The sequence below is a fragment of the Thamnophis sirtalis genome, unplaced genomic scaffold (genome assembly GCF_051295495.1).
Source record: "Thamnophis sirtalis isolate CommonGarterSnake01/CBP01778 unplaced genomic scaffold, rThaSir2_p1.2 scaffold_5, whole genome shotgun sequence".
NCBI lineage: Eukaryota > Metazoa > Chordata > Lepidosauria > Squamata > Natricidae > Thamnophis > Thamnophis sirtalis.
Genome location: NW_028261385.1, coordinates 31,443,163 through 31,507,974, shown reverse-complemented (window position 1 = coordinate 31,507,974; position 64,812 = coordinate 31,443,163). Strand labels below are relative to the sequence as shown.

At 39.9% G+C, this 64,812-nt stretch overlaps 1 protein-coding gene and 1 long non-coding RNA gene across 3 annotated transcripts; both read left to right on the top strand.

Annotated features, from left to right (window-relative positions):
- Positions 1-4,134: 4,134 nt before the first annotated feature.
- Positions 4,135-5,517, top strand: HTR1A (5-hydroxytryptamine receptor 1A). Its single transcript, XM_014058521.2, has one exon. The coding sequence runs from the start codon at positions 4,153-4,155 to the stop codon at positions 5,482-5,484; it is 1,332 nt and encodes a 443-aa protein (XP_013913996.1). The 5' UTR covers positions 4,135-4,152; the 3' UTR covers positions 5,485-5,517.
- Positions 5,518-5,733: 216 nt separating this feature from the next.
- On the top strand, positions 5,734-41,406 carry LOC148045321 (uncharacterized). 2 transcript variants are annotated; one of them, XR_015696560.1, is made up of 2 exons: positions 5,734-5,987; positions 41,200-41,406. It is a non-coding gene; the product is annotated as an uncharacterized LOC148045321 (long non-coding RNA). The 2 variants fall into 2 exon arrangements; XR_015696559.1 differs by lacking the exon at positions 5,734-5,987 and adding an exon at positions 6,207-6,282.
- The last annotated feature ends 23,406 nt before the right edge of the window (positions 41,407-64,812 follow it).

Sequence of the window (64,812 nt, the reverse complement as noted above, 5' to 3'; positions counted from 1 at the left end):
GGACTCAGGGTGGCATACAACATTAAAAGAAACATATAATACAAAAGTTAAAAAGAAATTAAATAGGATATCCCAAACCCAATTAAAATTGACAATGACACATTTTTAAAAAAAGAATTAAAATTAAAATTAACAGTAATCAATAATTTGATTTGTTTTGTTCAGGCCAGGCTGGCTTGCTGGAAAAGCCAAAAAGCCAACTTTTTAGGGCGCATCGGAAGGACCGGAGGTCAGGGATTATGTGAAGCTCCGGACGCAGCTCATTCCAGAGGAAAGGCGCTCCCACAAAGTAGAATAAATTTATCACCCAGACACAGAATCTCCCTTACCCCCACCCCCTTGGAGGTGTTTAATGGCAAGCAACACATATTTATGCTGTGCCATTCCAGTGCCCATTTCAGGTAGCTTGAAGAGATACTGTTGTCATTTTGAGATTCCTTTAGGATTTTTTTTTTTGCTTTCTTAGATCAAGTGAAGCTACAGCATCTTTATCTTCTGAAGATCAGTAATCTTAACAGTTTGTTGTATTTTAATTTCCTGAAATTCAAAGTTCCCTAGAGCTCTGAGAACAAGAGATATATATCTTTGCTTTTAGCTTTGTGTGCATGTTTGCCCTTGCATGCACATTGCACAGCCTGTCCTATCACTAGGCATAGTGAGGCAGCTGCCTCAGGGTAGGAGAGAGTCATGTTCAAAAATTTCCCTTGGTCTCTTTCTAATTGTATTTGTTTGTTTATTTATGCATTTGAATTGTTTGCTGTCCATCTTGCTTCAAGGCAAGTGTGGGTTACAGCAATGAAAATCAGTAAAACCATAAAGAATAAACATTTCTATTAACAGCCTTTACAGATAAAAGATGGGGAGAAAAGGAGCAAGATGTGTATATGGGGAAGAGTGAAGCAGATGAGAATCAGTATGTATGGGTTTTTAGATAGCTAAATGGCTGCAATGGGTTGAAATAATTTGCATGAATAACAATGCATCTTAAAAGCAAATCCATCTTAAAAGCAAGTTCCCTTGCTATTTCATCTCTGCTTATTTTTTATTCATTCAGTCCTATTTCATCCTAATTCATTGCATTGTTTCTTGATCAGCTCTTTCCAAAAGGTTATGTGACAGAAACAACTTCCTTTTCCATTTGTTCCAAAGTACAGTATTCTTAATCACAACTTTTCATGTTCTGTAATAATGCTTCCTGGTTGTTAGCACTTAACAATCCCCCCCCCCAAAATGTGAACGTTTGCACAGCAAAATTTTGTTTTATAAAAAATACCCTAAGATTAAGAGAGTTGGAAAGGACCTTCTAGGTCATCTAGTACAACCCCCCTCAAGCAGGAGACCCTACACCATTTCTGACAAATGGCAGTCCAATCTCTTCTTAAAAGCCTCCAGGGATGAACTCCCACAACTTCTGAAGGAAACTTCTGTTCCATTGGTTGATTGTCCTCACTGTCAGAAAGTTCCTCCTTGTTACTAGGTTGAATCTCTCCTTGTTCAGTTTACATCCATTATTCCCTGTTTGGCCTTCAGATGCCTTGGAAAATAGCTTGATCCCTTCCTTCCCCTCAAATATTGGAACATGTCTCCCCTGGTCCTTCTTTTCACTAGACTAGCCATGCACAGTTCCTGTAACCCTTCTTCATATGTTTTAGATGCCAGTCCCCTGGAGACAGTACCTTCATGGGTTATTCCATCAACTACTTGTGACATAGCTTAGAAAAGGAAGAAATATATAATTTATCTCTACAGCAACTTTGTATCTGATAATCTTTTATTTTGGGATGTTAATGCAGTCTTTTATGGAAACCCTGCTCCCAATCAAACCAAACCATGTTTACTTTGCATTTCGGTACTTATTGATAACCTTCTTAGGAGGAAACAAAACCACTTATTGCAGTCTTCTGGCAAACATTTACCCACTGGTTCAGGGTGGTCAATTTATCTAGTCCCCAAACCGCAGTCCTGAAAATGAGTGAAAAATAGAGATTCAAGAAGGAAGGGGAATGTGATCCTTCCCAAACACCATCTTTGTTTAACAAGGCCATCAATCACTGGCCTGGCCTGGAAACTGGAACGGGACATTCAATTGCATTTTCCAGGCCGTGCATCTTCAACAGCTGCAAGGACTTGAAAAACACAACAAAAATATGAAATAGGCTGTCTTTGTGCAAAAACATGATCGCATTTTCACACTCCAGATGTCTGTGGGGCAAGCTGGGACAGATGTAGGCTGAGCCTGCATCGGCAGGTTTCATTCCGAGTTGAAACTCCCAGTCCTGCAGGTGGCGTGCCTGCAGGTGGCGACAAATGCCCTTAAAGCTATGCGCTGTCCGTGGTCCTGAAACTCCCATGACTTGGAAGCAGACGAGGAGAACGTATCTTGCTGCCGCCGCTGCCAAACGCAAAGAATGTGGAGGGGGGGGAGGCAAAGTGCCCATTCGTGGCCTTCTTTTCAAAGCGCCAAATTGTAGCTGGAGGGGGGGGGAGGACACACCCGGGTTTTCTCTCTTCGTTGCAGCTTCACAAATCATTCATAAACCATTGCTCTCGCGGTTAATGTGTTACTTCTTTCGGCTGATCAAAATAGGGAATGCCGTCCCTACTTCTCTTGTCGAGCATACTTTCCCCCGATTTTTTTTTTCAGCTTGGCCTCTGGCCAAAGCTTAGCTCATTCTCCTTCCCAGCGACTGCACTACCGTCTGGGTAAGAAGGGAAGATGCAGCAACAGTGTAGCCAGTACCAAAGTGAAATGTGTTGGATAAGTGGAGGGAGAAAATCTAGTTTCATCTACTCTCTTACACACCCGGAGGTGTGGATTCCCACCTCTAGAATGAAGGTTGGGAGTATTGGGAGTCATGGTGCAATACCTGTGAAAGGTATCAGTTGAGGACGGTTGCCTTATTTTCTGGCGACTTAACTTTTGCTCTGAGGAATGACTTGCCTTCCTTTACACTGGTTGGAAGTTTGGGATAAGTGAAGGTAAAAGCGAGGGACTGAGTGCTAGAGACTCCAAACTCTGTTTCAGGTTTAGTTTCCCCTTCTGAATGGAGAGAGGGTCTCTTCCTTATTCGTTTCACCAGGCGTGCTCTTCCACATTCTACTGGTAAAAAAGGAACCATCGCCAGAAAGAAATACCTACTCACACGCAGAGGTGTGTGTGCTGGAGGAGCAGCCGGTGGGAGGATGTGGGGTGGAAACTGAAAAACAGACGAAGGGGGCAAAGTGGAGAAACATAAGAACCCGGGAGGATTTGGACCCGGGAGGATTTGGTAGTGAAGACCTGGGATTGAAAGGAAAGAAAGGAGAGAAAGAAACAAAACCACAACCCAATAGCAAGAGACGTGAGAATCCCAAAGACTGAAAGAGAAGGGAAGTCACCAACGGAGTGGCGGGTGGAGTGGGTGCTAGAGAGGAAAGGAGAATAGAAGGGAGAGGGGAGGGCAGAGCGAGAGGAGCCCGGAACAACCCGGGAGCGCTACAAAAGCGGGGGGCGCAGCTGCAGAGAGAGAGAGAGAGAGAGAGAGACGTCGGCGACAGCAGCAGCAGCAGCAGCAGCAGCCGGGCTAAAGAACGGGAGCCGGAGCGAGAACGCCGGAGGGGAGGGAGGGGGCAGAAAGGGCAGAGAAAGAGAGAGGAGGCAAAAGAAGCGAAGGGGCATCTGAGAGAGGAGAAGATGCACCCGGACCAAGCCTCAGCCTCAGCCTGGACTGAAAGACCGACGGGAACTCGGGGTAAAAGAAAGCTGAGCAAGTGAGAGTTATTCGAGGAGAGCGAAGCTGCCGGCTGGAGGCAAAGAGAGTGCAAGTTGAGGAAGGGCGAAGCGGAATCCCGAGCAGCAAGTGGCTGCTGGCCGAAGAGAGAGAGAGAGGGGGGGGGGGCACTCGGCGCCGTCGTCGGTCCCAGAGTACTCAGAGTGGGACGCGCCATGCAACCGGCTCGGCGCTGTCACTGTGACCGGCACTGGCCCGAGAAGCCGGACGTCGCCAGCCCGGCCGCTACCTCGCTCTAGCTCATTGAAGGGACACACGTGATCCAGGCAGGCGGCCGCCCTTCGCCTGTCCCGTCGGGCGACCATGGTGACCCTCGGGAGGAGCTGCCCGCCGCTGCCGGAGCCGGAGTGAAGGCGCTGCCTTCTCGCCCGCCCCTCTCTCCATGGAGCTGTCCAACGGCACGCCGGCGCCCGGCTTCAGCGAGCCGACCGGGTCCCCAACCCCGCCGCCCTCGGGGTCCCCGGTGGCCAACCTGGGCTACCAGCTGGCCACGTCTGTAGTGCTGGGCGCGCTGATTCTCTTTGCCGTCTTGGGCAATGCGTGCGTGATCGCGGCCATCGCCCTGGAGCGGTCCCTGCAGACGGTGGCCAACTACCTGATCGGCTCGCTGGCCGTCACCGACCTGATGGTGTCGGTGCTGGTGCTGCCCATGGCCGCCCTCTACCAAGTGCTGGGCAAGTGGACGCTGGGCCAGGCGTTGTGCGACCTCTTCATCGCGCTCGACGTGCTGTGCTGCACCTCGTCCATCCTGCACCTGTGCGCCATCGCCCTGGACCGCTACTGGGCTATCACCGACCCTATCGACTACGTCAACAAGCGGACGCCCCGCCGGGCCGCCGCCCTCATCAGCCTCACCTGGCTGATCGGTTTCCTCATCTCCATCCCGCCCATGCTGGGCTGGCGGACGCCCGAGGACCGCTCCGACCCCAACGCCTGCACCATCAGCAAGGACCCGGGCTACACCATCTACTCCACCTTCGGCGCCTTCTACATCCCCTTGTTGCTCATGCTGGTCCTCTACGGGCGCATCTTCAAAGCGGCCCGCTTCCGCATCCGCAAGACGGTCCGCAAAGCCGACAAGAAGCAGCCGCCGTTGTCGCCCGCAGCGCCGGTGGGAAAGGTGGCCGACACTTGCCTTGCCCACTCGCCGGCCAGACGCACCAACGGCGGTCCCCAGCAGGAGCAGCGGCGGCCGCAGCAGCAGCAGGCATCGGCCAAGGCCAGGAGGAGCGTGGCGGAAGCCAAGGGGGCGCCCTGCGTCAACGGGGCTCTCCGGCCGGGCGAAGGCGGCTGGGTCGCCGGCTCGGCCCTGGAGTTACGAGAAGTGACGCCGTCCAACTCGGCCAAGAGCCTCATGCTGCCCCTGCCCAACCACCCTCTCCCCGACGCCGCCTCGCCGGCCCCCGAGCGCAAGAACGAAGCCAATAGCGCCGAGGCCAAGCGCAAGATGGCCCTGGCCCGCGAACGGAAGACGGTCAAGACTCTGGGCATCATCATGGGCACCTTCATCCTCTGCTGGCTGCCCTTCTTCATCGTGGCGCTGGTGCTGCCCTTCTGCGAGGTCCGCTGTCCCATGCCGGCCTGGCTGGGCGCCGTCATCAACTGGCTGGGCTACTCCAACTCGCTGCTCAACCCGGTCATCTACGCCTACTTCAACAAGGATTTCCAAAGTGCTTTCAAGAAGATCGTCAGGTGCAAGTTCTGCCTGCCCTGAGACGGGACGGACGGCGGCTGAGTTTGCCGGGAAGGCGGCGCCGGGCTAGGGTCGCTACCGCGCCACTTCGCCTCCTTCGGCTCCGCGGACATGGGCGAGCCCGAGCTTATTTCGTTGGCGGAAACTTCTTGCCCTCCTTCTGCGGGACCGGAATTTCTCGTTTTCCCGGGACCCCCTTGGCTTGGGGGTGGGTGGGAAGAGGGGGGGGGAGAGCGTCATTGGGGATCGCCGCATGGCTGGAGGCTCCTGGCGGCCTTGGGGATCAGAACACAAGCAAGGCTTGTGACCCTGCGCTCTTTTTGTTTTTGCTCTCCGTCCTCTTCCTTTCCGAACTTCTCCAGCAAAGACCGTTCTGGAAGGTAGGACCGTGCGGTGGAAAGGCTGACTGTCCCTTTGATTTGTCTGTGTCTGTTCGTCCGTCCGTCCCGATCTCGACTCCTTCTCGGAGTTTACTTCTTCTTACTCCAGGATTGTGAATCTGACTCTGGAGACCGGGAAAAAAGGTGTGTGTGTGTGTGTGTGTGTGTATGTGTGCGCGCGCGCGCGTATGTGTGTGTGTGTGATAAAGACGGAGGGGATGGTTTCGGAGATAGGACGGGCTGCAGGATTGAAACTGAGACGGGGAAAGAAAGCAAAGCACTCCCCTCCCCCTCTGGGAACCTTGCCCGAATTTAAACTACAATAAAAGCCACCTTAGGCATTAAAAGAAGCATCTGCTCATCTCGCCTAATTCTTCCTCTCTCTCGGATTACCCGCAAGAAAGTAACAAGCCAAGATTTTGCTACGAGGAATGGCCGAGTAAGTCGGAACTTTGAAAAAGAAGCGAAGGCAACCCCCCCCCCCGGATGCCGGGGACCTGGAGGCGACCTGGCTGTTCGCGGGGGGAAGGGTAGGCATCTGGGCTGGGCCGGGAGGAGGGATGGTCTGCCTTGTCCAGCCACCAATCCGGGAAGGTCTTGACTTGATTCCTGAGGCTGTTTGTATCCGGTGCTTGAGAAGTGCCAGCATCACTTTGGGGGGGGGGGGGTGTTCTTCCCAAAAAGGGGTTGCATGGTTGAGTGGATGTTGAAATGCAGGCGGGGTGGAGAAATAATTCATTCCTAGGCAGCTTTGCTGGAAAGTCAATCTTTGTTCTGTTTGGAGGGGGGGCAGTGGTGGCTTCCAGGCCAGAGCCTTTTGGGGCAACTTTGGGGCAGAATCTCAGGGCTTTGTGGAGAATCAGCAAGGATGAGGTTAGGTTGTGGCTGGGATCTCCGCCTTAACCCTAGAAGAGGCATGAAGATCCGGGAGGGAAGGGTGCAAATAAAGGCCCACAGAGCCAGCATGGAGAAAGTTTAGTCAGGTGGCCTCACCTATTTCTTTGGGCTCAGGTTGGAGAAGGGAAAAAAACAGCAGAGCTATATGGGATTGCATTGACAGAATCTCATTGGGAAGTGGAGAGGGCAGACCAACGACTGGGTGCTTCAGACACATGGCATAGGGTTCATTCAACCCCTCCCACCTTCAATTTAAAAAAAATAAGAAAAAGAAAAAGAAGCTTCGGCAGAATTACAGCAACTTCTTCAGAGCATCCTACCCTGAGGTTTCCTTTGGAAAAGACCAAAGGTGTTTCTGCATCACTGAATTCTTCTACAACTTGTAAAAGTTTGGAGGAGAGAGACTCTTGAGCCAAGATAGCAGTTGCAAATTGGGTCCAGATCAAAGTAAGGCCTTCTCTTGCCTTATTTTTTATTTTATTTTCTAAACTGGGTAGAACCGGTTGCTGGTTCTCTGCAATGTTGTCCATGTGCACATAAAGGCCCAGGGGCTGCCCGCTGCACCTCCATTGCTGGCTGCCAATCTCTAGTCCTTTATTTTTTAATAGACCATGAGTTTGACAATGTGCCATATGTGGCCAGCATGGAGATATTAAAACATTAGAAATAACACTGTAAAAGTTCCATCAGATATTCCATCCAAATCCAGATCACTATGCTATACTTAAAAGTGATCCGAAACAATTGTTCTGTCACAAAAATGTGGCTGTAAAGTAGGTTTACTTGTATATGAATGGGTTTCTTTTTTTTAAAGGTGCTTTATATATGCTAAATAAATGTCACAAAATTGCAGTGCAGGGCCTGAAAGCAACCCACAAATCTTTAATCTGTAATAGACATATAGCACCCCATTTAAAAATCTATGGGTTAATACAGGAGTATAGGTTGTGATCTATAGGTTCTAGCAACAATCTCACACATGAGTTTATTTTATTAAGCACATTTCAATTTTTTAAGCACACTTTAATGAAACCCCAAAGGAAAAATAGTAAATATCTGAAGCTCACTTACCAAGGAGTCTATCCTGTAGAAAAACCACAATGAGACAAGTCTAGAAATAATCTCTGAATACTTCCTTCAAATGCCGTCAGTTCAAATCTGATTCTTCCATCCAATCCAGAAGTGCTTTCTAGGGGAATCACCAATGCTTTCGGATACCATTGGGAACGGGGCTTGTGCTAGAACTTAGAAGTGTTCTTAAGGAGTTCCAAGGAACATCCATTAGTTTGTGTTCCAAGCAGATGTTTAACAAAGTTCTGTAGTACATACAAATGTCAGCATAAACCTATGAGCAATGCGATCATAGAACATGTAGCACTGTGGGCATAGAAAGAGAGACCTTTGATCTATGTGGTCTAACTTGTCAATCTTGACAAAAAGCAGTCATCTAGAAATTTCAAGCAGATTTATGCCAATCCCCATTGCTTCCCCAAAAATGTAGGGCTTCTGCGGAAAGATAAAAATGCTTACTTTCAAGTGGGAAAGCTTATGGATTTTAAACAACAGTGAATTCATATTTGGAATTAGAGGAATTTCAGTATATTTGCTTCCATAGAAAAGCTTTTAGAATGCTTCTTATAGAGGCACAATAAATAACCCTTGCTCACACAGGTGCATGCATGTTACTAATTCAGAATATTTTTTAGGAAGACTTCATAAAGCAAGAGACTAAGTATTTTCTAGATTGTCCTAGAAACACTGAAACAGATCTGTGATTCTTTTCATGTAATTCTCAGAGGGATTTTCCAGCAGCTTGAAGATTAGATGAGTAGAATAGTAAAAATGTGATTCATTTATATTATGTAAGCCCAAAAGACCACTTCCCCACTCCCCTGACACCGTTTTCACACCAGGATATCTCTTTTTCTTAGCTTTCAACTCATTTATCAGCTTTATGTAAACTACTATGCTTGAAACTACACCGTGTGGCTTGCAAGCAGTTGTTTACAGTTTAGTGTACGGGGTAAAATCCATCAAAATTTGGTTTATTCACTGATTAAGGCTGGCGCGAACCATGGCTATCTTTCGGATGGAGAAATGCGAATTTCCATTGTCATGTTGGTTGTGTGATAAAATGTAGCATTAACTGCCACAAGTACATATTAAATTAAATTGACTTTTGTCACTAGAAATCAGAAGTAGCAACTTTTAAAAATTTTCAACATATTTTAGGACCATCAGGCTGCATAAGATAGGGCAACAACTAGAAAGTGACAGAAAGTTGAGTTTTCTACCTTGCTTTGTCTCTGGTGGCCATCTGGAGTTTTGCAACCCAGGTCTGGGTAACCCTTTACTTTTAAATCATTTTATTCTACGATTTATTCCCATTAATTATTATTAGATGCTAAGAATATTTTTTTAAGTGAGAATACAGTCTCTTCCTTATTCATAACTGAGTTTTAATTCAGAGGTAGTACATAATTTTCCTGAAGAAGATGCACTGGTATCTCCATAAAACAAAACAAAACCCAAAAACCCTCTCGCTTGAATTCCTAAGCAACTGCCAGCTGGTAGTCTAGATTGCTCATTGATCCGAAAGCCCATTCCGAGGGTTCATATTTTTATTTTAAAAAAAACAATCTTGCAGCGTTCACTTTCATTGCTAAAATCTCTATTTTTAAAACAGCAATAATATTGGTGTTTTTCCATTACAAGGTGTGATCACCATTTTCAGTTGACTCTTTGGCTAAAGAGCTAAGCGGCTAAACTTTCTACGACAGAGTAGGCTTCATTGAACACTATAAATCTAATCTTTTCAAGACCGTTAATCTGCTAATCTTTTCTACATGTAAATATAATATCATCAGAGATCTTGGTTTTGTAAAACAGATAGAATCCCATTCCAAGTTAAAAACCATCTTTATTTTTGGAAATAGATAGAATAGATAGAATTCACGGATATCATCTGGAAGATATTTAAATTTTTAAATAATGTGCTCAGGTTAGAACATAATTGTGTAAGTAAAACCTCCAAATTTGCAAATAAAATGAATGTAGACATTATTGAGATTTGCTTCGCCTATTTTACATTTTGCAGGGAGAATCACTGTCCAGTCAGGCTATCAATATTTTCTTATTTTTACAGCAAGTCTATTGAGTTGGCAGATTGCAAGTATGGAGTTTAGGACAAAGTAAATCTTAAAGTATACAGTTTTGCAATATAGTACATTTTAAAAAAATGGCATATTTTACATGGCTGTTGATTTATTCCAAGATTCAAATAATACAAGCCTCCATGAGTTTTGCATTGTCTCTGCAGAGGGAAATTAGTTTTATTGAAATCTTCTCTAAAATGTCAGGGTTAAGCCATGCTTTATATTCTTGGTTTAATGGATAATCAGTTACATTTCAACCAGAATTCTCTCAGTGCAAATACAGATTTATAGACAAATATAGAAATACAGACTTCGGATAGAGTTGGATTCTTCTGCAGCAATCACTTATACAACAGCTGTTTAAGTCTATTTGACAAGAGAAATTCAAGACATTTTAAAATTGAGATTGAGAACTCAAACGGCCTCTCCTCTATTTGACTGCTTCATTTGCTGTTCCATTCAGATCCACATTTTTGCTACCAATCTCTCTGCCACTCATGATACAATCTGAAGTGTTTACCTGACTTCTCTGCCTGATCCTGCTGGGTGTATGTCTCTGATTTCCTCTTGAATAAGGACTTTGTATGGTTTAATCCAAAATTCCCCATTGGTTGCTTTCCATCTATATTGGACTCAAACTCTTGTAATTACTCCTATAGCAGCTGGGAATTATAGGAGCTGAAATTCAAAATATATGGGGAACACTAAATTATGGAAGGCTGATTTAGTCTTTTAATAGCACACGTTTATCCACATCTGCTCAGACACACATTCAGTGCGGGTTCACTCTAGGTAAATGAATATAAGATTGAAGCCTACATTGGTTTATTAATATATTCATTTAAAAATCTATGTCCTCTCATATACTATCTCATGGGGTTATCATGCTTTCAAACTGTTTTTTTGACTTACATGTGGGAAATGGGAAAAAAAAATAAAACCTTACTTTCGCTTAACACAAAGTGTTTCAAATGTTTTATAATACCCAGAACATGCAGTTAGCATGATAAAAGAAATTTTAGAAGCTAAAAAACCTGGTACAAATTGTGAAATCTTTGAAGGGCACCAATTTTGAAGAAATGTTTTGGAAAATGTATTATTTTCAAACTGCTCTTCGGAAGTCGTGGATTAAGAAGCAACCCCATTTAACATAATACTAAATACTGATGCTTTAGAGCTAGGTTAATAAAATGGATAAGGCACCAAGCTAGAACTAGCAGATAGAAACTGGGGAGATGGTACATTCTAGTCCTACCTTAGGCACAAAGCCAGCTAGGTGACCTTGGACCCATTACTGTTTCTTACCTTAGAAGGAGGCTGAAAATAAAACTGCAGGGATCAGTCCAGGCAGTTTTCAGGAGTCATTGCCGACCCACGACACAAAATAAAATAAAATAAAAATGCTTTAGATAGAAGTGACTACTTTTGCTCTAAAAAATTCTTATTATTTCTTTTCTTAGTATTTCCCAGGCATTTCTGACCTGCATATTTCCCCCCCTCCAATTTGCCTCGTGCTCTTTTGTAATGCAATCATGCTCTACTTGAGCATGTCTCAAGAATAGCATGACAAGTCCTAAACTAAAGCCAGCAACCCATTTCGAAATTGCATTTGGTGTATGACTCCTTGGCTTCAGGTCCAACTACACTGACCTGGAAAACTGGTCTCTTGCATTCAGTTTGAATTGGCTTCACGCGCCAGGTGTTTGTTTCCCAGATGCTGTTAAAATCATTTTACAGTAATGGATAAGGAGTTTGTGTGCATGCGCAAGTGAGTGCTAACTCATACTCCTGTTTGGAATCAGTTTCTGAATGCCGGAAAGACTGTCACAAAAAGAAAGTACAGAAGCCTATGAATTTAACAAGCAACAATGGATGAAGCGTTCACTTTCTGACTCCAAAATTGGCTGGGCAGTGACACCAAATACAAGTGTAATTTTGCCCTCCAGAATCATATCTAGATGATTCTGGGTTAAGTAAGGCTATTGTTTTAGTGGGACAAGTTTTGCAGAAATGATCCGAGTCTGAGCTCTTAGAACCCTCTTTAGAATCACGAATCCGAGGGATGTGACAGAATGCACCCCTGGTTTCATACAGGGTAAGGACTGGGACCTAAATTGACATCCCCAAGCCTAACTAGATTTGACAGGGATGTGAATACATTTGCACTACTCAACAGCCTACCCTCTTTGTGATATTCATCTTCGATCTCATGCTTGAGTCAAAAGGTGATCTGCTTTAATCCGAAACAATTTATGCTACCTAGAAGTAAAGGGAATGTTATTCTGTGATTTATGTGAATGTATTTGCCCACTGATGAGCTGCAGCTGCTTACTATGTTCAATGACAAAGGTAATTTTAATATGTTCTAAAATTAATTTTTGGATCAAAATGGATGGCATTTTCTGAATTAAAATGAACTTGGATTTCATTTTTCCCTCCTTTCTTTCATTATAATGTCTTATGCATTTCTATTGGCGGTAGTCTTATATTTTTGAAAATTAAAACAGAAGTCCAAACACGCTCTGTTGAAAAAACAGGATTTTATTTCAAGTTGTACACAAGGGAGGTTGATACTTTACACTTGCCCCCCTAAAGTATGAATAATGTGTGGGTGATACTTGTTGCAACACAGGACTGTTACAAATGAGAAATCTCATGTTGTTATTTCTTTAAATATACAAATACACTCAGCTCTATTTAAATTAATTTTGGAAAGCAGTAAATTCTCTCTCTGTCTCTTCCCCACCCCCCTTCCTTCTTTGAGAGGATTTCTTTCCCTTTCTACTTTCTTATGTCAGAGGTTACCTTGGTGTGGTCTAAAAAGGTGACATGATTGAAGCCCCACTTGATGCTCACACAAAATTAACAGAGCTTCAATCCTTACATCAGAGCTGCTGTGTTGACTTTTTGGCCCATGCCTTGTGGATAGTCATGGATGCATACTAAATGCAATTATATAACATTAATATTATTAGGTTAGAGCTGGCTTATATTTCATGGAAGATCGGAACATAAAGAGGTTAGTTGTCAAGAAATAGAATTCCTGTTCTTTCTAAATAATACTTTTTAATGAATCTGGCACTAATAAACGAAGGAATGCTGGGATGTACAGTTTGGGCTAATATCTTACTCAGTGATACACACAACGATGCATTCGTGTGAATCTCTGCATTTTGCTTAAGGGGGACACATCTACTTGATTATCCCTTCCATTTTGATCTTTACAGTTAATTAATTTTCTTTTGCAAATGGGTTATGAGTGTTTCATCTTGAATGTAGGAAATTTAAAATGACAGAAGAGCTTTGTGTACAGTTTAACTCTTAATTGATATTCCCAGGGAAGGTTACATATAAACTGTTTCTGGATTCAGTCACTATTATCCCTTCAAAGAAATCAAAATCCGTATTCTGTTTGGATATAATGTTTGTCTCATAAAATTGCCTATTTAAAGAAAAATTGAGTTATGGATTCTGAATGACCAAATGACACATTATTGATGTAAAATATTTTGACTTATTTTAAATGTTGGCTTCTCCTGGAAAAGAGTAGAAAATTATTACAGATAGTCCTTGACTTACCCCAGTTCATTTAGTGAACGTTCGAAGTTACTACAGCATTGAAAAAATGACTTAAGACTGTTTTTCACACTGACAACCTTTGCAGCATCCTCTTGGTCATGTGTTCAAAATTCAAATGCTTGGCAATTGGTTCATATTTATGACAATCACAGCGTCCAGGGGTCATGTGACAGTGGGTCTCAACCTTCTTAATGCCGTGACCCTTTAATACAGATCCTCATGTTGTGGTGACCCCAAACCATAAAATTATTTTATGTTTTCCGTATTTTTTTGAAAATATGTGTTTTCCGATGGTCTTAGGCAACCCTGTGAAAGGGTCATTTGACCCCCAAAGGGTTCCCGACCCACAGGTTGAGAACCACTGATTTATGACCTTCTGAAAATCAAAGTGAATGGGGAAGCCAGGTCCACTTAACAACGTTAGTAACTTAACAATTGCAATGATGCATTTAACAACTCACCTAACAAATGTTTCACTTAGCAATATAAATTTTGGGTTCAGTTATGGTCACAAGTCGACGACTACCTGTATTTGGGGTTGAACATTCCCTGGTGCTTCCAGGTGTGCTAGACTGTGACTGTATAACTTTGAACTTTGAGTGTTAGTATACTGTACTGGGAAAGTCCCTTGATGGGTAAATCTGTGTACTAGACATACCAGTGTAACTCTGCTTTTGTTCCATAGTGATTCTGGAACATCGTAATTTTGGGATGAAGTGGGCCAGTAGTCTCAGTGTTCCACCAAGAGGCAATTTCCAGGACAATTGCTACATAGACTAGAAATGTTGGAAGTTGTAGTCCTAATTCTTTTGGAAGCCACCAGGTTGGGTAAGGTGCTGTGAAGGATCATCATTTTTGGCTTTGATTAATATATATAAATAAATCCACAACCCTCCCAGCAACTTTATTTAACATTATTTTTGGTGTTGCTCTTGATAATGAACTGGTTCAGGCAAAAACCATTGAAGATTCAATGGTTTGCTTGAACTACCAATGGTATATCAATGGTGACACACTGGTTAGAATGCAGTATTGCAGGCTAATTCTGCCAACTGCCAGCAGTTTGATCCTGAAGGGCTCAAGGTTGACTCAGCCTTCCATTCTTCTCAGGTCAGTAAAATGAGAACCCAGACAGCTGAGAGCAATTTGCTGATTCTGTAAACCACTTAGAGAGGACTGTAAAGCACTGTGAAGTGGTATATAAGTCTAAGTGCCATTGCTATTCATGTAATTTAGCAAATGTGCCTGCAAAAAGGCATTGTGGGAAGGGGATCCCTTAGATCAAGGCTGCCAAACTCCTGGTCAAGGTGGCACAGTGGTTAAATGCAGCACTGCAGGCTACTGCTAGATCAGCAGGTCAGCGGTTCAAATCTCACCGGCTCAGGGTTGACTCAGCCTTCCATCCTTCCGAGGTGGGTAAAATGAGGACCCAGATTGTTGGGGGCAATATGCTGACTCTCTGTAAACCGCTTAGAGAGGCCTGAAAGGCCTATGAAGCGGTATATAAGTCTACTGCTATTGCTATTGCTATTGGTCCACAGGCCAGGTGTCATATGCTGGCCATGCCCATGTCTGTTTTACTGAAGGGGAAAAAAGTCCCGATATATCACGTGATGCCGTTGTGATGACGTGAATTTGACACTCCTGCCTTAGATGCTTCTATTCATCCTTTCCTGAAGAGCAGGATATCGGTTGAATGAGCCAAAAGACATGCTGAAATCTGATCTTGAAGGTCAACGGTTAGAAGATCTCTTCATTTTGGCAGATACTTTAAATGTACATTATAGGTTTTATGGTTTGCATTTGTGAATTGATTTAGAAGTTGGAATCAATATGTTTTACATCTCCTAGTATCTGAGAACTTAGCAATATGTATTAGTGTTCAGCTGTTTGGTACAGAACTCAATAATGAGGAGACATCTGTTATTTTCTTTTTAAAAAGTATGCTATTTAGAAGTAATCCTTATTATTCTAATGCTTCAACAACTAGTATTGATTTCTGGACTATTATTTATTTATAATCCTGTTTTCCAAATAGTTAAATGTATGCTTTAGAGTAGTGACGGTGAACCTCCCAAACGCGGATACATGTGTGTGCATGCGCACGCCAGAGCACTGGAAACCCAAAGACCAACTGGCCGGTGCATATTTGCCTGTTTTTGGGCCATTTTCAGGCTGTTTTGGAGGTTTTTTCAAGCCTCTTTCTGGGCTGTTTTCAGGCAGTTTTTGCCCCCCCAAATGGCCTGGAAATGGCCCAGAAAAGTCCTGTTTTGGGGACATTTTTGGGGCTGTTTTTAGGCCATTTTCCAGTGCTCCAGTGCCCGCGAAGACCAGCTGGCCGAAAACCAGAACAGCAGCTGGCAACGGCATGCATGCCCACAGAGAGGACTCTGTGCGCCACTTCTGGCACACATGCCATTGGTTCGCCATCACAGCTTTAGAGGTTGGATTCTTCTTGTTTCAAACTTCTTGGGAAATATGTAAGAGAACCTAGACCAGTGTTTCTCAACCTTGGAGACTTGAAGTCCTGTGGACTTCAAGTCTCCAAGGTTGAGAAACACTGACCTAGACAGTTATCTATGCCAGTTTTTCTACACTGCAACATCTCAAACAGAGCTTCCACAGATAATTGGGTTCTGGTGCTGCTGACTTATCTTTTCCAAATTGTATTCTTCCTTATCCCATGGTGAAACTTGCTTTTGAAACCGAGAGGCAGATATGGTGATGCAGTTGGACAAGCCCAGTTCAAAGAATTGGGGCTCCACACAGGATGTGGCAAAACGCTGAAGTAGCATGATGCGGCTAAAGTTGCCTTGAAAGCTCAGCCAAAAAGAAGTAATTAAAAGAGCCAGATATATTTAGCCTGGAGAAGAGAAGACTTGGGACACAGACATGTCATCAACATTTCTACTCCCGACTCTTGAAAAATCAGCATGAAACAAAAGTCATTACAGTCATGATTGCCTTCACAGTTGCTGACCTCAAAATGTAGAGGTTAAATGCTGTCTTGAGACAAAGGAGAAACCCTGCCAGTGGAAGATTGAAAGCGGAATAAAGTGAATGGTTGTTAATTGAAAATGCTCTTCTGCCAAGAGTTTAATGCTATCTATATCTTAGTGGGAAGATTCTCCATTCAACAGAGTGAGGCTTACATTGGGCCCCCATGAATTCAAAAAAGCACACTTCTAAATAAGCTTTTACAGTAGATTTATATCAGTGTTTCTCAACCTTGGTAACTTGAAGATGTCCGGACTTCAATGCTGCGAATGCTGGCTGGGGAATTCTGGGAGTTGAAGTCCGGATATCTTCAAGTTGCCAAGGTTGAGAAACACTGATTTATATTCTATCTTCCATGATGATGATGATGATAATAATCCATCAAAACTATGCAATTATGAATGAAACATGTAACAGTGATGCCCATTGTCATTGGGGCATTTGGTACCATGTTCAAGAATTTTATAAAATACATCAAGAAATTGCAGCTTTCTGCAATAACACCAGCGGAACTGCAAAAAGCTGCTCTACTCGGAACACTGTACATTTTAAGAAGGTACTTGGTTGATGCCTAGGATGCTGGCAGCAACTTGTATCAACCATCAGAGCCAGTCAACGGTATTTGTGATGCATTTTTGAATGTTCAGTTGACTCAGTTACATGTTTAATGAATAAAGTATATAATAATAATAGTAAAATGGCTTATCAATGTTACAATTAAAATTGTATGTGTAATAGAAGACAAGGAATATAAAAACAAATTGTATTAAAAGGGCAACTATCCAAGATCTGAGAATAGCAATGGCAATAGCAGTTAGACTTATATACTGCTTCATAGGGCTTTCAGCCCTCTCTAAGCAGTTTACAGAGTCAGCATATCACCCCCACAGTCTGGGTCCTCATTTCACCCACCTCGGAAGGATGGAAGGCTGAGTCAACCCTGAGCCGGTGAGATTAGAACCGCTGAACTGCAGATAACAGTCAGCTGAAGTGGCCTGCAGTACTGCACCCTAACCACTGCGCCACCTCGGCTCTTAGAGGTGCTATTCAAGAAGCCAGTGATAGAACCAGAGGTGGGTTGCTCCCAGTTCGGCTTGGATCGGGTGAACTGGTAGTACTGGGGGTGGAAGGCTCTGCCTACCTGCCCAGATGATTCTGTACATGTACAAAAGCTTCTATGCATGTTCAGAAGCATCACAGGCGCACATGAACCGATAGTAAAAAAAATGGAAACCCACCACTGGATAGAATCACACCCTCAAAACCATAAAAACTATTCAAATGTGTACTCTATGTTTTTGCCCCAGATGGCGTTCAAGGTGGTGAACAATAAAAAAGGATAAACAAGGAGTTTATTTTAAAATGTAAAAACAAATACATTAAAAATATAGTAGCTCATGTATGAATAATATCCAGTCAGGTAAAACATACTTCAGGAAAAAAAATGAGATTAAAAATGGATGTGAATGCAGATGTATTTTTCATGGACATTCATAGCATTTCTAGTGGTGTCCAAAAATGAAAGGAAACAGAAGAGCAAAAGTAGTAGGTGGATCCTTGGAAGAAGAGCAAAGATAACCTTTGTGAGGAGTTTTCAGAAGGTATAAAAGTCAGACTGGATACCTTGTTCTTAAAATCCATTCATTTTTTTAAATGTACCTTCCTTTCTAGGATTGGAATATTAAACTGAATTTAGTTTCATTTACCATAATATAGAGGAAGCTGATAGGCTGGGTACCATACACAAACACTTGAGGAGAGTAAGAAACAAAAGTCACAGAACTAATAATTTTAAACTGAGTACAGAAACAATTGGATAGTCAGTGAAGAAGGTATAAGTCCGTGATGGTGAGCCTATGGCATGCGTGCCAGAGGTGGCAAACAGAGCCTTCTCTGTTGGCACGTGTGCCTTCGCCAGCTGCTCTTCTGGTTTCTGGTCAGCTGGGCTACACAGGCACCAGAGCTCTGGAAAACTGCCCCCCCAAAACTGCCTGAAAACGGCCTGAAAAATGCCCCCAAAGCAGGCATACACACCAGCCAGCTTCAGGTTTCTGGTGCGTGGACCTGCACATGTCTTCCAATTTGGGCACTTGGTGCCAAAAAGGTTTGCTATAATTGGTATAAGATGTCCAAATATTTTCCAAACTCCCAACTCAAGTTTAACCCTTGTGGCTGTGCTCTGTATTACTGAAATTTCCAGGCTATCAATAAAAGAAAATATTTGTAACTCAAGAGTTGAAGTGCTCTCTGAACTAAATTATTTTCTTGTAGACATTCATTACCCAACTAGAAAACATCATCAGGGCTTGAAGCAACTGTAAACAAAATGCAAACCCCACTCTCTTCTAACATTGATGATGTTACCTAGTTGGATAATAAAATGTCTGCAAGAAAACAACCAACCCGAGAGAGCACCAAAGACCCCACATTTCCAGATTAATATAAAACATAACAAGAGATACAGACTCTTCTAGGGGACAGAGTTTGTAACAGCTTAATTTCTCAATATCAGGCAGAGTGGAAAGAGACTAGAACAGTGATAGATAATGTGATATATATTTTTTTGCATGGTAACATCATCCAAATTCTCTACCAGTCTCTTCAAAATAGTTTTCCCCTCTTCAGAAATTTATTTTATTAGACCAACTAAATAATTAAGAGAATAACTAAACTGTGATTGTATTCTTATTATCTCCATTAAAATACGAACAAAAAACTGCAATAGCACAATCAGATCATCACTTGATTAACTATTTATAATGGCTCTTCAATGTTAAGAATTTTCATCTTTTTGGATTGTCTTTTGTACTTATTTTAGTATTGGAGCATGGCCAACACTTAAGAAACTGGCAGTAGCTACCAGTACAAGACCATTTGTAATAGGGAAAAGTGAACAGAAACTACATTGAGGTGTGTGCATGTATTCATGACTAAATGTTATTTATTAATTAAACAAATTTATATAGCTATTTTACTCATACAGAGGTGACTCTGGGAGTCTTATAACATACACCATCACACATACAGTAAATGATCGTGAAGAGTTCTGCGCAATAGCATATATATCATAGTGATAACTGATTTTCGTACACCACCTTTATAATTTTATAAACATTAATGTTATCAGTAGAAGAGAATGTATGTAGCTCAGCATTGAACTGTGAAGTTGTTGGTTGTTCTCTGAGCTTGATTGTTTTCTTGCAGAGATTTCATTATCCAATTAGGTAGCATCATTAGACCATAAATGACCATAGTCTCAGGTCCTAAGAGTCTCTTTAGAATCAGGTCTCCTAAGGATGTGACAGAGGGCACCTTCTGGTTTCATATATGGACTTTTCCAAGTCTAACTTTAGATTTGACAGAATAGCAATAGCAATAGCACTTATATACCCCTTGGGATTCAAACATTTTTACTACCGGTTCTTTGGGCATGGCTTGGTGGGCGTGGCTTGGTGGGCATGGCAGAGATGGATACTGTAAAATCTCCATTTTCTCCCGATCAGCTGGGACTTGGGAGGCAGAGAATAGATGGGGGCTGGGGCTAGTCAGAGATGGTATTTACTGCTTCTCTGAATTATTCAAAATTTCTGTTGCCAGTTCTCCAGAACTGGTACAGCCCTCTCTAAGTGGTTTACTGAATCAGCATATTGCCCTCAACAATCTGGGTCCTCATTTTACCCAACTTGGAAGGATGGAAAGCTGAGCCAACCTTGAGCCTGGTGAGATCTGGCAACCACAACTTATCATGATCCTCAATATGTCATACAATAGCATTCTTTTATTTATTTACAGGATTTATAGGGCTGCCTATTTCATACAACTGGGAGGGTCGGAGTGGAGGGAAATAGCCAAAGCTAAGAAGTAGGTTCAAATTTTTGTATCTGGAGTAACAGTCACATTCAGGGATTACTCTCCTTGGGGAAACCATGAAGATTAATTTGAAGTTCATTAAGTTAGTAGACAGTACTAGACTCTTCTTGCTGGTGTCTGGATATACTGTCCACAAGTCCACAGACTGAAATAGTAGCTGGTGTGAAAGTCAGGTTAGAGTCTTTTGAGACAGTTCCTCAAAAATTTTAAGTCACGTTTATCAAAATTGTAAAGTCACATTTATCTATAGATAATTTTAAAGGGAATCAATAGATTTAGGGTCAACTATTTGGGATGGTGCTGATGTCTCAGTGAAGGAGAAATTTACTGCTATCAGTTACTGTTTTTTCTATGGAAAATAACCCAAAAGGAATAATGTATGTATTTTTACTGGAATTTGAAATACATCCCCTCTCTCTCTCTCTCTCTCTCTCTCTCTCTCTCTCTCTCTCTCTCTCTCTCTCTCTCTCTCTCTCTCTCTCTCTCTCTCTCTCTCTCTCTCTCTCTCTCCCTCCCTCCCTCCCTCCCTCCCTCTCTCCCTCCCTCTCTCCCTCCCTCTCGATCCGCCCTCTCTCCCCTTATCCCTCTCTTTATCACACACTCTCTCTTTCTCTCTCCCTCTCCTCCTTTTTCTTTCTCCCTTCTTCCCCCTCTTTCTCTCTCCCCCTCCTTCTTCCCCTCTTTCTCTCTCTCTCCCTCCTTCCTCCCTCTCTCTTTCTCTATCCCTCCCTCTCTCTTTCTCCCTCTCCTTCCCTCCCTCTCCTTCCCTTCGTCCCCCCCCTCTCTCTGATTTTTAGACTATCTTGATGCCTTTGTTAGAGAGGATGTTCTGGTCATTACCTAAATGACTCAGGACAAAACCCCAAGTTGCATAAAAATAAAGTATGTTTAAGAAAGGCAATGCGGGACAGAAAAAGAAAATAGTACAATAAATCAAAATATTCTATGATAAAATGTTGAGAAAAAGTATTTAGTGCCACTTTTACTATACATAAATATGAAACATGAGGTGGCTTTATTATAAGATGACATTTAAAGTTTTGTTTTATAACAATGACAGAAAAAAACAAAAAAACTGATAGATCAGGCTAAAGATCTAACTAGCCAGATTATCCTCACGAGTAGGAATATTTACTAACAGCCATTTCTGTCTTTAATTATTGTAGCGTTCTTTCAAAGCCATCTACACACTGTGCTACAATTTATGGTAGCAAACCTCATGTTTTAGCTGTGAAGGCTTTGATGACCTATTTATTTTTCTGTCTTAAATCTTTCACCATTATGCTCCATTAGATAACCCCAATTTTAGTTTTAGAAGACATGGAGAAAAATGTACCTAGTATTATCTCCATGCTGTCTGATTCATTAATAACAATCATGTCCCATTTTGCTCACTTTCTTTTCTATCAAATTCAGAAAAACTAACTCAAATATCATAACCTTTCTTTCAAGGGCACCCAGCATATCTGCTGATTGATTCTGCAACGTTTTTTTTTAAAGAATAACTCCATATGTATCCAGCCACTGTCTTGGCTGAAGGCTCTCATTTGTCTTTATAGAGTCTCACAATAAAGAAGCACGCGCTGAACCCAACACATCTTTTCAGTGTGGAACTGCAATTGACAAAACGTTTGAATGATTGAGAGAAATGTTAGCTAATCATGAAGAGAGTTTGGGGGTTTTGGAATCTGTTTTAAACACTAATAAATAAAGTAATTTTTCTTAGTAATGTTGCTAGTTGTGCTATATGTTAATGGTGAATGCCTATGCTGTTTTGCAGAGAAACCCCAATTACCGGTAATATGCCAGGTTTTTTTTTTATTACTTGTATAGTCTTTATGAAGCTGAAGAATCAATCCTAAATTGTGGTGATATTTGTACTGTGTAGATCCCCAGTAAGTGTTGGGGGAATGTCCTGAGGAATTCTGCGTTTATACAGCTTTCCTCAACTGTGAACTTTAATAGCAGTTTGACTACAATTCCCAGAATTTCTAGACTACATTTTAGGAGTGATAATTCCAATACTTCTAGAAACTAGAAGGCTGAAGATGCCAGCTTTAAGAATCATGGATGGATGCGATTTCTCCGCGGGTCGCCCATGAGGCCAATGATGAAGGAAGACTCGGACACAGGTCTTTCTCGGGATAAGACGACCCAGAACAGAGTCCTCTTTTATTGAGCATACACAAAGAAAGGATGGAGTTGCAAGGTCTATGTGGACCAATCATGGTTGTACAAGTCCATGGTATATGGTAACTCATTTACTACCATGTCGACCTCTGAACCTAGAGAATGCCCATAGTCAGCAAATAAATCTTTTGCTAGCATGCAAACTTTTGACCCCTACTTAATACTACAGAGTCAGCAGGTGGTAACCTCTGCCCTACTTAGTGCTGAGAGTTAACAGTTTGTGACTTCTGCCCTACTTAATGCTTCAGAGTCAGCAGTTTGTATTACTGACCTTATGGTGAATGATTACTGCTGATCTGCATAGTGTTTCAGCATATCTATGCATGCCTATACTTATGCTACAACAGATGGATTAATTAATAAGGCACACCAATAATAAATATTAACCCTGGGAGGGATATGTCCTGCCAACCCACAGAATACAGATCTCGAACTTGAGATTACTCTCTGGCTTATTAAACTCTACTCCTAGCCTCCATTTCTGGGTGTAGTAATGCCGGAAGGAATCAGGTAGTTCAGAGAAGGGTCCAGCAGATAATTCGTGACATCTTGGTATTTCAAAAACTATTGCTTTCCCTCCTTAGATCTGTCCTTTTCTGCTGTGATGATCATGCCAGTGCTGTTATAAAAGGAACAAAAGATCAAAAGAAGGAGTGGTCCTTCTACAGCATTTATGGTTTCCACCATCAGTGGTTAGACCTGGTTCCAATGATGAAACAAAACTGTTTGCATATCATATAGCCTGTGGCTTTTAGGATGCTCTCTTAGGGACCAGAACTTAAATAGTTATTTGTGTATTAATTAAAATATTATTAGGGAATCTTGTAGGGTACAATCTCTGCTCAAGGCAGTTCACAGGTAAAACAAGGTACTTAATATTAATAACATTGACAGCACACACATACACAATCTGCTGAATATTAAAGTAACAAAGTTAATAAAACTATTGAAGTTGCAACAATCTTTTTAAATGTGTAGAAAGCTCAGTGAACTTTTGAAGCCATCAAAAATCATCACTATTAAATTTGTTTGCGGTTTGAGGTGACTCTGAAAATAGAAGAGTGCTGAATGCCTGCAACAATAGGACTTCACAAACTGCTATTTTTTTCATTTTTCATTTTTTATGGTTGATTGAATGATTTAGTAATTGTTAGAAATGTGTTCTGGGTTTCCTACCTCAGGTGCTAGAAAATTTGCAGCTAATTCCAGTGCAATTTATAAATAAACTTGCACCAATTTAAAGTGCGTCTCAACTGCCCCCCTTTCAAAGTAACAGAGACCTGACAATTCACCATCATTGTCCTAGTTAATGTCTTTTAAACGTCTTTTTAAAGACTGGCTGTGATATCTCTCTGCATATTTACATCTTTTGTCACATTAGTTCAATTTATGTTAAATAAGGAAATATAGTGACCTACTTAGAAGAATGTAAAGGCTATGAGAACCCATTATATGAGCTTGAGAACATTTAGAAGAAAAAATAGGGAGTTATATGGATATTATAAAGTTATAAACACCACTGTCTTATATCTCACTGTTAATGATGTGTGTATATGTGAGAGAAAGTTGGTATACTCTGATATCTTTGTGAAGATAGGGAAAGGGTTCCACCACAGAAGAAGACTCACCATATTCAGGACAGTAGGAAGACTTAATCCTAATTGGAATTATAGGAAGGAGTTGACTTTGGAGCTATGGAATTTGAAATTGGTCAATTCTCTAAGATTTGTCTGAGCTTGTCCATTAACTATACCATCATAAAATTGGTGCAGCCATTTTCTTCCTCTACATTGTTAATTGGCAAAACCACATCTCTACATTCTAGTCTGCCTGGCAAGACTGGGAATAAATGAATTGCCATCACAACAACTTCATTTATACTCCTTAGGTCAGTTGTATCATGAACAACCAGATCCAGATATGAAGAGTGGAGAGTTCAATTAGCTATTATCTATAGGCTCAAGCCTATAGATAGCAATGCTTTTCAAATTGAGGTTTCTACCTGGGTAAGATCAGATAAGGTTCAACAACATTCAGGTGTGTGTGTGTGTGTGTGTGTGTGTGAGAGAGAGAGAGAGAGAGAGAGAGATTGTGTCTTCTGATACCCACATAGGGATACCAGACTAATTCCTGGTTTGACTCCTCCCCCTGACCTGCCCAGTTTCTCCCATTGATTGTTCCAGGAAAGATACTTCATCATTTTTGTTGGTCCAAATGGTAAATTTATTTTAAATACTGTGATTATTGGCAGTCCAAGGCAGTCTATGTGTCCACTGCTGTCTCCTTGAAATGGCAGAAGGTTTCCTGGTCTCAAATCGAATAGTTGTTTTTAATTGCACCTCTATTCATTAAATGCATGAACAAATTATGATTCTTCAGAGCTGTGAAAAGCATGCCCTCTGTTATTGGTACCTCCCTACCCACTATCTGTTTTGATGTAATAGAAGCTTTAGCTACCGGTCAAAAATAATTCTGTACCTCAAAATCTGAAAAAAAAACATTCTTCTGGACGTCTGTCAATTCAGCTATGGACTTTGTAATTTTAGCTAAAATAAAACTGATCAAGCCCTTGACAGCCAAATGATAGGGTGCATCTACAAAGGTGCATACTAAATGGTACTGTTATTCACATTGGATAACAGCTTTTGGGAGGTTATTATATCAGCTTTCTATCCATGTGTACAAGCAGGGCAGCTTTCTGATAGATTGTAGTGGAAATAAATTGGGTCAAAAATAGGTCAGTGGATTAACCTGAAAAGCTCTGAAGTTATGAAATTGGTTATTCGGATCCCACTTCTCTGCTCTTTTTCTCTCTCACACACATCTTGGGCGAGGACTATTGTCATGCAGTCCTATAACTTTATAAAATCCTATTGAACTAAGTAGGGCTAACTGCTACACAGGGAGGTCCAAAGCTTCATCCTTGAAGAACAATTCAACAAGAGTGAAACTGTAGGCTTAATGTAGCAAATAGCAGAGGTGAGCTGCACTTTCTTTAACAAAAGGTTTGCTGGTTGTGAGTGCACGGGCTTGCGCTTCATTCACACCAGTGGTGGGATTCAATTTTTTTTACTACCGGTTCTGTGGGTGTGACTTGATGGACGTGGCAGGGGAAGGATACTGCAAAATCTCCATTCCCTCCCAACTCCAGGGGAAGGTTACTGCAAAATCCCCATCTCCTCCTGATCAGCTGGGACTCGGGAGGCAGAGAATAAATGAGGCGGGGCCAGTCAGAGATGGTATTTACCAGTTCTCTGAACTACTCAAAATTTCTGCTACCAGTTCTCCAGAACTGGTCAGAACCTGCTGAATACCACCTCTGGTTCACATGTGCCCCTTTGGGAGAGAAACAGAGCTTCAAACAGGCTCCTAATCAACTCAGGCAGCTCCGGTGAGAACAGCAGGGGTGGCGCAGAATGCAGCTGAGAGAGCCAACGAGCCAGAAAGTAAATTATAAATGGATAGCATAGAACATGGCAGGCCAAGCCAACGATCAGAGCTAAGGGTTTGCCTGAATCCTTGCGACCATGCAGCAGCCCACTACTGGTAATTAGTAGTAAGTAGTAGTAACACTACTTCCAATGCTTTCATTGGATCATCACGGCAGAGTTGATAGAAACAGAGTGTCAGATCCTTTTGGATCTTTGGCCTGCCACACTTTCTATTATTCTACTATGCCTTTTCTATTGTGGTAAAATGGGAGGGGGAATTGTACAGAGTTAGATCCTATGTAGCCCAAACAAAATTCCTTTCTAGAAAGCCAAAGTTATCCTTTGTCTCTTCACCTCTGAACCTGACCGGAACTGGATGGGTGGAACTGCTAGCATGGCAGTGGAAGATTGGACCATGTGATGGGCTGTTGGGTGCAGAACAAGTTCGTGAACTTTCAATTGGGTGGGGAAAACCGGGAAGCTTTCAGATTTGGGTTCTTCCAAATGTGCCAACATGGATCTCTTAATAAATTGGAACTTTGAGCAATACTTTTCCTTGGACTCTGATTTAATTTTGGATGCTATTTGGAACCCTGACACAAGGTCAATTTTTTTTTTGAATGGGAGAGAAACTATTTTTGGTTCATGGCTAACATATTTTCTTCCTATTGTAGATAATCAACGGATGTGTCAGAGGGGTTTGTGTACTATGGATCTAAATCTTTTCTCATGCCTCACCATTTCTGCATGTAAAAAGGGGGTTCCTCAAGACTTATAGAAACTATGGGGCTGTAAGCTGAGTGAACTGGTACAGATGTCTGTGAACATCAAAGTGTCTAAATTCAGAAACAAATACCTAATTATGACTTATAGTCACATGAACAACTATGCCTTTAGATATGGCTTTCCCTACTCAGTGATATGCCTTCTTTTCTTCCCAAAATGTTCCTTATTTGCCATTAACACTTTATTGTTTAAAATATTGGCATCATGCCTTATAACTATAAATGAAATAACAAGCTAGACGGAAAAAAAACCACCTGGACGCAAAGCAATGCTAAAGCAAAAACCCATCTTGATAAAAATAAGTGAGTTTAAAATATGTAAAATATTAAAAGCATTTGAATACCTGACTGAAACAATACATTTATCATGGCCACTAAGACTAGCATCAAGTGTTCTTCACTCTACAAGTTGTGTTCTGTAGCTAGAACATCATTACCTCAAAATCCCTCTTCTCTCAGTAATAAGTTCTGATGCAAAGACAGTTTGGAGTAGGGCAAATACAATTTCTTATTATGCAGTGTCAGAAACAATGATTTACAAGTGGGGATGAGCAAACTGGCACCATCCAGATACAAGATTCAGAATTGTTAATACCAGAATAAAAATGGAAATGATTTTAGGGGATTATGGATTCTTGGATTTGGATTTTAACCATTCTTCATAACAACCTTCTCAATTCCGTGGATCCACCATTAAGACCCACATGAAGGATATCTTCTATGAGTCATTGGATCTTTTGTTCTATCAACACAAAAGTGGATATTGCCTGGTAAATCTTTAAAAAGCAGGATATTTTGGAGTTTGGAAAGATGGGAAGTAGGGAAGGAGTTCTATCAGCACAAAAAACAGCCTTATTCTAAATGCTGTTTGTTTGCCTGTTTTTATTTTGCAAGCATCTCAGTTCATTTTCAAACCAAGAATGAGGAGGGGATGATTGGGTTGATTTTCAGTTACTAATTTTTACTGCAGGAGATGATTGATAATAAAGTTTGGCAGCAGCATGACAAGAAAATAAAACAAAAACAAAAAAAAAGTACTGAATGGGAGAATAGACCAGAGACAAAAGAAGAATTTATTAAAGAAGCTATAATGATTTCTACAAAGAACACAAAGTTCTGGTCCATAATTTATTTATTTATTTTAGAAAATTTATATTGCCACCTACTGGCCCATGGTGACGCAAGGCGGCTTACAAAATATAAAAACAGCATATAAAAACAAAACTACTCAAAGAAAATAATAAAAATAATAAATTAATAAAATAGCCCTCACCAGTGGTGTGTTCCGGCTGCTGCTACTGCCGTTCGCTCAGGAATGTGCTGCATGCGCTTGCACTTGATGCGCACTACATGCACATGCACGGTACTTAAAAATGCTTCTGCGCATGCGCATAAGCCAAAAACAAGATGGCGGCAAGAGAACCAGGGCAGGGGCGTGGTAGGCCTGGGTCGCTACCGGTTCCAGCAACCCGAGCAGCCAAGCTACTATTTGGATGAACAGGTCCGAACCAGTAAGAATCCCCTCTGGCCCTCATCTACCCCTGGCGACAACATATATTTGTACAAACAATTTAGTAGGCTCCATCCTGCTCTGGGTAATCTAATCAACTAGTGGTCAAGAAGAAATTAAAAAGGATCTTAGACATGATGTCCATTGGCCAGTCCAGGGGTGGGTTCCTGCCAGTTCTAACCTCTTCTATAGAAGAAGTTCCACAAATCTACTGTGCTGTGTAGAACCGGTTCCAGCTCTCTCCCGCCACCCATCCGCACAACATCAAGATGAAGAGCGAGAGGAGGAATTCTGGGAGTTGAAGTCCATAAGTCTTAAAGCTGTCAAGTTTGAACATCCCTGGGTTTTTTTCCCTAAAGGGTTAGGGGTGCAAGGGACTTGTAACTTGACAGCTTTAAGACTTGAGTCCTTCAAATGCCAGAGTTTCTGAGCCAATATTTTAGTTGCTAAGCAATAGTATTGTTAAGTGAGTTTCACCACATTTTACAAGTTGGCCAAACTCACCCAGTGACATAGCCGGTAAGTCACTCCCACAAAGCAGGCCACACCTACAGAAGAGGTTCTAAAATTTTTTGAAATCCACCACTGGCACAGGCCAATTGTTTCTCAGGAATACGTCCAGGTTCTGCAAACAATATACATATGCACTCCTTTGTCATTCACTCTCTGCAACAAAACATGTGGGAATGTTGATGTAGAAACTAATAATAATAGAATAGCACTGTTCATCTTTCTCAATAAGGTTAAGGAAAAATTCCATTAATTGTATCCTTTTTAAAAAAGTAGTTTAATTGAATAAAGTTTATAGGTTTATAACAGTTAGAAATTGTTTTCATAATTTACAAAACCAACTATAATCAAAGAAATTGGAATGAGAAAGAGATAAGACATAAAGATCCAAATCTCCCAAAAAAGCAACAAATGAAATTAAAAAAAAATCTTATCATAAATTTAGCACACAGGGATCTCTTTTTTATTTGATTACTTGACACTACCATATGTCTGATTGTCTGCAGACAAGGATATTTTTATCTAGATGCAGATATGTCATACAGATGCAGATAGAATGCCCAAATTACAAATATTGGCCTAAGAGAATTATTTTTAAAAATATATTATTATTATTGTTGTTGTTGTTGTTATTGATGTTACTCTCCTTTGTTGGTATACTTAGACCATTAGTTGCTTTCTCTTCGATTCCTATTAATTCTGCTGTAGTGAAAAATTTGTGGCTTAGAATTACACATCGTTGGTCCATTAGCCTTTGTTCACTGATATCACAATCCATGTGGTTCACCTTCCAAATCTGATAAATTCGTTTTTGAAATCCACGTTTTGCTGGCTCAGACTGTAAGCTTTCATAATAGAGATGTTTTCTTCCCTAGTCCAGATTTTTTGCTTTTTCACTTTTTCTTCCAGTAGCTTGTCAGCTCCATGCCCTGGTTGCTTAGCAGAGGGAGCTGAGCCCTGTAGCTCATTTTGCGCAGAATGCCCAGGAGCCATAGCATCCAATGGAACCCTTGTTAATCCGGGTGAGGGTTCAGCCGGAATAAATTTCATTTTTTCATATTCACCATATTTGAATGGGTTGTGGAGCAAATTTTGTCTGGCCCTTCACTTGAGACCTGTTTGATATGGTTGCACCTGTTCAGCATAGCCCTTAGGATCATTAGAGTGCGCAAGCCCCTCTACCACAACAAAGTAAAGCTCCTCGGTTGTTGTTGTTGTTGTTGTTAGTATTATTTAAGTTATACATTTATACTGTATGTGAACAGAGTTGGTTCTGGGTTCCATCTTTGCCGAGGCAGCGCGCAGGACTGAAGGGTTCCCCCCGTGCGCGTGCGCACTCTTCCCCCACTCCCTGATTCCCCACACCATCTGCTGGGTCGGCCCCAGACACCGACAGACACAGCAGCAGGGACCTCCCCGGGCTTGCTTTGCTGAAAATGGGGCGACTGGCGCTAGCTACCATCAGTTGCCCAGTGCTCAACAAAACAAGTCTGGGGAGGTCATTTGCGGGTGGCCAGTTCTATCCGCACCTTAGAGGGGACATTCCCAGAAGTTAATTACTTCCGGGTTCACCGACCAACTGGTTTGCAAGGACTGGTAAGGACCGGTAGGAACCCACCCCTGCTTGGATTGTACCATCTTGGGCCAAACAAGGGCTCTGTAGATTCAAAGGGGCACTTTGCTTATATAACATCTCTTTGAGGCATCTCCAATAAGCAAAGTGGGACTTCTGTTGAGTTATCGAGACATGTGGCAAAGCATAGCTTTTCTGCTCTATCCAAAAGCCATTATTTGCAAGGAGGATCTATTAACTTTGATGCTTCATTGAAATGCAAGAATAAGAGGTCCTTCGTGATGCAGGTTGGCATGTTGTCTACAATCTGCATATCAATATATCAGTCTACCTTTTGAAGAAGAAGCAACAGGGCAATTGCTGCAATTCCCATGCACAGCAAAGTTACAAACCAAAGTCTATTTAAATCATCAGATGAATCTCCATCCCCCACCACCAATGGCAGCAAAACTAATCAGTTATAAAATATTGGCAAGACATTATTTCAGATTTCATCTCCATTACTGGGCTTTTGATTTTAATTGACAGAACCCAATGGAGAAAGCACTTACATTTGTTGTGACCCGCCAGCGGCCAGCAGATCTGGCAGCAGAGGTGGACAGTGAGGAGATTGTTGAGGAGCATGGGCCAGTCCTGGAGGCTGGGGAAGGCTTGTATGAGGGCTCTCTGTCGGAGGCAGAGACGGGGCCAAGGCTGTCTGGCAGTGATCAGGTGCCTACAGAGCTAGACAGCAGTGAGGCAGAGGAACACTAGAACCTGTTCCAATGGTGGGTTATGGGGCATACTGGTGCCTGCCAGGAGCACTGGGTACTGTTCCGGTACAGTGCTCCGGAGGGCTTACCCACCCGCCCGCGCTCCTTACCAGTATTTGAGCTCTTCAGGGCTTCTGCCACGGAGTGTATGGTGCCTGCACGACATTCTGCCGAGCAGCTGGAGCATCATGGAGGCACCACAGAGTGTCACAGGTGGTAAGTATGCATGTGCGTGCTACACACTTTCATGTGGTGGACGCCAGGGCTATTGTACTGTACCAGTTGCAAGAGGATCCAGTGTGCACATATGCAGAGCTGCCAAAAGAAAAGAACAACTCAGAAATCAGAGTAGACTTGGGAGGAAAGTCAGAGATGGAAGGTGATTGGCCCCTCCCATAGGAAATAAAAGAGGAGCGAAAGGGGAATGGGCTTTTACAGGAAACAATTCGTTCGTTCAGATTCCTTTCAGGAGTGTGAAGATCTGTCCATGAATCTCAGAGACTCTGTACCCAGTCCTTCCTTGCACAGCACCTCATTTGGAAAATATTTACATGGCAGCTTTCCAAGATAGATAAGGTCTGTGGTCACAAATATTCCTTTGAAAGACTGTTTGCCAGGCCTTACTGAGTGTGAATGAGAGGAATTCACATTTGTTTAATAAAAGCGGTTTTGTCGGGACCAAGACGCTGGCTCATGCTTTTTGGGGAAGCCTAGGTCAGAACAACATTACCATACGATGCTATGAGAAGAAAGGAAGAATAGGCAAATGAACATACTGACATCATACTTTTCACTGACTTCATTTTGCACACCACTACTGTGTTACCAAGTCTGTTGGTAAGCTATTCTAGTCACGTTGTAATAAAAATAAAAAACCTATTTGTGCACTTCCATTTCCTATGTTCTATTCCCTGAAGATTTCACAAGACATTTTGTAACCGCCTTATCTACCTGACTGGACTTTTCTTGAGGCAAAAATAAATAATTTAATATGTGTTTCCCTCCACTTCTAGAGTCACCACCAGTTTACTCAAAAATTGACATTATTATTTCTCTCTGCCACCATTTCTCTATGCAAAAGGTTCACTAAATTTATCTGCTTGCAATTTGGTACAGATATTCTCCACTATGTAGAATTCATTTTTTGCAGAAAATTCCATTACTTTCTACTATTAGAACATAAAGGTCTAGGAGGAGGATCCAACGTCGCTATGATATGGACGTGTGGCCTTGATGCTCCGAGACTTCAGCCGATACTTTTGCCGCTGGGTGGTCCAATCGGACCTAAACAATCCTGAAGAGATGGTGAATAGGAAGAATACATCTTGCTGACCTCAGAGACATTGCAAAGTCCTTGATCGATGCAAGAGAAGCTTTTCAAGCCGGTGACAAAAAATGCAGCCAAGGCTGATGAAGGTGACTCCAAAACAGAAGCATACGGAAAGAAAAAGTGTTTCCAGCTGGTAAGGAACTTCTACTGTTTTAAAAAGAGACTGCCTATAAAAAACTTAAAATTAATTTAAATTGGAGAACAGAAGAATCAAGTGGCGGAATTAAATTTGGAATAGTTTTGGACAGTGGTTATCTTACTATTTAAATGCTATCTTCATGGATGAAATGTATGCAAGCCTTTTAAAATGAATGGATTAAGTTTTTTTCTTTCATTTTTTTTCCTTTTATTATTCTCTGTAACCTATAGACTAAAATTTTCCTCTTTCATTACTGTGGGTGTTCTCCTAACCCATTTAAAATTTGGACTCCTTTTTCTAATTTGAAATACAAAAAAGATACAAAAAGAAATAAGGAAATTTGCAACATTTGCACTGCTACTCGGAGACTGGAAGGTTTGTGTATTGGAAATAGAACATTTTTTTTCTTCACTGATTGTTTTGGCTTGGCACTACAAGGTCTCACTGCTTTGTTATAGAGAGTGATAAGAAGGGAAGCATACAGATGTCCCTTTGAAGTATATCTTTAACCAGAGAAAAGTGAAAATAAAACGTTTTGTGAATCTATGCTTAATTTTATTAACCTTCCAAGCTAGAGCAGCTGTGTTTGTTAGCTGGAGATAATTGCACAATTTCAACAGCAGAAAGAAACCTTAAGCTTGCAAAAGATATTTTCAGAAATACAGAAATTATCAAATACATGTGAGAGGATAGAGAAGAAACTGGAAGATTTAGAGCATCTAACAGCAAAATATGATGAAGAAGTTGAGGATGTTTATCAAATGGAAAACATGGTGGTTAAAATCCAAAAAATCAAAGTGGACAATGAATATAAAGAGATTAAATTTGCTGATATGGTGATTGGTTTGTCTCTGAAAATGGAAAGATTGGAATACTGAAAGAGGAATTAAATGGAGGGGAAATCTTTCCCAGATGACAATATACAGAAGAAAAACCCAAAGAATCTATGGATTTAAAGAGAGAAATTTTATTAGCAATAGCATTGATAACACTACCAACAATCAAAGATAAGTTGACTAAGGAAACAGAAGAAGGGCATCAAGATTATATGAGAGATCTTATAAGCAAGGAGTTGCTAAGAGGAGTCCATACAAAGTTGATCAAGGAGATGATTAGAGGACTGGCACCACAAATGGCAGAAGATATGAGACTGTTTTGCTATTGGAAAGATACAAGTTGATAGATGGAAGAATATAATTTAAAACTAGTTAAACTTAGTGAAATTTATTGACAATAGATATAGTTTAAATAAATAATTGATAATGTTATTAATGTATACAATGTGTAGTGTTATGATGAGTATAATTTGTGTGTGTGTGTGTGTGTGTGTATCCCACAAAATTATTACCATATTTTGCAGACTATAAGATGCACCAGAGTATAAGACGCACCATGAATTTGAAGAGGTAAATTAAAAAAATTTTTTTTTGCACTCTGCAGGCCTCCCAAACCCTCTGCACACCTCATTTTTTGCAAAAAAGGAGGCATACAGAGCTTTGGGAGGGTTGTAGAGTGCTCCTGAGGGCTGGGGAGAGGGGGAAACGAGCAAAAGCAGCCCTCCCCAGCCCTCAGGACCTCTTTGCAAGCCTCCCAAACCCTCTGCATGTCCATTTTTGCGAAGGGGGCGGGGTTTCAGTAGGCCAAAAATGCTGTATTCAGTGTATAAGATGCACCCAGATTTTCACCCTCTTTTTGAGGAAAAAAGGTCCATTTTATACTCCGAAAAATATGGTAATTTATTTAAAAAAACTCATGTGGGCATCTATATTGACTTTGGGTGACAAACAAAATAATCATTGAAATAAATGAAAAAATAACACATACCAGTAAAATAAATTAAAATAATTAAATTATGAAGATACGTTATATTTCAGCAATTGGAAACTGCTCATCCTGGCCCAATACCTGGGGAAAAATCCAGTTATTAACTGTCTATCTAAAGGCCAAAAGTATCAGTGCCAGTTATATATTGGGATGGAAAGATTCTTCTAAAGGGTAGGGTTCTCTGCCTGGTTGCTGTATGGGCGTGGCCATGTAGTGTGTGGCCTACTCAGCCTCCTCAGGGTGGAGGGAGGCATTTTCCCAGGCTCTGGAGGCCCTCTGGAATCCAGAAATGGCCTCATTTCCGGACTTCCGGAACTTCCAGTAGGCATATTTTTCGCCCGCTCAGAGCCTCCGTGCAGGTCTTGTACTTAGCTGACATGATGAATGGGCCATGTGGAGACTCCTGGGAGGGGTGGGTGGGCCAGCTGGTCCTTGCAGCAACCAGTTCACTGAACCAGATACAAATTAGCATCTGGTATGAACTGGCTGAATCCCACCTCCGGTGTACTGTATGGCTGATTTTGAAAGAAATAAGCTATATAAGGCTTCATAAGTCATTCAATCAAGAATCAATGTGGCGCTGACTGACAATCTTGCTAAACAAAGCTTTTGAACATACTGGAGTTTACATTAAACTTCTTTTGTTCCATCCAGACTACTACAGCTTCCAGATATTTGGACAAAGCTTCCATGGCAGTAGGGATATGAGTGGCAACATACAACTGAATATCTATACCTGATGATACCATGTCCTGAATCAACAGGTATCTGATCCTCTTTTGGTAGCTGCTGGGAAATGCCAAGTCAGGCAGGAAGGAGGATTCAAGTGGGGATCTAGCCTTGAATTGTTGTGCAGCTGCAAGAGAGCCAAGAATGTCCCTCCCCCCAAGCTCTGTAGAACCTTACCTATCTGTTCCCAAGGGAAAGCAGGCAGACTGGGGAGATTCCTGTATTATAGGTAAAATGCAATAAAATAGTTAGCTTGGACTATACAGATGTGGATCTGGATATTTATGCCTGACAATAGCTTCATATAGATTTGAAAAATATAGAGAAATTTAACAGGAACAGAAGGTAAGCACCTTCCAATTCATTTCCCAGGTTCTAATTGTGACTGAAATAGGTCCATATAATTTGCTTCCTTTAGGGCCTTCTGTACCTGAATTCTTACCACTTCCTCAATAACATTCCTTGTTTTTATCTGGATGATAACTCTCAAGTATTTCAAGGATTCAAGGAATCACTGAAAGAGGAAGAATACCACTGCCTCTTTAAAGAGCAAGCAGTGCCCGCTTTCACAATAATGTGTTACCAATATTTCAGATCTAGCCAATTGCAGCTACAGTATATCTGTGGTGTCCCTGGTGCTTTCTGAGCTTGGTTATTTTTATATTTCATTAGCAAACTATTTAACACCATCAGTGCTAGTAGAGAGTAAGATTTCCTCTCATTTTATATTCTAGTGGCCTGTCAATATTGGTGCAAGTGACCTTGATGGTTCCTTGATTGGGCTGTTGTTTACTGTTAGCTTGTTCGTTAGAAAAAGTAGAAGACTAGTAGAGTGCATCCATGAACACCAATTAACAATCAGAAGATATGATGAAAGTGCCTAAATTTCACAACACATAGACAGACTTAACAGTAGTTTCAACTGGGAAACTGTGATCATCCTGGATAAAGCCAGGTCCAGAAATACTAGAGAATTCCTGGAAATCTGGCACCCAGACAAATCAGCCATCAACAGGCACATAGAGATAAACCACATCTACATGTCATTCTGAAGAGACAATCAAAAAGTCAAAAAGGAACAAAAAGACCAAACACCTCCTCATCAGCAATAAGCAACCAGATGAGCAGACATCAAAATAATCATTAGGCCAATAATCAAGAAATAAACAACATCCCAATCAAGGAACTGTCAAATAAGCTAACAATAAACAACCAAGTTCAGAGAGCATCAAGGACCCCACAGTTCAGCCCTGATCTACAAATATTTTTTTCTGTCTGTACCTCTATATGCCCTCTGAAGGAGCCAGGTGGCAAAAGTAATTCTAGATATTAGCCTGTCCACTTCATCAGAGTTTATAAGCTCAAACGAATCCCAGAAAAGTGGCATTTAAGTTATGATGCCAGACCCTATCCAGGAAGAGTCAGGAATTTGGCAATGCTGATCAACTTTGCCAGCAAATTGCTATCAAAATAGTCATGAGCAGGAGATTTCCCTCCTCATTCTTGATAAAACTTGACAACTGTAAGCAAAGCTCATATTCATGCTCAGTCATATTCATATTTCATTTTTCTTCACCAGCTCTCAAGGTTTTGCTTTGGTTGATTCATCTCTTGAAATCCCTGGGCAAATGAAGGAGTCAGTTGGGATTGGTAAAAGGGAGATTGCTCAGAAACAATCACATTAAAACTCCAGATTGCCTCCTTTAACCAGTAGCTAGCAAGGCAGTGTTCTTACCAAATTACTTGGAAATTTCTGAAGTATCACTGAATATTCACCTAGCACATTTAGATTTTTATTTGTAAATATGTAAAAATTGCCCTGATTCTTATTTCTAAAGAATGTGTAATCCAAAAAGAATTATTGGCTTTAAATCTACTACACATATGCACATAAACAATCAGTTGTTCCACACACTAAACTTGACAAGTTTGGGCATTGAATAAAATCCACAAGACATATTTTAATAGAGATAAATGCAAGACCCTACAATTGGGGAGGAAAATTAATCATTAGATTTATATTCACTTTTTATTTTGTTGAACTCTAGACAATATATGCAATGATCTTGCCTTATCTTTTTCTCATACTAGCCCTTTGAGGTGGATTGGTCTGAGAGCAAAGTACTGGTCACCAGCCAGATTTCATGCTAAAATGAAGACTTCAGTTTAAACCCCAAATTTAATCTTTCCTATCCTTTCTTTTCCTCCCCTTTCTCCTTTCTTTCCTCTCCTGCTTTTGGTGTGTCATCCTGGGTATCTTTAGTTGTTATCTTACCAGATCTTTTGGGGTCTAATTCAGGGAATGTTGCTATTAGGCTGAACAAGCAATTAAAGAGTCTTGATAAATTTCAGTTCTGCCACCTGCTAAGTTTTTACAATAGTCCTGGAAGGTGTAGAGATGCAATCTAACAGGTCCTTCTCCAAGTGAGACCTGGGCTCTTAACTGCAATTTTTAATATCCAATAAACACTCTGCAGAAACAACCTGTAGCCCTTTGAGCATTCATCCATTAAAATTGCTTCACCTTGGTGGCTGTAGTGGAGATCTGTTTATGTATGTATGTGTAACTTGTTTTGTCAAGTTACTTTGCATTTATTTCTTTATAATGATGAAATGACTGGCACATTATTGCTGCAAATCCCATCAGTTAAAGAAATTGAACTGGTGGCATTTGGGCAGGGCTTGACGTCGCAACAACATGACATGCAATGGGGCTCTAGGGTTGCTGTCAATATCTCTGTTCATGGACAGTCCTTTTGGACCTAAACTGTTCTGAAGGAACAGTGATAGAGAAGACCATGTCCTGCTGATCTCAGGGGCATCGTAAAGCCCCTGATTGATCCAGAAGAAAACTCTTTTTGGCAGCTACAAGAGAAGCAGCCAAAATGGCTGCAGAAGGTTGGGACAAGCCTCTGAAACAGAAGCAGTACAGGAGTGGTGTCGAAATGGTGAGAAAAAGTTTTATTACTAGAGAAGGAAAAACCCAAAAGAATTGGAATTTAAAATAAAATTGAAGACAGAAGAAAATAAGTGGTGAATTAGCCCTGGTCTAAGACTCTCGTGTTATCTTTTTTTACCTTAACTTTGTTTGTTTTCTATGGATGGACTTTTTACAAATGCCTCTTACCATTAAGTTGGACTGGTTTCTTTTTTTCCTTCTTCCTCTATACTTTTTCCATTTTTTTGTATTCGTGGATTAAAAGCTTCTTCTCTCGTAAGGCTTGGATGGAGCGTAATTTTTAAATGTTTTTTTTTTTACCTCTCTCGGAACTTGGTGTTTACAGAGAGAGGCGGAAACGGATGGAAAAGAGATAACACTTCCATATACTGGTTAGAGGCTTGGCAATATCTGATAAAGCTATAAGCTTTGTTTATTGAAAGGCTCAGTGGAAAACATTTTGTTTCTATAGGTGTTCCTTTGAAGGTAAGAGAAAGCTTTGATTTGAAAAACTTCACTGCATTTTTTTGACCTAAAAAGTCTCAGAAGTTTTGGCAGTGTTTATAACCTGGAAAATTGCACAACATGAAGAAGAAAAGGCACTAACTTAAGAATTTTCTTAGAAATTCAAAAAGTTTTAATAATTACAGAGAGAATTGAAAAGAGACTTGAAATTATAGATGAAGAAAGGAGACAAAATTTGGCAGAAATAATGAGAGTAATCTCGGCATAACAAATGATAACAAAAGTTAAGCTGATAAAAAGAGCAGATAGAGGGTTTCAAATTCTTATAAGACATGCAATGAACAACAAGTTCTTAAGAGAAGTCCACATAAGACTTATCAAGAAAACACTTAGAATACAGACTTTACAAATGGCAAGAGATATTGGACTACAATATCTCTGGAAGGATATAGGATGATGAAATGAAATGTCACAATAAATTTTAATTAAATGTAGCCAAATTTTAAGTGTTATGTAATAATAGCTATAGTCAAATAAATGATTAATAATGATAACAAAGCATTTATATACAAAGCATTTTTATAAAAGATAAACAATTTTATATAGAATAGAATATAAAGATGTAATATTGGATGATTTCAGGATGATGTAATAAAATGTCATAATATAAATTTACTTTAAATTTAATATGCCTTATGTTGAAAGGATGTAATAATAGCTAGGCTTAATGGATGTTTAATAATCATATTAATTTGTATACAAGCATATTAGATTGATGATACTAATAATGGGGAAAAACATGGAGTTAAAAATTATTAGACATATCAATGCTAAAATGATAGAATGACTTAGAATAGGAGGAAGCATAATAACAATGTCTATAAAGATATCTTGATGTTCAATATGTGAATTTTGATAAAATTCAAATGATGACTATGGAAAGGACACAGAAAGACCTTGTAACCAATTGACACACTGTGTGTAGTTGAAGAGGCTTTTATGTTATATGTGCTGTGTGTTTGTGTTTGTCTGAAAATAAAAAAATTTTTTAAAAAAGAAATTGAACTGGTGGGATTTAGGAAGAGGGGCTTTTTTTTGCTTTTTCTTCATCCGTTTGAACATCTTACCCCCAGAGATGAGGCTTTCCAGAAAAGTGTTAAATTAGGAGTGTTAAGCGTGCTTCTAGTTTTCTAGAAGAATCTTAAGATCTGGTTGTCATTGTTCCAACTAATGAACTCAGGGAAGTCAGGACTCTTATATTTTGCTCATGTTCAAGAGATCCTTTATTGAGTACATCATATCAGCACTTAGAAAGGTGAAGCTAGCTCTAAATTATTCCCATGCTTAAAGGTAAAGTTAAAGGTTCCCCCACACATTCATGCTAGTTATTTCCAGCTCTAGGGATAGTGCTCATCTCCGTTTCTAAGCCAAAGAGCTAGCGCTGTCCGAAGATGTCTCTCTGGTCATGTGGCTGGCATGACTCTCAATGCCGAAGGTGCACAAAGCGCTGTTACCTTCCCACCAAAGGTGGTCCCTATTTTACTATTTGCATTTTTTATGTGCTTTCAAACTGCTGGGTTGGCAGAAGCTGGGACAAATAATGGGAGCTCACCCCATTATGCGGTGCTAGGGATTGAACTGCTAAACTTCTGACTGATCAACAAGCTCAGTGTCTTAGCCACTGAGCCACCACGTCCTATTCCTGAGCTTAGGGAGAGTTAAAAAAATGAGACTTCCCCATCCCCCTTTGCCTCTCAGGCCATATGGGCCAATCAATCCAGATATAGGTTCCCACTCCACTTCAACAGGTGCCCATTGACATAATCTTGGTTCTCATATTGGCTGGTAGATCTTATGGCTAGCCAGCTGAGGCACCACATTCCTGAGTTCCCTCCCATGCTCTTCCCTCCCCCTTGAATGGCAGCCAAGAAACGAAGCAGAAATAAGTATGGCTTCGGACAAAGTTGTTTTCCAGGTTGACACTGGCTCTGCCGATTAGCATGAGGAGGGATGTCTAAGATGTGTTACACACCCCTGAGAATGGCTGATGATCTGAGGGCATTCCATCCACCTCATTAACTTTTTAGTCTTGTGATTTTTAAAAAAAATTTGGTGTTTAATTTTAACTTGTACATTTTAACCTTGTTTTTATTTTTGTTTTTAGCTGGGTTTTTAGTCATGTTTTTATATTATCTTTTGTATATCACCCTACATCCCTACATGTAAGGGAGAAGAGAAATGTAGAAATTTGATAGATAAATTAAAGTACAATTTAAGGAGACACTGCAAATAACGTACACATTCAAATTAGATATAAACATGAAACATACAGTATTAAACAGTATTCTGAACCACAGACAAATTCCTTAGCAAAGTCCTTAGCAATTCTGTCTATTAGGAAATATTGTGAAAATGCTGGTCCTACCTTAATAATCCCAATAGTTTGGATGCAGGCTAGTTGTAGAATTTCATTATTAATAAAGAGCTATTAGACTCTCAAAGACATGACCTGAGCCCTGAGATGGGATTGTGCCCTGTCTAGAGAATGACTTGCCATTCAGAAATATGTACTGCTTTATAATTTGGGGGCAACAAGGGGGTAATGGTCCCTGATTTTACTTTGGGAGCTGTACATTTAACTTCCGTGTGAGTAACCTACTTTCCCTATCCACTCTTTTCCAGGTTGCATTTTCCAGATGAGAACACCTATGATGCTTTCAACAAGGAGTTTGGGGACATCAACAAAACCTTTCAGAACTGATGCTACTTCTTTAAATTCTCTCAATATTCTATAGAGGTCTAGGCTGGTCAAAAAAGCATGGAACACATATGAACATCTCACAAGCCCATACAGAATCAAATAAAGTGCCCATTTTTTTCTCGTTTCAACTTTTGTTTCCCTTACTTTGCTAGCATGCTCTATCATCTAAGCCAGATTTCTTTCCCTACGACACTCTCACCTTATTACATCTGGAAGTTTTTGGCAAGCTGGCTAGGATACCAGCCCTGTGCTGGGAAGCTCTTGGTGCCAGAAGGAAACTCCTTTTGTAACAATTCAAATCCATATTTGGCAACATCAGGACTGAAGTATAGATGCGAATAGATGACCTTTAGACAAGCCTTTTGCCTTCTTCTTCCCGCTTTTCCTGGGGCTATGCCACAATAACAAATTATAAATCCCTCTTTCCTTGAAGAACAAAATGTTGTATACACAAACATGGAAGGCAGATCTTACATTGTAATATCACATATTAAAAAGAGCCGAGGTAGCGCAGTGGTTAAATGCAGCACTGCAGGCTACTTCAGCTGACTGCAGATCTGCAGTTTGGCTGTTCAAATCTCACCGGCTCAGGGTTGACTCAGCCTTCCATCCTTCCGAGGTGGGTAAAATGAGGACCCAGATTGTTGTTGGGGGCAATATGCTGACTCTGTAAACCGCTTAGAGAGAGCTGAAAGCCCTATGAAGCGGTATATAAGTCTAACTGCTATTGCTATTGCTATTACATTGCATTGCTTAGTTATGTTGGTATTATCATGGCTAGTCCTCTACCCTTCATCTTTGCTCATCAAACATTTCTTAGATTATATATTCAAGGCAGCCAATTTTTTCAGCTATGTGGAATTGCAAAAATTGTCTTTATTGCTTTGTGAGATCCTGAAACTAAGAAGACTGCCTAATGACTTGTCTCTTTAATTAAAAAAAAGTAAAGATGCTGAATAACTAGCACATTTTGCAAGCAAATTAGAAAAGCAATGAAGCATTAGGGGGATGTAGAGATTAAAGGCGACATCATGTTGCTTGCCTTGATGACCATGTCTTGTTGCCGTTCTTTCCTTTTACTGAATGTGGGAAAAACTTCTGCAGGGTAAGGAATCTAGGCTCCTTCATTCTTCTCTGATATCTGCATTTGTTACTAGCCCCTGTTGAAGAAAGACCCAGAAAAGCAAAATAGATTTAACCAGCATTGCTGCATTATGCAAGAGGGAAATGCAGAATAATAGGTGAGATCCAACCATCCCATTTCACAGCATAAATGAGAAGTTCTTTATATTATGCTGAGATAGAAAGGCTGTCAAAGATTGTTCAGGAGAGTTGCTTTCACAGAGATACTTAGCTCTTTACTTCAGACAAAAAACAATCACCAGGAAAAGTGCACATATCCACGAAACAACTTAAAAACCAGAATAGCCTACAATTGTCCTTTTAGTCTTTTTAGTAGCTTACAGTTGGTTTGGTTTGGTTTGGTTTAATTTATTTGTATGCCGCCCTTTTCCCTGAAGGGATTCAGGGCGGCTCACAACTTAAAAAGGGAGGGGGAAAATACAAACAAAGTAACAAGAACACAAAAAACCATACATAGTTAAAAAAACACAACAATCATACCATTCGAAATGGGGCAGCGAGTTGGGAACATTGCAAACAATATGTGGGGCCTTGAGAAAAAGGGGATGGTTGTCAGAAAAAAAATCTAAATTTGATTTATTTCCATTTAATTTAAATTAATAAAATATAATTTATTTATATAATTTATTTATATTTCATATTTCTAAGCCACGCATTTCCCTCAAAGAGGAGCTCTGTGTGGTATATAATACAATGTAACAAATACATAAAATAATATAAAAGTTGACCTTAAAATTAAATTAGGATTAAAATTTTTAAAATGGTAGAATAATGACAAGTATCAAAAAGGATAATAATTCTTTTGATTGCTCCTGTATATGTAATGATTTGCCCCTTTACTTACAATTTAGTGGCAATTTCGGGATGGACTCCTGGAGATCCAATAATATTTTGGAGTTGGAAGTGTGTGCAATTCAGGATTTCAGGGTATACATATCTCATGTATGTGGTTCAGCCTTCCATTATTCTTCATGTTTCCATTACTCTTGGCCCAACTCATTTAGAAACTATTTTAAAAGTGTATTATTTGTTTTAAATTTCATAGATGTACAAGATCCATGGTGTTGAAGGTTCATGTTTTTACCTAGGCTTCTGAGAAAGCATAACTCACAATCTTAGTCCCAAAAACCCACTTTTATTTAGATGGCTGTGAATTATGGTCATTCACAGCCAGTAATGGTTCACAAACAGTCTGTGAAGATTCCGACAGATGTCTGCTCAAGTTGACAGAGTCTTTCAGGGTAATGTTGATCAGCATCCACCTTGAAACACTGCCAGAGACCAAATTGCCAATTAGTTTTGCAAGGCCACACATAGCACAGAGTCAAACAGGACTTCTTAGAGCTTGAACCAACTATATGAACTAATTGCTTCCTGCAAAGGCTCATGTCCGTTTGCTCCTCTTTTATGTCTTATGGGAGGGGCCAATCATTTCCAAGCCTTACTCCCGAGTCGCCCTTTTTTCCTTAATTGTTCTTGCCTTCTGGCAGCTCTGCGCATGCACACACTGGGAACAGGCTCACACTGTTCTTCTGCCTCTCTGATGTCAGACTTCGGAGGCTCTGGAAGCAGCACATAACTACCAGATGGGCCCGGCCCCTCTCTGCCTCCAATGCAGAGTCCTCGTGCGAGCCTTCCCCAGACTCCAGGTTCCTCCTCAACCTCCTCACTGTCCGACTCTGGTACCAGCTCCACAGGCTGCCAGTGGAACACAACAGTTCATGACATGGCATACAAATTTTTCAATGAGACAGACCAAGATAGGAAGAACATTTCGTTACACTTTGTTGAATATTCTGATAAAATGGATTCTTCTCATTCAATGAGGAAACCCACATTCTTAGCACAGATTCCATTTTTTAGCTAACACATCAAAGGAAATGCAAGAGAAAAGTTGACTGGACAGGATAAAAGTAACTTTCCCTTTGCATGGGTCATCACTTGCATGTAGTCAAACATGTTACATATTTGATCCCATAATACGACATATGTTCATTCAAATGAAGTCTGAGGACAGAAGGGGAATAGATTATAAGATATCAATAAGGAAAAAGGTTGTTTGGAGTACATGAGACAAACCAGATGCCAATTAACATTAACAACCTTTCTCTTATCAGAAGGATTCTCCAGACATCTCCTCTAATAGCTTATATTTTCAGTTTAGAACTATTAGAAGCTATCATTCAATTCGTATAGCAATAGGATAAAAGGTTTTCCTACATTTCTGTATGTAATAGTTTGATAAACCCTTATCACCATTTTAAAAGAGAGAAAAATAAGTCAAATTAAAATACAAAGTACCTGTTAGTTAATAACAATATTACATAGTCCAGATATCAAGGTGACCCTCAGTGCCCATCAGGGAGGGTGGACAAATGGAAAAATGAGCACCATGACAACATAATGTAAACTCTGATCTTTTTGTATAAAGGTGAGATATCATGACAATTATAAGCATTCTAGACTGCCACAAAGAGGAGAATAGGATGAGCTCTAGAAAAAAAAAGGATCAGATACGGCAGGCAAACTGGACTCTTGTAAAAGTCCTATATGGAAGACCTTTCTCACAACTGATGTTCGCCAATCCACCAAGAGACACCCTTGTCAGACCCATATTTGTGCACAAATGGTCCTCTGAGGTCATCACAGAGGATCAGTGGTGGGTTCCAGATCCCATTGCAAGCGGTGCGGTGCAATGGGGCCAGGCATCCATCACATGAACTCGTGCAGCATGTGCGCATATGCGTGCACACGCTCACAGCGCTTGCATGCATACTTACCATCCATGAAGCTCCGGGACACCTCTGGGACGTTCCAGCTGCTCGGCGAAGTGTTGCGCAGGTGCTGTACACTCCGTGCGCTTGCACAGAATCCCTGAACAGCTCATATAACGGGAAGGAGAGCGGGCGGGCAGGTGGGCCATCCAAAGCACTGTACCTGAATAGTACCTGGTGATCCCAGCAGGCACCGATATGCCGGTACCGTGGCATACCACTTGCAACCCACCACTGCAGAGGACCCGGCCTCTTGCTGCCCATGGTTTCAAATGGAAGGCACGTGTGATGATCTAGTATGACTACCATAACCATTGGTCACAGGAATGATATGAAATTTGAAAAAGCAAAAATGTGCTGAGTACGGTGGAATAAAAGGTTTAGCATAGGCATTTCTTTGTACGTCTTTACCATGAATTTCCTGAGGTGGCAGCAGACACCAGCTATGAAGCATAAGGCTGTATCTCTCAGAGACTGTCCTGTGTCTGACTGCAAAATGGACAAAGGAAATAGCAGTAACAATAGCCCTGGAGAAGACTTGATTTTTCAGAAGGCTGACGGTTTCTCTTGGCAATATACCTTCCTTATACGTTCCACTATCATAATGCCAGAGGAAGTGAAAATGGAATTGGCACTGCCTAAAACCACTGCCTTGGTGACGAAGGAAAATTAATGACAAAGAAGGACTCACTGGAGAAGAGCTGAATGCTGGGAAAGATTGAGGACAAAAGAAGGGGATTTTTAGGTAAGCTCCCCATTGGGAGAGCAAGTACGTTCAGAGAAGCATTGTGAGAGTTGTGTTGGAGAACACACAAACTAGCATACAGAGACACTGCAGTTTGAATAGGCTTTTACTTTCGTGGAAATAGAGGTATCAGAGTCCATCAAACAGTCCAAGTCATACACGGATAAGACAGTCAGTCATCAATGTCTTTCAGTTAAGGGATAATCCAAATAACATAGTCCAGTATCATATAATCAGTTTGGTACTCAAAGTTTGCTAACAGTTGCAAAACTTACAATAGCTCACGGCACTTCCAGCTTCCAAAAACACTCAGATCAGATCAGCCCAGCATCTAACAAACAGAGAGCTAACAGTCATTCTGGCTCCCTCTTATGGCCGATTGAGGAAAACAGCAACCAATCACATTTTACAGTATGCTTTAAAGAAACAGGTACAACATTGTTACATGATTTACATATTGCCAACTCAACTCTTAGATTATATTCCTAACAAGGATGACAGAGAATGAGGTGGCTGGATGGAGTCACCAAAGTAGTCGGCGTAAGCTTAAATGAACTCCAAAGGATGATAGAGGACAGGAAGGCCTGGAGGAATGTTGTCCATGGGGTCGCAATGGGTCGGACATGACTTTGCAACTAACAACAACAATGCCTTGGTGATGAAGGAGATTTATGGGAAATGCAAATTCAGGTTCATTGTTTCCCTTGAAGTGCTTAGAGCTTGTTTTTTATTACTGCTAAAGGCTCTGGCCATTATTGCAAGCAGTTGTCATCTCCATAATCAATAATGTTCTAAGATCCTTGTTCCTCCTTTACTCATCTATGGCAGACTTTCTGCAACTTTTGCATCTTTAATATCCAAATTGTAATGAAGATGATAAAAGGGAGGAGAAAGTTCAATACACAAAAGCTGCTTGGTCAGGCTGCTGACCAAGAAAGAAACATAAGAAAGTCCAAGGCAGGGCTACCAGAACCAAGCAGCAAAAATAAGATGACAATGAAAGGGATTTCTCTACCTGTGGTAGTCCAAGAGATTTGATCTTATTTCCCCACCATTTCTCATTGCTTAAATGTGATGCAAATGCTTTCCTTTTACCAAAATAAAGATTGTCCAGTTTAATGAAGAACGGTTGCAGGAACTGGGTATGTCTAGTTTAATGAAAAGAAGCACTAGGGGAGACATGGTAGCAGTGTTCCAATATCTCAGGGGTTGCCACAAAGAAGAGGGAGTCAAGCTATTCTCCAAGGTACCTGAGGGTAGAACAAGAAGCAATGGGTGGAAACCAATCTAGGAGAGAAGCAATTTAGAACTGAGGAGAAATTTCCTGACAGTTAGAACAATTAATAAGTAGAACAGCTTGCCTCCAGAAGTTTGAATGCCCCAACACTGGAAATTTTTAAGAAGATGTTGTATAGCCATTTGTCTGGAACGGTATAGGATTTCCTGCCTAGGCAGGGGTTGGACTAAAAGACCTCCAAGATCCCTTCCAACTCTGCTATTGTATTGTTATTTCAGTTTTGTTTTGAAAATTTTAAAAGGAAACTTTTGGGAAGAATCTTTTTGTTTTAAGCTTGAAATCAAAGATATGTTCTACTTTGTGCACACTCCTAAAGTTCACTGTTGTGTGTTTCTCCCCCCCCTTAAAAGAACAAATTTAGCCTGTAAAAATGACTTTTCATTGTCAATCTGTTTGAACAAATTGTATTCAGTGAAATCTGATGATGTTTGAAGCAGCTGTAATGTGATGGCAACAGATCTGCTATCAGCTTCCCACAAGGCAGTGATATATTATAATAACTGCTGGAGTGGAAGAAATCCAAGCAAAGTGGTTGCTAGAAAAACTATGTTTCTCAGCTTATGATTGCAATGACTTATGACCAGAATTTTGGGTTCACTTGTGGCCATAAGTTGAATAGTACTTGTAAAACACTTTCTATTATTTCCTAAATTAAATAAAGCAGTTGAATATCCAATGCTTCTTCTGCTTCTTTTATTCAGAAATCTGAGGATTCAGAAATGGACCAGAAACTCTTTTAAGAACCAGTATCTGGCATCTTCTTGTGATCTATTTTATAGACAGTTGGTGGGACAACAGGTTTTTAAATTAGCCCATAAGCTATGTATTACTCTCTTCATGGACTTGATTTTTCTTGGATAGTTCCTATGAAGTGTCCAGAGAAGCGATACATTTTGGAGATCAATTACTAGAGCATAAGATGACTACTTTAAAGGAAAAGTTTTGATTTCCTGGCCTGGTGCAGTGCTTGAGCTAACCTTTTAACTTTTTGCTGGACCCAAAAGTTACTATATAAGATATGAGCAAATTTCTCTGGAGAGAACTGAAATGGATTCTAAGTGGATTTAAAAATTACAGTTTATAAGAAAGGGATGAAAATAATAGATTTAGAAGTGCAATTGGATGGCCACTTAACTATTGAAATAAGCATACAAATAATGCATCAAAATAGTGATGTGGATTTCCCTTCTAAATTGAAATAGAAGAGATTTACTGGAACTACTTCATGGAAATTACAAATTGATTTGGAAAAAACTTACAAGACGTTCAAGAGAAGAAGCAAATATTATAGAAGAAAACAGAAGGAGAATTTTATTTGACTTAAGGATGGGTGGAAAAAAGAAAGAATATTAGCCTGGTTAGTTTGATTATGGTGAAATAATGAGTTTCTATTACTGGTGATTTATCTGAACCCGATAGTTTTTCTTTTAAAAATGGTTAATGCTGAAATTGATTAGTTTATAATATTTATTTTATTGTTTTTGTTTTTTAATTAGGGGTTGTTATTTATGGTAACATTTCATAGTTCTTAATTCTATTTTTGCAATGAATCATCCTGAGGCGAGATGGGTGGAAATCAAATTTAATACATAAATAAAAATAAAAATGAGGGAAAATTAGAGTAAATAGAAGGAGATCTGTATACTTATGTTACTGGATATTTGTGTTAATTTTTAGTAGGTATTTGCTGATTAATAAGGAGAGCCGAAGATTTAGAAATGAGCTCATAAAGTTTATAGAAAATGGGATGATGTATGGAAAGGAAGTATTTGGTTGTATTTCAAGAGACACTGATAAGTTGTTAATGTTGAATATACTTGTTGCAGATTGTTCTCTCTCTCTTTCTTCTTTCTGTGTTCTGCATTTTCTAATTATTTTTTATTTTTTCTTCTTTTTGTGTATTAGGTTTTTTTTGTAACTCTTTTGTTTGTTTAATATAATCCTTAATAAAATCAAGAAGTACTTTATTTTAGTTTTGATTATTTTTGCAGTTGCAATTGCTTAATATTTTTAGCAGATGGAAACATCTAGCTAACCATGTCTGTCTAGGAAGATAAGAAGGATTGGATCTTTGGATTGGGGTTTATCAATGAATAACAGAACAATAAATTAGATGGAAATTAAAAAATATCCCTGAAGATAGCACTGGCAAACTGCTTCTAAATGATTGCCATTAAATTATATGGGTGTCTCCATCTTATCAAAAAATTGAATTTGACTCAGTAGATTTTACTTTCTGCTTAATAAAATGGACGGCCCAACTTTCTGGAATTCCAAACATAGTGTATTTCAGACTTTTGAGCCAAGAGGGTTGACCTTTTTCTAATTACTGCAGTGGATGAAATTGAGTTTTTAATTGGAAATTTCTCATCACACTCAAATATATTAAAAAATTAAATAACTTTTTTTTTTAGAAACACATTTTTTCCTCTTATCTTTCGATTAGGCTAACAATTTTAAGTTGGTGACTTGCTCCCTAACTCTAATCACAAAATAATTTTCTTTCCAGAGGAATAGATTTTTATGTGTGCTGGAGAAGCAGTATACAGTGTAGAAAATGAAGCTGAAGGACACAATAGTTGATTACAGTATTCACTGTTTATATCACTGTAGTTCTACAAGTCAACTTCACAATGCTATGAGACAAATTGCAGAATGGTGCAGACTCACAGAATAAAAATCCATTGAAAAAATATAATGTTCAAGGAAAATATTAGTACATTTAGAAATGAATTTCTACTCTGCCCTGGGTCAAGACTGCTTCCAACTCTTTAGATTCTCTAATTCTATCACTAAAACTATGTTTTAATTGGAATTTATATGGTGGAAATATTAGTTTAGGTCACTGACTTTCTTTCTGCTGGTTAGCTAGAAAAAAGAGATGCAGCACACACAAACATACATGTATCATATATACTTATTTGAATCTTCAATCCTTTGCTTGAAGAATGATATCTAAATGAGGCCATCAAGAATAATTATTTAATAAGAAATAATTGTTATGCCTACTTTTATCTCTCTAACCTTTTGTATAACTTGGACCTGTGCTTTGGATTTTAGTTGTTGTAGGCAATGAGAGATAATGGATAAGGAGCTTCAGTTCTGAATCTAACAGAAATATTAGAATCCTTCAAGAAGAGTTTCTGGATCTTCTTCTTAGAGAGTTATGGTATATAGCGGCAGTGTTTGGTGAAAAATTTACATTACCAAAGAGGATTAGAGCCCAAATTTATGCCAAATTGGGTATTTTTTTCTTCACTGAAATGGCGGTGGGGGTGGTCAGCCTGGGACAGTGCAACTCTCATAAATGCATGCCAGTTGTCAAGCCCCCAGATTTTGATTACGTGCCCATGGGAATGTTATAAGTCATAACAGTTGCTGTTGTAACTTTGAGTAGTCACTAAAAGATTGATTGTAAGTCAAGAACTACCTGTATTAAACTGCACTTCCACAGAAAACCCACAACTCTTGACAGATTTGGACTTTACCAGAGAGATTGGTTCTAGCTCAAGCTCAATTTTTCTGTAATATGAGGAATCTACTTTAAACAAAATATATGCGCCACCCTGGAAAATGAGATTTGATTTAGCTAATCTTATCCAAATAAAACCTTATCTTCCAAAAGCATAAAAGTTTCCCTTAAAAAAACAACAATAAAACACAACCTCCTTCTCCTCTCTTTCTCTCTCTCTCTTTTCTGTCTCTCAGTCTGTCTCTGTCTCTCCTTCTCTTTCTGCCTTTCTGTCTCTGTATCTCTCTATCTCTGTTTTTCTCTCTCTATCTCTGTATCTCCCTGTCTCTTTTTCTGTCTCTCTCTCTTTCTTATTTGCCTGCCTGCCTGCCTGCCTGCCTGCCTGCCTGCCTGCCTGCCTGCCTGCCTGCCTGCCTGCCTGCCTGCCTGCCTGCCTGCCTGCCTGCCTGCCTGCCTGCCTGCCTGCCTGCCTGCCTGCCTATCTATCTATCTATCTATCTATCTATCTATCTATCTATCTATCTATCTATCTATCTATCTATCTATCTATCTACCTACCTACCTACCTACCTACCTACCTACCTACCTACCTACCTACCTACCATCTCTCTCTCTCTCTCTCTCTCATCTATCTATCTATCTATCTATCTATCTATCTATCTATCTATCTATCTATCTATCTATCATCTATCTATCTATCTATCTATCTATCTATCTATCTATCTATCTATCTATCTATCTTGTCGAAAAGATATTTGTTTTTTTCTTCTCACTAAAATCTCATAAATAGCTTGAAAACAAGCAAGAGTGCTGGCATATTTCTTGGTTTCAGCCATCCACACACTGAAAGCAGTGAATAGAGAGTTGCATTTGAGAAGAAACTCATTTCAAGCCTGCTCTCCTGCTGATAGATTGTAATTGGTGACTGACTGAATATGAGACAGATTCCATTCTTTTCTACACAGCTGACCTGACTGGCCTGGTTATTTCCTGTCTGTGTTTGAAAAGGCTAGCTCAGTCAGTGGAGAAATGCATTTAACTTGCAGAGAGAAAGACTTCAATGATAGCTGGAAAGACTTGTGAACTAAAGAAGAAAATGGAAACAGAGTCCATGGTGGAAATATTTAGAAAATTAAAGAAGGGTATTGAAATGCTAAGAGATGACAAATAATTGCTTGTTCCCTCTCCTTTTATTCAACCAAGAAATCATCCACTGTTAATATTGGTGTTTTAATTCACACCTTTATAGTGATCTGAAAATTTTCTTTTAATATTTGCACTTTTCCTTTCAAAGGAAAAGGAAAGAGTAAAAAGTAGCAAATCAAATTAAACACCAGCACTATATTCATTCATGCCATTTTTTGATTCAATCATTTCCTTCCTTCCTTCCTTCCTTCCTTCCTTCCTTCCTTCCTTCCTTCCTTCCTTCCTTCCTTCCTTCCTGTTTGTCTTCATTTTAATATTGATGCCACATTTTCCTTTCAGAAGGAACAAGAAGATAGCTAACAAAAGGAAAGCACAGTAATGTCAAAGCAAAATAGACAATGGCACTTATTTATCTGTTCACTTCATTTTTACCTTTCTCCCCAAGATATTGAAAGTGGCAGAAATAATTTTCCACCCACACTTCATTGTTATAGCAATTCTTTGTGTGTGAGGTAGAGAAATGTTTTTCACATTTCAGCCAGGCCCAATTCTTCAGTTGGGACAACATATCTCCAACTTATAGTTTGCTCCTCTTAGTTTATGGAAATACGAACGAATGGATTCAAGACAAGTGCTAATATTCCGTTGACTTTCATTTGTCATAAATAAGGTGAATAGGTTGGGAGATAGACATGATAGAAGGCTTTGATTGAGACACTTGACAAACAATGCTATTTCAGACTTTAAGACATCCCAAATGAAGGTGTAAACTCCTTATGTTCCTGCCACCAGATAATTAATGAGAGGGATAAATGCTTTGATGAGATCTGACTTTAGTGACAAAGTATTGATACGATGTCCAAAGATTTGCTGGAATTTGAAAATGGCTTGCAATGAATTCCAGGTTAGAGCAAACGTTTACATTCACAGGCTACTACATCTCTCTCTTATAAATTTTGGAACTTGAAGTAACATTGGTTATCTTGTGTGTTAGCTGATCACACCCTCATAAAAAGTTAGGTTGATTTATTATCCTAATGCCTTCCAGGATATATAGGGGCACACTGTAACTGAGACACGTCACATTGCACAATACCTTCACATTCAACTCTGCATTCAGCCAAAACTTTTATTAATGTCCTATTTATAGATGGAGAATGTAAAGCCAATTTGGAAAGTGCCTTTGTAAATGAACAATTTATTGCTATGGCTGATTCTACTGCTGCTCAATACTATAGTAGCTCAATAACTTGACAGCACAAAATCATATACTGTAGATGAAATATAACCATAAAACCAGGTTTTTGAATTAGTGTTGCCTGGTGAGCTATGATATACCGTAAGAAGGACATTATAGAACCACCTTGGTGGATAAAACTAGTCCAACCTTGTCTTCTGGCACTGTATTTTGTAGAGTTACTGTGCAGGTTCTGATACTAGGAGGTAATGTATTTTGAAATAAATTTGTTATTGCTTATTTAGGAAATGGACAGGTCCCTTTAAAGAAATGTTGACTTCACTGAAATGCCATATACTGTATCTGCCAATAACCTCTGCCTTGCAACATCTTCAAGCTTGGATTAACTTCTGACCTGGAGCCTTATGTTCTACAGAAGACTAGAGATGCTACAGCCCTATTTAAGATTTAATCAGATATGTATGAATAATTCTCCTCCTTTTGTACTAAGAAGATTGCTATGGATAAAAAGCAGCATTTCTTTAAAAATGAAATAAAAATGAAGCAAATGCTTAAGAAACAATCAAGGAGAGATAAATCTATGAATTCTTCCAGCTTTAAACTCATTTCTCCTGTATGTTCTCCTCCAAAATTGAAACTTTCATGTATATTTATTTTGCTATACATATTTTAATGTGACTTATTCCAATCATATTTTTCTCTAATATGATGCATATATTTTCACTTTTTGTAAGTCTCTTCTGAACTGAAAAGCTATATTGCAAAACTTTTTTGCAAGTGAGAATAACAATCTATATTTCTGGTGTTCAGAAATTCCTGTTCTTTGTTCAGGAATGGCACACATTAAGTGTATGCATACATTTCTAGTTTCTTGAATTTAGAATCAAACAACCATGAAGAAAATTGAAAGAGAATCTGTAACGGGATGCATTTTAAATAAACTAGAAGGTGGAAATTATTCAAGGATGTTCAACAAAAAAATCATCAATAAGTATGCCCAAAGTAGAAAATCTCATGGATATAAAAATCACAGGAGACTCACTATGGCATACAGTAGTGGTAAATTAAAGTTAAGGAACTACACTAAACTCTTCAGAGTCTTAGATAATGCTTGGTCAATGACTATACCCTACATCATACCAGTTTTGTAAAGGTAACAATGGAGTGGAAGGACATTCTATTAGTAATATCCAAATGGGTTGAGGAGAAAGGGGTTAATTAATAATAATAGTCATGGTGGCACAGTGGTTAGAGTACTAATTCTGCCGACTGCCAGGATTCGATTCTGACTGTCCCAATGTTTACTCAGCCTTCCATCCTTCCAAGCTCAATAAAATCAGGACCCAGATTGTTGGGGACAATATGCTGAGTCTGTAAACCACTTAGAGAGGGCTTTAAGCACTATGAACCAGTATCTAAGTGCTTTTGCTAATACATGGAAGTTTTGAACAGAATAATTTATATGTATAGTAGTTACACATTATTTTAAGATCCTGACAGATTGGCTTGAAGAGTCCCGATATGAAATGGTAATAGGAAGAATAACAAGTCTCATTAACACCTCCAAAGGAGAGACAATCTCAGAGGCAACCTATACCTCATTTTCATTGTGGGAGGAGGCAATAGAGAAGGAGGAGAAGGAGGAGGAGGAGGTGGTGGTGGTGGTGGAGGAGGAGAAGACTTGGTCTCCAGAAATTAAGTTTGATAAGGCAGGAGGTATAGCTGTCTTTCTTATACCTCAGCACAATGGACATCATTGGCCAAAACGGAGCCAGCTAAACAAACCATTCAGAATGATTAGGAGTCCAGTGACATACACATTTAAACAAACAAACAAACAAACAAACAAACAAACAAAGGCAAATGCCTGTTGCACCGAGGCTGAAGTACGGTGATTTTTCTGCTTCTTTCTTGCCCCAAATGCTGCAGTTAAAGCAGAACCATGCTGGAATATTCTTCCCACTGAAAGCTGTACGCTACGCTTGAATGTGGATTTCTCTCCTCTGTGTAATACTGTCATGTTGTCATTAATCAGGAAAGCTCTTCTTGAATTAATTAATTACCATTCTTATACTAACTGCTATATATCCTGCTCACTCAATTAAAAAATATGGTTCTTTGCTACTTGAAAGAATCTGGGACTGCCTTGACTTCAACAATCATTTCTGTCTTTACACTTACAGGTCTTTGACAGATAGTTGCCTTTGGCTTGGTTGACTCTGTGAGGTTTTGCAGTTTGAAGGGTCAATTTCTGATATTAAAGCTGCTTTTTTATTAAAAGGGAGCAGAAACGGTCATTGTATTACATAAGAGCTTCTTATATTTGATGTTACTGTTGTAATAGCAAAATAACTTTTAAATTGGGAGAAAAAAAACATGCCCAAGATCTCCAGTATTTCCAGATCAGATTACAAAGGCAAAAATGATTTTGTATGGTTTCAAAATGTAAACAGTGCTACTTCTTATTGTTGTCTTCGCAATACTGCAGTTAGCAACTTGCTAATCAGGCTGCTCAACTTCACTTTATTATTTTCTAAATGTTTTTCTGGTTGAGTTTAAAATGGCTGCAAGAGATGGCCAACTTTTGTTTTGAATTGAGGTGATTCTTGAACTTTGAGGCATCACTTAAAATCTCAATTAAGACGTATTAAAATGCAATATTGTTAGTATTATTCATTTAAATTTTAAAATCTTACCTACTAAAATTAATAAATGGTAATAATAATATAAGGTATAATAATAATACTCCTGCCCAGTGACGTGCGATGAGGTTTATGGCTGGTGAGGCACTCACACACGGGTTTTAAATTTTTTTAGACTTGTGGACTTCAACTCCCAGAATTCCACAGCATTCTCAGTTCCAATTTAAAGCGGCAGCATTTCTTTTTTTCCTTTGCAAAAAAGTTTTCCTTCATTCTTTTTCTTCTCCCTCCCTCTCCTTCCTCCCTCTCTCAAACAGACAAACGCACACAGAGAAGTTGGATCCCTCTCTCACTCACTCACTCTCAAACAAACACAAACACAGAAGTTGGATTGGATATATTTTCCAATGGCTTGAAAGCAGCTCCTCTGCCAACCCACCCCATTCCCCTGCTGCCTTCCGATCCGAGCCTTTGATTGCAGGTGGAGCCACATTGCCTTTTCAAACTTGTAATCAGTGAAGCTGGGGCTTATATACTTTTATCCAGCTGTGTGTGTGTGTGTGTGTGCGTGTATGAAAAGGCAACATAGGTCTACATGCAATCAAACTACACTTGGGGAGGGATCTACACTTGAGGATGAAGTTTGAATTCTTCCCCCTCCCTCCGACCCACACACATACCTTTTCCAGCTGTTTCAGAGAGGATTTCAACTCTGCTCTTGCCTGCCATCATGAAAAGAAAAAAAATGTAAAAGGAGAAAGGCAAGAGCTGAGGTCAGACTGAGCTAGTTGCTGCCAGATGACTCTGCTTAGTGCTTAACTGTTTAAAAAAGCCTCTAAAAAGTGCCCTCTACAGGAGGTGGCGGGAAAACGAGATGCCTCATCTATGTCAGGAATTTTTCGGCTTTTAACCCTTGCTTAACTCTGCTCGAGTGATCATAAAACACCAGACTAGATGAGGCACATCGTTCTCCTGCCTCCTCCTATAGAGGGAACTTTTTAGAGGCTTTTTTAAACAGTTAAGCACTAAGCAGAGTGATCCACTGTGACTCTGGCAGCAACTACCTCAGCCTTTTTCCTTTTACATTTTTTCTTTTCATGATGACAGTGGTGAGGCTCTGCCTCCCCTGACTGCACATCCCTGCTCCTGCCTCCACCTATTTTGCCCACAAGAACAATTTTAAAATGTTTATTTTCCCAAAGGAAAGAGAAATACTCAGATGTTTTATGCATCATTGTATTTTCTTTTCAATTCCTTCCTTCTCCTTTCTGCATCAATTCTGAAATTTCAAAGGCTATGATGAGGACTATGCCCATAACATTTACATACAAGTGTGCATGCATGTGCACACACATATGTATGTAGATCTAATCTATAGGCAGTATTTCATTATTTCATTTTTTTAAAAAACAAACCCAAATATAACCTTCCATTGATGTTTGCTGCCAGCACCTTTTTTGCCTTTAACCAAGTAGAAAGAAATAAAGTAAAATGAGTAAAATTTCTTTTCTGAAAGAGAGACAGAGACAGTGGCAGACAAAGAGAGAAGTTTCAGTCAATTTCAATTTTTGGTACTCATTGTGAAGAGATCTTGATCTTCTGAGGCATATTAAAACCACAAATCACAACCAACATTGAAAATGTATGTTTAAAACAGATGTTAAATTATTAATTTATTACACCAAGAAAAACACAAGTAGTCATTAAATAAAATAACAATGTGGAGACCAGTGCAATGTGGAGATTGTGCCTCTGGGAAATTATATTGTAAGGAATTGGGTGAAGTTCCAAGTTTCTTTGTAAGGAATTTCCAAGATAAAATAACATCTGTGATCTACATTGTCTGATTACTGAATGTTTCTGATGTCTGGGCACATTGATTTTCCTTCCTTTGTTCTGGAAGGAAAATCAGAAGTGTCTCAAATTTTCTTCCTGGATTCTCCCAGAAAGAACAAAATCACCCAACAGAAATTCTGCCCAGCTAAGCTATTGAACCTCAACAATGGGGAAATTAGGTTTTTCACAGGGATTCAAGCAATGCCCTCCTGGAGTTCTGCAATATGATATGACTTTTGCTCTAACAGGAAGTCTTGGAATTTATCTTGATAGAGGTACCTATTATATCTACACATACTACCCTCTTCCCATTGCTTTGAAATACCTGAGAGTAATTGAAGTCAGCCCTTAGAACAGATGTCATTCATAGTACATCAGTAAATATTGCTACTGTAGAATGGTCGGGAAACTTCTGACAACTTTCTGCCATGTTTCAGCTGAAATTTATGTAAAAAAGACAATATTCGATTTATAGCATTCCATGTACCAAAAGGCTAAATAGTGTGGCAATATTCCAAGATATTCCAGGTATATCCAAATGAACTTCCTGCAGAGAGAGAGATATCATATTCCTTTATTTATTTAATTAATTAATTTATCGTGGCCATTCACTCAAAAAGTGTCTAGGTAGCATAATAATATCCAAATACATAATTAAAACGATTAACATAAAATACAATGTAACAGCTTCGCCCTGAGCATTCCTACATGCTCAAACAATATATGCTCCCTTCTTTCCCATCTTTTAATCATATTGTGTATTTTTATTGTGTATTTATTTGTATGTGTATGTGTACACATATATAATTTTATATATACATGCATCTATCTCCATCTCCATCTCTATATCTATCTATCTATCTATCTATCTATCTATCTATCTATCTATCTATCTATCTATCTATCTATCTATCTATCATCTGTCTATCATCTGTCTATCATCTGCCTGCCTGCCTGCCTGCCTGCCTGCCTGCCTATCTCTCTCTCTCTCTCTCTCTCTCTCTCTATCTATCTATCTCTCTATCTCTCTATCTCTCTATCTCTATCTCTATCTCTATCTCTATCTCTATCTCTATCTCTATCTCTATCTCTATCTCTATCTCTATCTCTATCTCTATCTCTATCTCTATCTCTATCTCTATCTCTATCTCTATCTCTATCTCTATCTCTATCTATCTCTATCTCTATCTCTATCTCTATCTTGGCTGTTTTTAATGTTGTAAGCTGCCCAGAGTCACCTCATGACAAGATGGGCTGCAAATTTAATTAAGAAGTATAAATAAATATGAACGAAAAGAAGTTGGTAGGAAGAGTGTCCACATAATCTTTTCTGAGCTGGGTAAATAACTTTTACCACAGGGAAACTATTGTCTACTTTGTATAGGTTTTTTCTGCATTGGGGCAAATAAACATTTACATGTCACGAAGAGCTGTCACCTGTAGAAATTCATTTTCCAGCACAACAAAGAAGAGGAAGGAACTTAGGCAATGAAGATATAGCAGGGCTGGCAATAGATTTAGCAAGGGTGTTCCACTATTTCCTAATGTGGGTTTAATTACATGAAAATGTAAAGCAGGTGTCCCCAAACTTGGCAACTTTAAGACTTGTGGACTTCAGCTTCCAGAATTCTCCAGCCAGCTGCTGGCTAGAGAATTCTGGGAGTTGAAGTCCACAAGTCTTAAAGTTGCCAAGTTTGAAGACCTCTGGTCTATACAGGGCCAAAACTGAATCTTAAACTCACCTGAAGAAAGGTCAGAGGTCCCTTTTCCACATGTATTTTTCTTTGCATTGAAATGCTGGGGCCTGAAGTAACCATATGGGATGGGTTAAAAAGGTTAACTGGGTTAACCTAGTTTGACTAGATTGTGGTTCAAAATATATCTTACTTAGAACTAAATCACAGTGAAGTGGATGACCTTTGTTTTACACAAATAGTTAGGCCAGAGTACTTTATGTTTTAAAACTTGCATAATGAGATTTGCTGCTTTATGATGTACCATCTCTTAGATCAGGTTTGGAGTTTTACTAGTCTTTGTAGTTTTGAAGTAATGGATTGTAGTGTCTGAAATTCAGAATTACATTTTAAGGTAGGATAAGGAGAAAATGCCTCTGGCTGAAAGAATAATTGCTATTCTTTTAAACTTTCTATCACTCTGACCAGGTTTTGAAGCACTATTTTAAAACAAAAAATATCTATACTTTATTCTTATTGAAAGCACATCAATGATACTGAACATTTCTAAAAAGTTTGTTTCTCATTATGCAATTGTATGTTTCTTGACACCAAAAAGATGAATTGTAATGAACTATTGAATATGTAGAACTAAATTAATTCTAGTGCAGAAACTGTAGTTCATTTCTGAAAGTGATTCTGAAGGTGATTTCCTCTAATAATGAGCTCAGATGGTAAAGAGCCAACAAAGTAGGGCTGAAGTGAACTAAAGTAGGAAGTCCTAGCATGTTACTTAGTGGTGCCTATGTGATCTAGAATTGCTGGACTTATTCTTGTGCCCCTTACTATGACCAGAGTATACTTTGGTGATTTATGAATTTTTCTAGAGCCATACTCCTCTGCAGGGAGGTAGAACCTATTAGATCAGTCTGCCCCCAGTGACTGATGGACCTAGTTGGGTTTCAGAAGGAGCTGGGGATTATAATTGAAGATCTGTTACATAGTCCTGTTGAGTCCCTAGTTGCTACCTGGAATAGGTAGGTTTTTAGATATGAGGCGAGGTGTGAGGTGATTTCCAGAACTTTATTTAACAGGGTTAACAGCAACAACTATTCAGGACTCATGCGCGGGACAGCGCCGCCTGACAGCTATTTATATGGATAGCTGTCAGGCGGCCAGCCAATGGGAGAGGCGCAATTCTCCCGCCGACAGCCAACCGCGCCTAGACCAATCAGGTTGTGGCAGGGCGTGGCTTGGCTGCCGGCTGCGTCAGGAGGATGCAACATAGGCGACTGGGCTTTGAATAAGATTGCACTCATGCAGCCTCTCCTAACCAGTTCACCTCATCACCCTTCCCCCCTTGGTATATGGATTAATTGAGAGGGATGAAATGGAGAAAGAGAGCTCTAGAACACTACTGGCAAAAGACAAAGAACACATTCAACCACACATGAGTAATAACTGCTAATAAAACTTACCTTGTGGTTATTTGGGCATTGAAGTGTAAATACTTTTCAGTATTAATTGTAACTGCAGATAATTGCAAGGCAACCTTCTTTAAGGTGACCTGTTTCCTTCTGGGGAAGGAGCATATAGAGGTCTATTTGTCAGCTTTGGAAGCCATATTAACATCGGAAACTTCCACACTGCCACATTCTTGTGCTTGGGAAATTATAAGGGGGGGATTTAGTAGAGGGAATGTAGTTAGACAAAATAGCATTCTTCTTTTTGGTCAAGGTCATGGTATTCCTGCACCTGGAGGAGGAGTGGTTGAAGTGATGTCTAGAGTTGGGATGGATTGGGATTGGACGATGTGATGGACTGATGGTACAGGGGATGCGTTTGGACTTTTGACTTACTGAGGGAAAGCCTGGAAATCTCAGATTCGGGTTTTCCCAGATGTTCAATTATACGTACTCTAATAAAAGGGAGCTTTGAGAAAATGCCTCTCGGAAATTTTGATTGGAGTTGAGGCTTTCTGGAATGCTGACAGGCAAACTGAGGCATTTGATGATTTTTCTGGAAGACAATGTGGCTCAGGTAAATTCCCAGTTAGATCTCATTGTGATTATTAGTCTAGTGAAGGTGCTTGGGATAGTTTTTTGCCTGGTTATCTGGAAACAGTTCAATCCTTTGGCTCTCGAGGAAGTGAACAAGCATTAGGGCAACCACTTGTGGTTTAGATTTACTGCCCCCTCCATTAAGGATATCCATCTGGTGGCCCAAAAGAAGGGCCTTTTCAGTGATGGTTCCCTCTCTGTGGAACATCAGCCCCACTAAAATAAGGCTTGCCCTGACCTTGAAGGCCTTTCTTTCAAAAGCCCTTGAAGAAATGGATTTCCCAGGATCTTATGGAGCCTATCAGTTGTTTGTCTGAATGTTGTTGGGAGGGTGGGTGGATGGGAGTTTATAGGCCTTTGAATTTGGAGGTCTCATCTGTTAGAATATTCATGACTGGGAGAGACAGGGTAACAAGGTCAGGCAATGAATAGGCATAGCAACTAAGTCAGGCAATGGGAGCTTAAACAGATCTGAGTCTGTGCTGAGAATTGAAACTGAAACTAGTCTCTGTCTGCTCTGAAATCTAAACTGAAAACTCCTCTCTACTGTATGGATGCTTGTGTTCTGCTTGTAAGTCCACGGTGGTAGAAGTCCACATTGAAAGACTCTACTATTGGTGTTGTACATTTATTCATCTGTTATTATGTATATGACAGTGGTGGGATTCAGCCAATTCGCACCTATTCAGGAGAACCGGTTGTTAACTTTCTAAGCAGTTCAGAAAACTGGTTGTTGGAAGAAATCTCCTTTTGTTTTTTTTCCACTTTATAGGACTAATCCTGTAAGGAAGGCAGGAAGGAAACATTCTGGTTTGTTGCCCTGCTTACAGAAACTGCTTCTCCGATTAACCCTTAAGACATTGTTACAGCTAAGGAGAAGCTCCCATCGACCTGAGTGATGTTGAGTTGGCCACGTCCACAGTCACATGAACACCGAGCCACACCCACCCAGCTGGTCATTAGGACAGAGAACCGGTTGTTAAATTATTTGAATCCCACCACTGTTATATGAAGAAGTTAATGAATCCAGCTGAATCAGTTATCTGTGTGTGCTTTCTGGATTTGATTTTTCTGCAACAAACTCTAAAAATTATCTTTATAAACTGCCCAGAGGTCTTGTGAGTGAGTTGGGAGGTCATATAAACCTCCATCAATCTTTTTTATTTTTATTTTTAGCCATGTAGAAAAATACAAGGATGCTAGTGAAATTAGGAAACCAAATTAGAATGGTGTTCAAATGGATTGCCATGCTTAGGCCAGAGCAGTCTAGAAGTTAAGCTGGTGTGTGTGTGTGTGTGTGTGTGTGTGTGTGTGTGTGTGTGTCCCGACCCACAGAACCAAGTCAGTGGTTAGACATGTTGCATAATCCAATCTATCCAGACAAATTATAGTTGTAGGGATAAAATGAAGACAGTTATTTTCGCCCACTCAACAGTCTGGAGATTCAGGAGAAAGAGCAGGTAATACATACAAAAACAACAAACACATTGACAGTTTATAATTTCTCAAGGAAGCTTTAAATTGGCTAGCATGAATCTTAGCTAGGATAGGCTCTGCAATGAGACACGAAAGATATACAGCGATGTGTTCTTATTGAACCTACTTTTTTCTTTATAATAGAACAGGAAAATCCCTGAGAATGTTCAATTTTCCATGTTCTTTAATAGACCTGTTGTCACAGCCATTCTGAGTTCTGTTTCGCTGGGAGATGAAAAGGAAGAACTTGATTGTCTGTCTTGGCCAAGGCCTCAGATCCAGAGAAGAGGGTGAAACAGAACAATCTCTGCAACATCTTGGGATTCTATAGCTCCACTCTCTGTTTTTGAGTTTCGGGCATTGCTACTATTGTCCAGTGAAGGAAAAGAGCTGAATTAGGGGTGGGGGGGGGGTGTTGAGGTAGAATGTAAACCTCGGGAATGCTGGCTGCTAGGAAACATCTATGGTGGCTTTTAGAGTTTGAAAGTGTTGTTGTTTCAGATCAAATGCATATCACCTCATAATGCACTCCATTGTATAAAACCTGTGAGTAGGTTTCTTGGATAACTGAATCTTCATCTGAATTTTTCAGATAGGATAGTTTCTCTCATAGATGGTGCAGCAACTCCTGGCTTGATTAACTCTTATCTGCAGGGTTGAGCTGGTGGCTATCTTCTTTCTCTCCCCTGCAGTTCTGTTATGGGACATGGTGGCTCAGTGGCTAAGATGCTGAGCTTGTCGATCATAAGATTGGCAGTTTAACGGTTCGAATCCCTAGTGCTGCATAGTAGAGTGAGCTCCGGTTATTTGTCCCAGCTTCTGCCAACCAAGCAGTTCGAAAGCATGTAAAAATGCAACTCAAAAAATAGGGACCACCTTTGGTGGGAAGGTACAGTGTTCCTTGCTCCTTTGGTGTTTAGTTATGCCAGCCACATGACCACAGAGATGTCTTCAGACAGTGCTGGCTCTTCGGCTTTGAAACGGAGATGAGCACCGCCCCCTAGAGTCAGGAACAACTAGCATATATGTGTGATGGGAACCTTTACTTTTATCTTTACGGTTCTGTGAGACAGAAGATCAGAAAAAGTACATCTTAAGGGACATAAAGGCACATTTTTCTCATATACGGGGGGGGGTATTTAGAAGAAAAAAATAATTAAAAAATGTGAATGATTATTTTAAAAGTTTCATGTCACCCATCTTAAAAGCATTAACAGGCACAATATTTTCTAAACACTTTCAAATGAAGGTTTAATAAATTCCATTCCACATGTGCCTAATTAAGTTGGACACTTTCTGACAGACTCAGCTTTTGGGAAGCTGGGGTTGTTGGAAGGCTGCTAATGAGATGGAAAACAGTACTGAGGCAAAATATGTAGAAGCAAAATTGAGAAACATAAAACATCTAGCTGGATCAGTTTTCTAAGAACTAAAATATCAGTAAGAAAAGCAGATGTGCTTTTTCTTTACAAAAAACAAATCTCCAGTATCCCTCAAAGCTCAATTTACTTGTATCTTCCTATTATCAAAACTTCACTTTTAATAGCTCAGTCCTAGGCATGGCTATATAGAAAATAAGTTGAATTGTAGCCTATACATTTCAAGAAAGACATGGAAAGTTTGCATATTTCTCATCCTCTTTATATGACACACACACACACACACACACACACACACACACACACACACACACACATGTTTAAGGATATGCAACAGTTTGGAAAATGAATTTACTTATTAATGATAGTCGCTTTTACCAGAAATCTATCGGATTACGTAATATTCATATGCAGCAGCTTGATTCTTTTTGGGGTAGGGAGTGAGGTTATTTTTTTTGCATTTAGGAATATTCTTCATAATTAGCAACCATGTGATGTCTACAGTGTATAAGTAATATGGAAAAATATTCTAAATTAACTTACTACAACTTGATTTTCTAAAACCTGTATGAACAATTGGACAAAATTTACACAGTCTGCAGCTTGATATGACCTGTTTACTTATACACTAATTTCCATGCAAAGTTCTATGTAAATTTACAGACAGTTGTACAGATGTAGCACATGAACTAG

What these genes read in the sequence shown, in the direction of transcription:
- HTR1A (XM_014058521.2), top strand. Translation starts at nt 4,153, where the DNA reads ATGGAGCTGTCCAACGGCACGCCGGCGCCCGGCTTCAGCGAGCCGACC.